Genomic DNA, 65,274 nt, shown 5'->3' with positions numbered 1-65,274 from the left:
TCCAACTGCATTTTCCTTCCTCTGATGTTCTAAGCATGCCTGCACCTTGGTTTTGTCTTTGCTGGGGAGGGAAACGGAAGGAAAATTGCTGGCAAGGATTTTCTGCACGCAGACATTCCAATCACCAAACCTTAGCAGCTGCTGCTAGATACATTAGAGGGGGACACTTTTTTTCAAAGCCAGCCACAGTCGCTTGGATGGCAATTTCCTTGGTGTAAGAATGTTGACTTGCGTGATTATTAGGATGAAAGAAAACAGGTGTGGACCATTTGTTCAAGGCCATGAGTCTACAGAGCTATCTGAGTCCTGGTCTACGCGAAGAAACTCCTTTCCCTTCCACCACCTTGGCTGCAATCTCAATTCCTGAACCAGTCCCTAAAGTGATGTTTGATATGTCATCCCCACAAGCTCCTGCTAAGGTGTAGCAGCACAAGTCATGGAACCAGTCCTCCACTGCTCAGACTCAACTGCCAATAACTTTGTAAATCACGGTTCCTTAATTATAAGAATATTGAAAAGCAATGAAAAAACCCTAAAACATAAAGTTCACAAATAAAAATATGGCAGCTGAAGGGGAACAAATAGTCAACATGTAATAGTTGGCCTCCTTGAAGACAACGAAGTGAAATGAACACAACTAGCCTTACAAAGTACAGATAAACAAGGAAATTGAAAGGAAAATTCATAGGAAAAGAAGAAAAAGTGTTTTGGACAGTCTCCTGAACAACAATGAGATCTAGCATGTTTCAAAATTGACTAAAGTTCATTTAAAGCATTCCATGTAGGCCTGAGAGATATTACAGTTGGTGAGGCACTAGGCTTACGGCTTACTTCAAGGTCTAGGGTTCAATCCCTATTACCAAATAAGGGTCCCTGAGCACTGAGCCAGAAATATACCTTGAGTATAGTCAGGTGTGCCCCCCACACTATACTCTGCCCCTAAAGCTCAACCAGTAAATAGTACTAAAATAGAATAATTCAACAAAAAAGACAAAAATATAGTTTTATAATGGACATCTCTATTCTCAAACCCTAAGCCTATTTTTCTTTTAGACTCACACCACATTTGTATCTGGGTGTACTCTCTGACTCAGATAAACATAACCCTTTATTTCCTCCTTTTTGTTGTTGTTGTTGTTTTTTGTTTTTGGGCCACACCCGGCGGTGCTCAGTGGTTACTCCTGGCTGTCTGCTCAGAAATAGCACCTGGCAGGCACGGGGGACCATATGGGACACCTGGATTCGAACCAACCACCTTTGGTCCTGGATCGGCTGCTTGCAAGGCAAATGCCGCTGTGCTATCTCTCCGGGCCCAAGGAGGTATGTTTTATGGCCCAACATATGATGTATCTGGAAATTATACTATGAGATTGGAGAAGAATATGTATCTAGCTTTATGGGGATGGAAAGCCTTATATATATAAGCATGCATAAGCATGATTTAATATATATGTATATGTTATATAGATTGACATAACTATTATAAAGTGACATGCATTTTATATTCAGTTGTTTATATTCCCATAAATTGGGGAGAGGATTGATTGCATATTCTAAAACTTTTTAAAATTATTTTCTTAAATTGTATTTATTTTCACACTCAATAGTCCAGATTTTTTCCTATCAGTTTTGTGGTAACACAATTAATGTCAGAGCCTTGAACTCATATAACTTTACCAGTTGTCACATGGATGCCCATTATTCTTTTTTTATTTTGGTGTTGGGTCACACTGGCAGCGCTCAGGGGTTACTCCTGGCTCTGCACTCAGAAGTGACTCCTGGCAGGCTGGGAGGATCATATGAGATGCCAGGATTCAAACCCGGGTCCATCCTGTATTGGCATCATTCAAGGTAAATGCCTTATCGCTGTGCTATTCTTTTTTTTTTTTTAATAATTTTTATTATGACCAAAGTGAATTACAGACCTTTCACAGTAATATTTAAGATATACGGTGACAATGAATTAGGGCCATTCCCAACACCTGTGTTGTTTTCTCTCCACCCCTGTTCCCAGTATGCATCCCATATCTCCTTCCTCTTTGGTCCCTGTACTACTTGTGTAACAGGTCCCCTTTGTGTATAGCTTGTTGTAGATTGGTGTCGATTCTGTTGTCGCTCACTTTGGGTTTGGTGTTTAAGTCTGATAATTTTTTATTTCCACTCAATGTTCATATGACTATATGCTCCTGGTACCTTTCATTCTCCCCCATCCCCCACCCCCAATCTATGAGGTAGAACAAGATGATTCATGGTCTGTGGTTCTTTTGGAAAAAGAAAGAAAAAAAAAAGCTGGGAGGAGTCCGTCAAGGCTATAAATATCAATTTAAAAGAAGAAAGGGAAAAAAAGGAAAGCAAACAAAAAACAATAAACAAAAACACAAAACAAGCAATGACAGAAAACACAATAGCAACAAAAACAACAAAACAACAACCACAAGAAAGAAAAATGAAGAAAAAAGGGGGGAAAGGAAGAAGGGCTGGTGAGGTAAGGTTTGTGTGGTTTTTGTTTGTTTTTGCATAGGCACAGTAAATATTGGGGAAATTAGAAAGGGAATTCCCTTGGCCTAAGAGATACAGGATTTCTCCACCCCTGAATTATACTGTCATTGGAATAACTACAGGCTTTGTACACGGTCATTATCGAACCCCAAGGCCTTCTTGTGGTGCCAGGAAATGTTACACTTCGTTGGGGCTGACAAAACTGTTCCTCTGTAGCTAGCGATATTGGTACTTGCATTGTTCCATCATGGTTGTGGTAATTATTCTTCTGTAATTTGTGGTCTTGGTTTTTGCAAAGTTCCTAGGACGAAGCCTAGAATAGAGAATTTCTTTATGGTTCCAGAAGTTCTGCTTAGTGGCGGTTGTCAGAGTCAGAACTCTGTATTTAGAGATCTTGCTTTTCGTGCAAATTGAAAGCCGAAGCTTAGGCTAGGGTTTTTCCTATTGTTCTCAGGAAAAGTTCTGGCCAGTTGCGGTTGTCAAAGTCAGTCATCTGTAATTAATGATCTTGGTCTTGCAACAGATCAAAGGATGGTGTGTCTTCTTATTTCATCTTACCATTAGGTTTTGAGATAGGGCAACCTTCTCAGAGATCAAGTTGTTGCTGTCAGGATGTTGTCAGGATGTCATATCAACCTGGCGAGAGTTGGTGCCAGAGCGGTATTAGGAATTCTCCAGGGTGAGTTTGGTTCCTGGTGCTGTTGGCAGGGAACTGGGTCAGTTCTATGTTTGGGATCTGGGGTTTGGGGTTGGACGGTCACTGTCCAATCACATGGAGTAAAGTAGGGTCCTCATGACACCTGTTAAGGGTGGGAGGGTGCTCTGTATTACAAAATGTAATAGGACTCTTATCCTAGAATAGGGTAATAGGATTCTTATCCCTAGTAGGTAAGAGCTTGTTTCGATACATAAAATTTCCCCTTATTTAGTATGTTTTTGCTAAAGGGAACGATACCAAATTATATTGCTGGTGCATTTGGGGTAAGAATGACAGGCTACACAATCTTTGTACTCCATTTTGACCTAAGCTTTTGTTCCAAGCAAGACTTTCTTCTAGGTTTTCATACCAAGCAGAACCAAAACAGGTGAAGTTAAAAAATATATATAAATGAGAAAAAATAAATAAAAATAAAATTAAAAATATTTAATCTTTAAAATATTTAAATATTTATTTTTTGGGTTTTTTTTTGTTTTGTTTTGGTTTTGGTTTTTGGTTTTTGGGCCACACCCGGCGGTGCTCAATGGTTACTCTTGGCTGTCTGCTCAGAAATAGCTCCTGGCAGGCACAGGGGACCATATGGGACACCGGGATTCGAACCAACCACCTTTGGTCCTGGATCGGCTGCTTGCAAGGCAAACACCGCTGTGCTATCTCCCCAGGCCCATAAATATTTTTCTAACATTTAAAAAGTAATTTTTTTTTTTTTTGGTTTTTGGGCCACACCCTGTGACGCTCAGGGGTTACTCCTGGCTATGCGCTCAGAGGTTGCTCCTGGCTTCTTGGGGGACCATATGGGGCGCCGGGGGATCGAACCGCGGTCCATCCTAGGCTAGCGCAGGCAAGGCAGGCACCTTACCTCCAGCGCCACCGCCCGGCCCCTTAAAAAGTAATTTTAAATGAGGAGGAAGGAGGCTACTTTTACAATTGTGAATAAACACACTAAGAGTTATTACTATAGAGGTATTAAACATACAATGGAAACATAGGTATCACCATTAAGTCTTTTGAGATATTCTTGTGGGGGATGCCCTTTATTCTTATGGATATAATGTTATGATTGTCATAAATTATATTCTACTCCTACTTAATTAAGAGCATTCTGTCAATTTCTTTTTCTAGGCCCACCTAACCTCCAGCTCAGGAACACAATGCCAAGTCTTGAACTGCTCCCTTTTCTGGAGCAGTTGTTCAATATGGAGCAGGGTATGCACAGCTGAAAAAAGGCATTGGCAAAAGAGCCTCACTGCACAACAATCAAACCCAGTCGGCAGCTGTCAAAGTATCAGATCTACCTCTAGACTAGCAGTGTGCAAGCATATGCTTCTAAAGAATCTTTTTTTTTTTTTTTTTTGGCTTTTGGGTCACACCCGGCAGTGCTCAGGGGTTACTCCTGGCTCTATGCTCAGAAAAAGCTCCTGGCAGGCACAGGTACCATATGGGATGCTGGGATTTGAACCACAAACCTTCTGCATGAAAGGCAAACGCCTTACCTCCATGCTATCTCTCTGGCCCAATCTAAAGAATCTTGGGCCTGACCAACACCAGGCTTTCCTGTCCCCCTAAATGACCCATACATCATCTATGCACTCACAGTCAGTGACAGCACAGGTTCAATGACTTTGGTCGGGGAAATACAGTGGCCAAGGATATCCATAGAGGAATTCTGATGCCCCACACACTGTGAGCAGCTCTGGGCCATGAGGATACAGACCAAACCAGGGGCAGAGCCTGTGGCTAGGTTTTGGCAGCTTGCTCTAAATCATCCCCTGTGGGTTCATTGCTCTTTAGTGCAAAATCTGAGTTCAGGGACTGTAGCAATAGACACAGGGGTAGGGTGTTTGCCTTACACAAGGCCAATCCTGGTTCAATCCTTGCCATTCCATATGGTCCTCTGATCCTACTTGCAGTTATTTCTGAGTGCAGAATCAGGAGTGACCCCTGAACTCCTCCTCTTGTGTCCCAAATCCAAAAACTATGAGTTCAGAATTTGGGTGGTGACTTCACAAGTTCTTTTATATGCCCCAGAGAGCAGGCTTGATGCAATGGGAACCCTAACATGGGGCATCCAAGCTGGCTGGACTGGATGGACCACTCATAAGACAAAAGACGATTTGGTCGGGACTTTCTTGAAATTCTACAGTTTCTTTCTTTGTAGGATAGAAGTCTTCAGTGCCTAGAAACCATCCATTATTCCCTGTCACCTACCTCTCTCCACAGGCAATCTCATGAAGATAGAGCTGAAGTTATCACATTCCTAGGCCATACTGGATCTAAACAATAGTATCTGGTCAACCTGCTGCTGGCACAGTTCTAACTGTATAAAATCTACTGATTTACTGAAATTATGTATGAATGTGCTTCGTTCCTTCATTGCACCAAAGAATCTATCAATCTGTGAGAATCATCTCAAAGCCAAATATACAAAGTCCTGAAATATAGAAATATTGTGGTTGATTATTAGAGGTTGTCCCCCAAAATTAATGTGTTACCAAGCTCACTTTGGTCTTTGCATGTGATTTCATCTCATCCATACCCAGGAAAAGTGAATTATGGAGTGAAAATCTAATATTATGACTTTCTCCAAGAACCTTCCTGAACTTTGGAGATAACAACTTCCCTAGTGTGCATTTATATAACATAAAACATATTATGGGGTGCTCAGGGGTTACTCATGGGTCTGCCCTCAGAAATCACTCCTGGCAGGCTCAGGAGAACTATGGGATGCCTGGGATCAAAGTCATGTATGTTCCAGTTTGGCTGTGTACAAGACAAACCCCCATGCTGTGCCATCACTAAGGCCCTTCTCGCGATTTCTTGATAAATCATTCTGTACATTCCATTTTGAGGTGCATGTGCATTTATGCATGAACCTCTCAATATTTCTCAATCTCGACCTTCCAGTTGTCTTTAATCCTGCTCAGAATCCATAGTCAAGGTTTACTTTCAATATCCTGTGTCTGTATGTGACTCCCCAACTATATGAGACATCTCACTAACTCTATTTCTCTTCAAGGATGGATCCAGGTAGGCTGAGGAAGTTACTACCCAACCCTTTTATTGTGGACCCAGCCCTGTTGGTAAAAACCCCTGGATTCTATCACAATAGCTTGTTCCTGATGCAAACCTCCAGTTCCTGAAAACACTTGTCAAACTTCTCATATACAAAACCCGACTTTGATGAATAATGCAAGTGAGTAATGCAGGAAGATCATCCAGGATGAGATGTGTCTGTCAAGTGCATAGCAGCCCATGTTCATCCCCTTGAGCACTAAGAAGTTGGTTAGCCTGTTGGTAGAGTCCAAGGGAAAGGGTCTTCATAAGAGTGGACACTTGGAAGTGGGGGCCATGTTTAGTAATTTCTCTGAGGTCTCCATCTCCCATGCTTCTGCTTTAAATACAGTAACAAACATTTCTCCTTGGAGTTATTTATTTTTTTTTTTTGTTTTTTTTTGGGCCACACCCGTTTGACGCTCAGGGGTTACTCCTGGCTATGTGCTCAGAAATCGCCATGTTTAGTAATTTCTCTGAGGTCTCCATCTCCCATGCTTCTGCTTTACAGTAACAAACATTTCTCCTTGGAGTTATTTTTTTTTTTTTTTTTGGTTTTTTGGGCCACACCCGTTTGACGCTCAGGGGTTACTCCTGGCTATGTGCTCAGAAATCGCCCCTGGCTTGGGGGGACCATATGGGACGCCGGGGGATCGAACCGCAGTCCTTCCTTGGCTAGCGCTTGCAAGGCAGACACCTTACCTCCAACGCCACCTACCCGGCCCCCTTGGAGTTATTTTGAGCAGGATATTAGTTTGAGTCTTCATAGAAACAATATACATAAATATGTATATGCATGTGAATATATGTATGTGTGCATATATATCAAGTGAGGGATCCATAAAATAGTGGCAGTTGGAGTAACATTGTGGAGATTTTTGTTTTATGCAAAGACTAAAAGTTTTAGATGTAAGTATTAATATTAAACTCTGCCTCAGAAACATAATGTTTGAAAAATTAGGCAATCCTGTCTACTAATATGATGAGAAAATCAGTTTTTTTTATTAATACCTTTATTTAAACACCTTGATTACAAATGTGATTGCAATTGGGTATCAGTCATGTAAACAACACCCCCCTTCACCAGTGCAACATTCTCATCACCAATATCCTGAATATCCCTCCTCCCCAGCCCACCCCTGCCTGTACTCTAGACAGGCTTTCTATTTCCTTCATTCATTCACTTTGCTATGATAGTTCTCAATGTAGTTATTTCTCTAACTGCACTCATCACCCTTTGTGGTGAGCTTCATGTTGTAAGCTGGACCTTCCAGCCCTCCTCTCTTTTGTTTCTAAGAATTATTGCAAAAATATCTTCTATTTTTCTTAAAACCTATAGATGAGTGAGACTATTCTGCTTCTATCTCTTCCCCTCTGGCTTATTTTACTCAGCATAATAGATTCCATGTACATCCATGTATAGGAAAATTTCATGACTTTATTTCTCCTGATGGCTGCACAATATTCCATTGTATATATGTAGCACAGTTTCTTTAGCCATTCATCTGTTGAAGGGCATCTTGGTTGTTTCCAGAGTCTGGCTATTATATATAGTGCAGCAATGAATATAGGTGTGAGAAAGGGATTTTTGTATTGTATTTTTGTGTTCCTAGGGTATATCCCTAGGAGTGGTATAGCTGGATCATATGAAAGCTCTATTTTCAGTTTTTGGAGGAATCTCCATATCACTTTCCATAAAGGTTGAACTAGATGGCATTCCCACAAGCAGTGAATAAGAGTTCCTTTCTCTCCATATTCCTACCAGCACTGTGTTTTCTCATTCTTTGTGATGTGTGCCAATCTCATAGTTGTTTTGATTTGCATCTCCCTGATGATTAGTGATGTGGAGCATTTTTTCATGTGCCTTGTGACCATTTGTATTTCTTCTTCTCCCCATTTTTTGGTGAGATTAGATTTTTTTCTTTAAAGTTCCATCAGTGCCTTGTATATTTTGGATGTTAGCCCCTTATCTGATGGGTATTGGGTGAATAGTTTCTCCCATTCAGTGGTGGCTCTTGTAACATGGGCACTATTTCCTTTGAGGTGCAGAAGCTTCTCAGCTAAAGAGAAACTCACAGTTATTAACAACAGTCTTACACAAGAACTCATGAACTATCAAGAAAGCTATGCACATAGCTAGATCTAGTGTAATAGGAGGTGATGATTATAGATTCTAGAAATATAATGAAATGTATTTGAGTATTCTATGAATATATATGAACTCTTATTTATTTTGGGTGGTATACCTGACTATACTTCAGATTTATTCATGGCTCTGTGCACAGAGGCTAGACCTACCTCTAGCACTATATGTGGTGCTAGATTGAGCCCAGGTCAGCTGTTTGCATGGCAAGCCTCTTATCAGCTGTACTATCACTGGGCCACTTTCATGTACTCTGTATATCATGCTGTCTATGTGTTGAGAAGAAGTCTAAAGGTGAAGAATGGTTGAAGTGAAAGTGAATGAGATGGGGCTGATTTCACCCACCCCCTGATGGGTACTTTGTGCTTTTGTAAACTTTTTGGAGACCTTGTTGGTGGGAAATGTGAAATGGTGAAGGGAATGAGTGTTGGACATTGTATGAATGAAACATAATCATGAACAATTTTGTATCTCATAATTCAATTAAAATTTTATTTTAAAAAGGTGTTGGGCTAGAGAGATAGCACAGCAGTAGGGCGTTTGCCTTGCACGAAGCTAATTCGAACAGAAGGTGGTTTGAATCTTGGCATCCCAGATGGTCCCCCATGTTGCCAGGAGCAATTTCTGAATGCACAACCAGGAGAAACCCCTGAGCATTGAAGGGTGTGACCCAAAAAAGGCAAAAAAAAAAAAAAAAAAAAGTAAGGTGTTATTGTCCACCAAATTTTATCCTAGCAGTAACAATTCATATATATCTACTGTGAAATAAATACTTCAATTTCTATACCCACATGACACAGATATTCCAATTCTTGATATCTACCCCAAGCAACAAAATATTTAAAAAGTATTCCATTTTAGTACAATTACCAGAATATAGAAAGAAACTAAGTATCTGTGTGTACTTTAATCCCCAAAGCCATGCCCTCAGAAGGCTGATTGCAGAATCAAAGGCTCTCACTTCTTGGAGGGAATCTAGATAGCTTGAAAATGCAGTTCTTCAAAACTCCAAACTGGAATTCTCAGTGCCATTATGACTTAGACAGTCATTTGCAGGAAGAGCATAAGACAGCTTAGACAAGAAATCAGATGGGAAATCTCATTTCCTTCTCATCTCTTTGCTTTCAGGATAAAAGTGGCCTGGACTGGTTCTGTTCATGCCACTTGGATTCCTGAGTCCTGGAGTGTCTGGAGGCAGGTGAGTGAGGAACATTGCCTGGATTTTTGTTCGTATTATTGTTGTTATTGTGAGCTTATTTTCACATTTTTGTTATTATTTATTATTTATTTTTATTGGGTAATATTTATATGTTAATTAGAATTTACTACATATGCTAAATTAATTTTCTTGAATTAAAATGACAGAATGGATATAAGTTTAAGATATTCTGTATAGGGGCCGGGCGGTGGCGCTGGAGGTAAGGTGCCTGCCTTGCCTGCGCTAGCCTAGGACGGACCACGGTTCGATCCCCCGGCGTCCCATATGGTCCCCCAAGAAGCCAGGAGCAACTTCTGAGCGCATAGCCAGGAGTAACCCCTGAGCGTCACAGGGTGTGGCCCCAAAAAAAAACAACAAACAAACAAAAAAAAAGATATTCTGTATAAGGGTATATAGAGATGTAGAGGAGACAGGAGGGAAAATCCAGAGAACCAAGAGTAAACTATTGAAAGAATTGAGAATTGGTAAACCTAAAGGGGGGTGAGCAAATAGGTGAAGGGTGGAATGTGAGATCATGGTTCTCAATGAAATGATATTATTTTTTTTGAAATGATATTTTGAGATGAGCTAAGCCATGTTTATGGGCACAGTGGTTTTTGTGGCTCTCTCAAATATATATTGGTGTACCAAAAGGCAGGAAAATGAGCAAACATTAAGGAAGTCCCACTGATTGGGATTATTGGGTTAAAACGGTCTGGTGTGTAACTTCTATATAGAGGCTCCAGTTTCAAATCTCTATAGTGTGGGAAGTTCTTGTATTGTGCCAAGGTTCACATACCCACAGATACCTGAAAACAGTGGCTACAAGACTGACCTGGGTTCTTGATTTTTGAATGTACAGAATGTGATTTTCTTTGGGACATTATCTGTCCCAAATACTTTTTGGACTCTGAGTCATTTGCACATATCTATACCCCACCAGGAGTGATCATAATTCACAAGGAAGAGTGTGGGAAGTAATAAAGGAGGAGGAAATGGCTCTCTCAAATATATATTGGTGTACCAAAAGGCAGGAAAATGAGCAAACATTAAGGAAGTCCCACTGATTGGGATTATTGGGTTAAAAGGGTCTGGTGTGTAACTTCTATATAGAGGCTCCAGTTTCAAATCTCTATAGTGTGGGAAACACCACAATCTCTACCAACTGACACATGGTCATGCCACTGATAAAAACAAGATCACACAGATTTATCCCCATCAAGCACAGCTCTTGTGAATGAACACAGCCTGAATTATCACCTCTGACATCTTTTCCTTCCCAAACATCCCCAGCTTCTCTTCTGTTCTCTTCTCTTCTCACAAATGAAGATTTGGGTTTCATTTTATTTCACTGCAGGCTTGGCATAGATTTTAATGTGGTATTTTTAGTAGTACTATGAGTTGCAGCCACATTATGAAGTTTTTTGGGGGGGCTTGAAGGGACAATGTTGATTTTATTCATTTGGCCATACCCAGCTATGTTCAGAATTACTTATGACTCTGCAATCATTCATGGTGGAGCTCAAGGATGATTGAACCCATTTCAGCCGTGTAAAAGGCCAGCAGCATAACCATTATACTATCTATCCAAACCCTACAATATAAAGTTTTCAAAGGCTTATAAATCAGTTTTGGAAAAATTTTTCAAATAGGATACTCTTCTAATACATAATTTTATGTATATTCTAATCATAATTGTATGATTTTCTATTGTTTTTCTGTGTTAAACTAAAATGAAATGCAGGTCTCACAGAGGGACAGGGTCAGGGGTTGGTCAATTTCTATGGGCGAGGATCTTGGGTAATTTCAGGAATAATTAGTATGATCTGTGATAGCCAATTCTCTGGGCTACTCATGTTTGCAGTCAGCCATGGGAGAAGATGGGATCTCAGAGAATTAGAGAGGAGAAGGAAGGGTTAGAGATCATCTATGAGAGAACTGGGCATCATCTCCTCTCCCAGCTACAAATACATGTGTCTTGTATCTTGCAGGCTTTCATCAATCTTGGAAAATGTCGAAACAGCAGCAGCAGCAACAGTGCAACATTCCCTGCCAGCTCCCTCCCCAGGCGCCAGTGCCGTGCCCTCCACAAGTGCCTGTGCCTTGTCCTCCACAGGTGCCTGAACCCTGTCTTCCTCCTCTTCCTAGTCAGCAGAAATGTCTCCCTGTGCAGCCTCCTACATGCCAGCAGAAATATACCCCAAAGCAGAAGTGAATTCCTTGATATTACTCTGCTCTCCCCCTGGCATGAAGTTGTTGGCCCTCCCTGTCCAGTCCAGTCTTCTTCCCCCATTATTCACAGAAAACAGCAGATGCATGATAGATTCTGCCTTCTCGTTGACACAAGCAGAATGACATCGTGCTCACCACTTTGCTCAGGAATGATCAACATTGGCTTCTTCCAGCAACTGTTCAACAGATTCTTCTGACGTTTAAGTCTAGAATTTAGCAGTAAAAGTCAAAAGTGCTGAACTCTCAAGATTTATGCTGGACTCATTGGTGTAGTTCTGCTATGGTGCAAGACCATTTTATCTGGATTCTGCCACTCAAAAAAAGAGCAGAAGAGTACTTTCGCTATGTCTAAATTTTTATTGAGATTTTTCTGTAAGGAAATCTCATTGTTTCATCCTTGTCCATGCTCTATTACAATTTTATTTTGGCTCTGTTTCCTGATGACTTCATCTCTGGAAAAAGCTGAGTTTGTCTCTGAATGTTGAAATTCCATCTCTTTGAAACTGAGGTCTCCTCTGTCTCTTTCAATAAAAGCAATTTTTCAATCAGAAAGGCTCAGAGTCTGTGCATTGATTGCCTCAGGAAAACAGGAGAAAAATGTGACGATTGTGGATGGAAATCAGGAGTAAGAGAAAGGGCTGGAAAGGTCACCAAGGGTGATCAGAAGCTAAGAGGAATGGGAAGTCCTGAAAGTGGTGTTCCCAGATTTTTGTAAGCACTCATTCTTCTGCAGCACATTCCCAGTAGAAAGCCACCAGTTTTCTGATAAACACGGTAACTTTCATTTTTCTTCAATTCTCCCTTCTGACATACTATTTCTTCTAGTCAAGGGGCTCAACACAACACATTAAAAGTGGCACAAATGGGGCCGGAGAGATAGCATGGAGGTAAGGTGTTTGCCTTTCATGCAGGCGGTCATCGGTTTGAATCCCGGCGTCCCATATGGTCCCCCGTGCCGGCCAGGAGCAATTTCTGAGCCTGGAGCCAGGAGTAACCCCTGAGCACTGCCGGGTGTGACCCAAAAAAAAAAAAAAAAAAAGTGGCACAAATACTCAAGGTCACATGTGAAAACAACACAGAACCCAACCACACCTTGTGACTGAAGAGGCTAGTTCTGAAGACTCACCCAACATCAGCCACCCAGATAACCTCTCTCTTCAGCACTTTAGAGAGGAAATGTTAAAGACATGTAAGCACATACACCCTCACCAGTGCACATTTCCCACCACCAATGTCTCCAGTTTCCCTTCACTCTTCCTTGCCTGCCTCTGTGGCAGGCATTTTACTTCTGTCTCTCTTCCTCTCTATTTGTAGACACTGTGGTTTGCACTATTGTTAATGCAGAGATGCCATGCATATCACTCTTTCCCCTTTGAGCACCTAGTTCAGAGTGATCAGTTCCAACTATCATGGTCACAGTGCGACTGTTCACTACACTAATTGCATTCACCACTCTTTGTGGCAAACTTCCTACCATGGACTGGTCCTTCAGATCCTCATCTCTATTGTTTTTGGATATTATCACCACATCATCTCTCATTTTTCTTATATCCCCAAAGTGACTGTGATCATTGACTGTGATCAATTAACATCATACTTTCCATATCCATCATGGAAAAGCAAATTTTTCCAAACAGCTGTATAGTATACCATTCTATAGATATACTCTAGCAGTCATGGCATTAGCACATAATATCCAAGTTAATAGTGTCAAAGGAATGGGACTAGAAGCAGCAATGCCAGGTGTGATGCAAAAACCAAAACAAACAAACAAACAAACAAACAAAAAAGCATTCGCAAGCAGCTTTGTCAACCAGGCAATGAAACACTATAGTCTATATTTCACCATCCATTACTAACTACACTGGTAGCAACTTTGAAATTTAAAAAGAAAAAAACTGGTGATTCAATGATTTTTTTCAAAAATATACTTGTTACTGAACCTTTTCTCTTCCATCTTGTTAGTTTTTCTATTCTATTAACTTTTCCTTTGTTCTTCCTGAAACAAATGTATTATGATCAATTGTGTCAACTATGTGATATATTTCCTTTAAATAAATTTAAAAAAAGAAAGAGAAAAGAAGCTAGAGCCCCTGTTATATTCTGAGTTAAAACTCAAACAGAAAATCAACATCAAGTTTGTTAAACGTCAACGTCTTCAAAAGGCAAGTGTACAAGAGAACTAAGAACAGACGTGTGGTCTGAGGTCTCAAACATGAGTTAAGAGAGTGAATGTCTGCTCCTCATGCTTCTTCCTGATTGTACACGGGGGCACCACTTCATATTTGATGGCACCAAACAGATTTCCAGAATTCTTTGCCAAGTGTTTTGAAAAACATGGAGAGAATTCATCCAAAGGTGTGTAAGTGAATGTTCCTTCAATTACTTTTTTATATTGTATTCTATTTTTTAATAATAATAATAATATCTTGACTTAAACACTGAGATTACAAACATGATCATAGTTGGGTTTCAGTCATTAAAAGAACACACCCCTTCACCAGTGCAACCTTCCCATCACCAATGTCCCATATTCTCTCTCCTCCACCCTTCGCCTATATTTGAGACATGCTTTCTATATCCCTCACTCACTGACTTTTTTTTTTTTTTTTTTTTTTTTTGGTTTTTGGGCCACACCCGGCGTTGCTCAGGGGTTACTCCTGGCTGTCTGCTCAGAAATAACTCCTGGCAGGCACAGGGGACCATATGGGACACCAGGATTCGAACCAACCACCTTTGGTCCTGCACTCACTGACTTTTTTTTTTTTTTTTTGTGGTTTTTGGGTCACACCCGGCAGTGCTCAGGGATTATTCCTGGATCCAGGCTCAGAAATTGTTCCTGGCAGGCACGGGGGACCATATGGGACGCCGGGATTCGAACCGATGACCTCCTGCACGAAAGGCAAATGCCTTACCTCCATGCTATCTCTCCGGCCCCACTCACTGACTTTTTATGATAGTTTTCCTTGTAGTTATTTCTCTAACTGAACTCACCACTCTTGGTGGTGAGCTTGATATCTTGAGCTGGTCCTTCTGGTCCTCATCTCTGGGGATTATTCCAATGTCTTTTCTTTTTCTTAAAACCCACAGATGAGTGAGACTATTCTGTGTCTATCTCTCTCCCTCTGACTTATTTTACTCAGCATAATAGAGTCCATGTACATCCATCGATAGGATGATTTCATCTCTCCTGATGGCATAATATTCCACTGTGTATAAGCACCACAGTTTCTTTTTTTTTTTTTTTTGGTTATTGGGCCACACCCGTTTGACGCTCAGGGGTTACTCCTGGCTATGTGCTCAGAAATCGCCCCTGGCTTGGGTGGACCATATGGGACGCCGGGGGATCGAACCGAGGTCCTTCCTTGGCTAGCGCTTGCAAGGCAGACACCTTACCTCCAGCGCCACCTACCCGGCCCCGCACCACAGTTTCTTTAGCCATTCATCTGTTGAAGGGCATCTTAGTTGTTTCCATAGTCTAGCTATTGTAAATAACGCTGCACAGCGCTGCAATGAATATAGGTGTGAGGAAGAGATTTTTGAATTGTATTTTTGTGTTCCTAGGGTATATCCCTTGGAGTGGTATAGCTGGATCAAATGGGAGCTCAATTTCCAGTTTTTTGAGGAATATCCATATTGTTTTCCATAAGGGCTGGACTAGACGACATTCCCAGGAGCAATGAATGAGAGTTCCTTTCTCCTCACATCCTCTCCAGCACTGATTGTTCTTGTTCTTTGTGACGTGTACCAGACTGTATTGCATGAGATGGTACCTTATTGTTGTTTTGATTTACATCTCCCTGATGATTAGTGATGTAGAGCACTTTTTCATGTACCTTTTGGCCATTTGTACTTCTTCCTTGAGAAATTGTGTTCATTTATTTTCCCCATATTTTGATGGTTTAGATATATTTTTCTTGTTAAGTTCTGTCAGTACCTTGTATATCTTAGGTATTAGTCCCTTATCTGATGGGTAATGGGTGAATAGCTTCCACTATGCTGTGGGTAGCTTTTGTATCCTAGGCATTATTTCCTTTGAGGTGCAGAAGCTTCTCAGCTTAATATAGTCCCATTTGTGTATCACTGCTTTGAATTGTTTGGAGATTACTGTTTCTTCCTTGAAGATGCCTTTAGTTTTAATGCCATGAAGTTTTTTTTGTTTTGTTTTTACCTACGTGTTGTTCTATATACATTATGGTTTCAGGTCTGATATCAAGGTCTTTAATCCATTTGCATTTGACCTTTGTGCTGGGTGTTAGATGTTCGTTTCTTTGCAAGTGGCAGACCAGTTGTCCCAACACCACTTGTTGAAGAGGCTTTGCTTGCTCTATTTTGTATTTATTGCCCCTTTATCAATGATTAATTGATTGTATAACTGGGGAGCATTCTCTAAAAACTCTAGTCTATTCCACTGACCTGAGGGACATTCCTCCAATTCTAAGAACCACTGCAGATGTGGTGCACCCTATACCTGGGACATTGGAGACATCAGGGTGGTCTGCCAGGATTTCAGCATATTGTGCTACTGAAATCTGTACAGAAGTTGAATGCCCAAAACCACATTGAGGTACTTTTTTAATCCCTGCCACAACTATATTGAGAGCATATTCCTTATTATCTCTTTTTCCATGAGATTTATTATAATTTGCATGATTCTCTAGAATGAAATCCACTGTCTGTTAGCAGGAAAATAGAAAAGCAATTCAGATCCAGTCATCTTCCAGCTATGGTGTTAGTTCTTCATGAGTTTTTATTGTAGCTTCAACTCTGTTCATCAGAGTCTCCTCATCTGCAACTGTTGGATCTACTTGGGCTCTTTTCTTTAGAGGAGGATAAGGTATCTCACTGGTACTGCCACCATCTCCATTCCCAGGAGCATTCTGTTTTTTCTTTTTGGTTTTCACTTTGACATTTTTTTTTCTGGTGGAGTCCTGCTGTCTTCTTTCCTGGTTAGCTCCTCTTATCTTCCCCTCTGCTTAATAATCCCAATTAGCTTTTTGAAGTTCTTGCTGTTCTGCAGATTGGTGTCCAGATATTTGAGCACTCTGCTTTCTGGGACCTATTCATCTCAAGGTTTATTCCAACAACTGTCATGTATTAAGTATTTAAATTTTTTTTTGTCCTTTATGACAACAAACGTTGTCCTTTCTGGATATACACACTTTGCTTCAGAAAGAAGAGGCTCCAGGAAACACAGCACTCACTCACCCTCCTAGTTTTTTATCTTCTGGAAATTCTGCTTGGGCATCACTTAGAAATGATTGACCACTGCCTCCCCTTGCTCCTGCCTCCAGAACAATGCTCCCTCTCCTGCACCTCATCCAGAGCCACTACATCCTTGCAGTGGAGAGCCAAACAGGCTCTACATCCTGGGCAAGCACTGCTGAACTTCTAGACAGTTTCTGAAAGTTTCCATTGTGTCCTCCTTTCTCCTGAAAAATGAAATACAAGCAAGAGTTTCCAGAAGCAACTTTCTTCATTACTAGGTTATGAATCCGTTTTGATTTTGTTTTGTTCACAAAATTTACAGTAGCTGATTTTCTTGCAGTCATACTTTAAATTATAGTTACCCACACCATTGGAACTCATAGTTTTAAGAAGTTAGGGTCTAGGGAAAGTGTATGGAGTTGAGAGTGTAGAAACTGGTGAAAGGGTGGAGAGAAGAGTGTGAAGGATAGGAAAGACTGAGAGGTAAAGTTAGCAGATGAAGGGCCAGTGGCTTGGAAAGGAGAAAGTAAGATGGAAAGCAAAGGATGAGAGGAAAAGGCATGAGAGAATGAAGGGGAGGAAGAAAACAGCTCAGAGAGACAAATAGAGTCAAATGCATAAGTGAGGAGGGGAGGGAAGAATCTTTTCATTGCAATTAAGATACAACTAATTAACAAATCAGGTCCCGAAGATTAGTAGAATCTTGAAACCTACGCCAAGAAAATAGCAGGACTATTGTTGAGCGATATGAAGACTCAATTGTTGGGTATAATGCCCAGGCATTCCATTTGCAAAGGTTGTATGCTTGACACTTGAGAGACCACCAGAGCACTGGTCTTTTGTGTAGAGACATGTAACAAAGTATATCTGATTACATGTTTGTGCCATGTGAGATTGAGTCATTTTGCCAGTTTATAAAACAGAAAATTATTTCAACTACTTTTTTTTAAAAACTATTTTATTGATTAAGGTTTTTTTTGTTTATTTACAATACCATTAGTGGTTTCTAAGTACATAATTCCAACATGCCCATTACAGTGTACTCACTTCTCCCCTCTCCAAGAACACATTCTACGTTTCAATCCTCCCAACAAACTCAGTTATGTGGATCAATTCTCCCATTGCATTGTCTTTTGATCTTTATTGCTATCTTTTTGTTTGTTTCTTGTTTTTTTGGGCCACAACCAGTGATGCTCAGGGTTACTCCTGACTCTGCGCTCAGAAATCGCTCCTTGCTTTGGGGGACTACATGGGGGCTGGGTGGTCAAATAGTGGTTCATCCTAGGCTAGTGCGGGCAAAGCAGATGCCTTACTGCTTGTGCCACCGCTCTATCTTTTTGTTGCTATCTTCTTGTGTATCTTTAAGTTCCAAGTGTTAGAGGTCATTCTGTATCTATCATTTTCTTTTGGACTGACTTCACTTAACATGTTATTCTCTAGTTCCATCCATATCACTACAGATTGCATGATTTTGTTCTTTCTTTCATAGTAAACCATAGCTTATATATAAAACAAATTTAGATACTGGGGGATAAATTTCAAGAAGTGTTATCAATGGAGCTTTCAAGAGTTCTATTCCTACATTTTTAGAAATCTCCATATTGCCACAGAGGCTGAACCAGATAACATTCCCAACACAAAAGGAAGATTCATTTCTTTCCACAACGCGTTCTTTCCACGTTCTTTTTTAACGCATTAGCTTTTTCCTTTCTTGATATGTGCCATTATCACTGGCATATAAACATTATTTGATTTGTATCTCTCTAATCCTGAGTTATAAGCACTTTGTCTTATACCTATTGCCCATTCATATATCTTCATGTCTCTTCATCTACTCATCCTTTTATTTGGATGGGGTCATCAGATTTTTTTTTTGTTGAGTTTGTGAGTGCTTTATTGAGCTTGGATATTCATCTATTATCTGATGGATTCTGTCAATCATTTAGGCCATCATCTTACCAGGATATAATGCCCATTCAGCAAGACCCAAAAGTGATGTGCAACATAAACATCATGATTTAGCTTTATAAAAAGAGACAACAGTAATGTACAGAGTTTTATGACTCCTCTGTAGTCTTCAAACTGCTGATGACATATTATTATAAAGTTCTATACAAGTGTCATAGTGAAAATAAACATTCCTCAAGAACATTTGCTTCCTGTCTTGCTATCTAGGATATTCAGTACTGATTCCTAGAGCCCAGGACATTAATATCACTGCTGAATTGAAATACAGGATTCTTCACAGTTACCTAGTATAGAGTTCATCTTTGTCTTCTTTCTAGAGTTAGTGTGATTTTCCAAGAGAGAATCAGATAACACAGGCCAAATTTTTTTTTTTTTTTTTTTGTGGTTTTTTGGGTCACACCCGGCAGTGCTCAGGGGTTATTTCTGGCTCCAGGCTCAGAAATTGCTCCTGGCAGGCACAGGGGACCATATGGGGCGCTGGGATTCGAACCGATGACCTCCTGCATGAAAGGCAAATGCCTTACCTCCATGCTATCTCTCCAGCCCCAACACAGGCCAAATTAAGATCTTTTTCATAAGTTAATAATTGCTTACTCCATACACAGAGAGAAAACTATATTTACTATGCCACAAAATATTGTTGGAAAAATTTTCTTGGTCTCAAGCTCTGTATATGTGAACACAGTCTTATTTTGCTTTCCTAATTTTGGGGCATTATCTCCTATATAGAGTGTCAATATAAGATAGTTTATTTTTAATATCTTTATTTAAACACTGATTACAAACATGATTGTAGTTGGTTTACAGTCATAGAAAGAACACCCCCATTCACCAATGCAGCATTTCCACCACCAATGCCCCCATCATCATCCTCCCCCACTCCTTACTGTATTCGAGACAGGCAGTCTACTTCTCTCACTCATTAACATTGTTATGGTTACAGTTATTTCTCTAATTGCACTCACATTCTTTGTGCTGAGCTTCATATTATGAGTCAGTCCTTCCAGCCCTCATGCCTGGATATTACTACAATAATGTTTTATTTATTTATTTTTTATTTTATTTTTTTTAATTCTGAGATATAAACTGGATTAGAAATGAAAAGGGGAAAGTGATGATGGGTTAATGGATAGGGCGACTGCCTTGTACACGACTGACCTGAACGGACCGTGGTTTGAATCCCGACCTCCCACATGGTCCCCTGAGCCTGCCAGGAGCAACTTCTGACAGAAGAACCAGGAGTAACCCCTGAGGGCCATCTGGTGTGACCCCTAAACAAACAAACAAAAAAAAGTAATGAAAAGGGGGAGATCAACTCAGATATCTCAGAGATTTAGAGTGAGTATAGTGTAATGGATGCGGCGACTGCCTTGAATGCAGCTAACCCCAGACAAATCTCGGTTCAAATCCTGACCTCCCACATGGTCCCCCGAACCTGACTTCTGGCTGCAAAACCAGGAGGAACCCCAGGGATTCGCCTGGTGTAACTCCTAAACAAACAAACAAACAAACAAACAAAAAAAGCAACCCTCTCACTAGAGTGAATATAGTGTAAGACATACCTCAGAGATTCAAAGGGTAATCAGAGACTACTTTGAGAAACTATGCCATGAAACATGAGAACCTGGAAGAAATGGATAAATTCTTGGACTCTGATAACCTTCCACGGTTGAATAAGGATGAGGTAGTATATCTAAACATCACTATTGAGAAAATTAAAATTGTGATCCTGAGCTCGAACCCAAGCATAGAGGTGAGCAAGAAGGTAAGTGGCAGTGCAGAGGAGTCCAAACAACAGCAGCCAGAAGTTCACCGAGATGATAATGAGGATGGTGATGGAGAATAAAGAAGGTCAAGAGGAATAGGAGAAGGGGAAGGTAGAGGAAGGCAAGAATCCCAAGGAGAAGGATGATGACAGTAAACTCAAGGAAAGCAAGTATCCTCAGAAGGAGGATAATGACAGCAAAGTCAAGGAAGGTAAGAATCCCAAGAATGACGATGGCAAAGTCAATGGAGCTACAGCTGGGAGTCAGCAGCAGAGCACCCAGACTCAGGAAAACATCCCAACAGTCTACATGCCGTCCTTCACCCCACATCAGCTGAAAGAGCTGGAGAAGATTTTTAAAATGAATACATCTCGGGAGCCGGAGAGATAGCATGGAGGTAAGGCGTTTGCTTTGCATGCAGAACAGTGGTTCGAATCCCAGCATCCATATGATCCCGAGCCTTCCAGGAGCGATTTCTGAGCATAAAGCCAGGAGTAATCCCTGTACGCCGCCAGGTGTGACCCAAAAACCAAAAACCAAAACAAAACAAACCCCAAAATGATTACATCTCTCAGCTATGCATTGCGTAATGACCTTGCAAGATGCTTGAATGTGACTGAGGGAAGAATTAAGATTTGGTTTAAGAACCATCAGGCCAGAATGAGAAGACTGAGAGAACTGCTGAACCAGAACAGCACCTCTGGAAGCCAGAATGTACCTGTAGTCATCAGTATGGGGAGAAACTATAGCATCTCCTTCATTTCACAGCCAGGCCAAACATGGATGAGGCCTAATGAAGTACCATAGGCTTCAGGGCCTGCTCAGCCCCTGAAGGTGCCCTCTGCTCCTGTTTATTCTCCTGCCTACCCACCTCCCTATTCTATGATGACACCTCCTCCTGCCTCTTCTGTATTGGCTCCTCTATCTTCTTCCATGGTTCCTATCTCTCCCCTAGTGACTCCTCCCATGCAGCCCCTGTTCACTAGTGTACATATGACACATAGGCAAAACACTCTATTACATTGCGGTGTGGGGAGGTGCAGCTTTCTGGAAGGGGAGCTTGGTTCCATCATGACCTGCCATTTGTCATGGTCGCTTGTCGTCCATCTGCAGCTTCCTGCCTCTGCTCTACCAAGTCTTCAACCCCGGTATGCCCCGCCCTCCTGCTTCCAGCTTCTAGTGCCACCTGGCTGGACAGGCAGGGTCATCCCTGGAGCCCAAGCCTGGGCCTGTGTGGCCTAGGCACTCCCTGTCTCTCAAAGCTCATTGCAGCAGGCTGTGGCCTGGGGCTTCTGGTAGAGATCCTGAGTCGCTAGCACCTTGGGGAGCAAGGGGAGAAGTGGCTCTGTGAGGTGAGTGGTCAGCAGTGTAGAGACGAGACTCAGCTGTCCAATTCCAGGGTAGAATTGGTCATTAATAAAAAAACATCTACCGTTTCCATCCCTTAGAACTCCCCAGAAGCACTCACTGGGCTGTCTTCCGAAATTGTTTTCAGTTCCGTGAAAGCTTTTTGCTCTGTGGTGGTACTAGGAGCACTGAACATGAAGGTTGGATGAAAGCCGGGCAGCTTGGCAGGGTAACACTAGTTTGTTTGAGTCCAAACTGGCTTAGTAAAGCAAGACTTTAGGGTCAGAGTGATATCATAGCAGTAGGGTGCTTGATTTGCCGGCGAATTTTGGATAAGGTAGTCACTTCGACTTGCGACCAAGAGCTGGCAAACGGAAATACAAGTAGCTTTAGAAACACAAAGAAATACAAAACCAGAGTGAGTATAGTGTGGCGAGATTGCCTTGAATGCAGCTCACCCGACACAGACCGGGGTTCAAAACCAATAAATAAATTACTGTCACTAAGAGTACAAAGTTAAAATGCAATATATGTCAAGTTCTGCCACAAATTGTGCAGTAAAATTAACCATTATTGGAGAATTCATAGAATTCACCATATACATAGAGAAAGCATAAACTTCAGACAGGGAAACCTGCCTTGAGGGAGACTATCTACCCGATACTTATAACTTACAGACTTTCTCATACAACCTATGTCCTCCATCCACTGTAAAACCACAGTCTCTTTATACACACAACCTTCAAAACTCTCCAGATATTCCTCATACAGCAGGTGCTCCCAGAGGTGAGTTTGAGCCAGATCTTCCTTGCACAGTGTAGGACACAGCAGAGTATTGTGACAGAAATCACCAGCATCAGCCCCACTTCTTTGGAGACATAACTGAAGTGGCATCTTCTCTAGGTGGCTTACAAGTAAGTAGTTTGGTTGCTGGTCCCACAGACAAGAGTCAAGCTCAATCTCTCAGTCCGCACTGGAAGGACTTTCCTAGGGAAGTCCTCCAGCTCATTCGGAAGTTTTCACGCTGAGAGAAAATGTAGGAAACGGGCCTCCCCTCTTTGCTGCAGCGCCTCTGGGTTAGGAATCAAAGACTGACCAGACCATCCCAGGAAGGCTGGAGCTGCAGTGCAGGTGTGAGCTGTGATCCAAACTGCATATCCTTGTCTCTGATGTTCCTCAGCATTGGGCCTGCATCTTGGTGTTGCCTTTGCTGGGGAGAGAAAAAGAAGGAAAGCTGGGGGTGAAAAACAGCTGGCAAGGATTTTCACATTCAGAATCCCCAATCACCAAAACTTAGCAGCTGCTGCTAGATAGATTCGAAGAGGACACTTTTCCTCGAAGCCAGCCACATCCCCTTGGATGGCAATTTTGTTTGTGTAAGAATGTTGACTTGCTTATTAGCATGAAAGAAAACAGGTGTGGACCATTTTTTCACGGCCAAGAGTCTTCAGGGCTATCTGAGTTCTTGGTCTATGTGGTCCTCAAACTATGGCCCACGGGCCACATATTGTATTTGTATCTGTTTTGTTTCTTCATTGCAAAATAAGATATACGCAGTGTGCATAAGAATTCGTTCATAAGTTTTGTTTTTACTATAGTCAGACCCTCCAATGGTCTGAGGGACAGTGAACTGGCCCCCTGTTTAAAAAGTTTGAGGACCCCTGGTTCTTTCCCTGCCACCACCTTGGCTGCAATCTCAATTCTTGAGTCAGTCCCTAAAATGATTTGTTTGATATGTCATCTCAACAAGCTCCTGCTAAGGTGTACCAGCACAAGTCATGGAACCAGTCTTTTGCTGCGCAAACTCAACTTTCAATAACTTTGTAAACCACAGTTCTTTAAGTAAGACCATTGAGAAGCACCTGTGAATAGTCAATAAACTCATATACCTGGCAAGATCTAGTATCATAAGTTATCTTTATAGAATCTGAATAGTAATGAAAAGTAGTTAGATATTACACTTATGCACTGTGCTCTAATTTATACTTTTTCATTATCATTATGATTTTGGCTTTTGGCTATACAGTATAACCTTCAGACTTACTCCTGGCTCTGTACTCAGAGATCAGACATGGCTGTGCTCTAGGAGAACCGTATGTTTTGCTGGCAATTGAACCCACTTCAGCATTGTAGAGGACAAGCATCTCCTCAGCTGAACTATCCATAATAATGTACTTTTATAATTCTTATAATATCTAAGGCCTTGCTCATTTTTTCTCAAAGTTAAGGACTAAAATACTGTCCTAGAGGACTCAGAGCTCCAACATCTGATAGCTGTTTTATGATCTAACAAGCAAAGAAACACAGAAAGAAGCTATTATTGTCCACCTCTTTTTCTCTGAAACAATAAATTTGATGTTTTGACCTTATACTATATCATTGCTGACAAGTATTTAGATTTTCGTGATTAAGAGTTCTTTGTAGACTTTGAAGTCCAAAGTTTCCGATTCATATTTGACTAGAGATAGTGCAAAGAGAAGACTTGATCATCATTACAACCGTTCATCTGCAAAGTTGGTGGAATAAGGAGAAAATGCCACTCAGCTGACTACCACAAATTATGCTGTCAAGTTTCCCACATTTGGGGAAGTCACATGTGTGCTGGGAGTGCAATGGTTGAGCCACACCTGGGGAAACCAGCTTCCTGCGCACACACGAATACACACACACCCCTCAGACCACACACACACACACACACACACACACACACACACCCCTCAGACCACACACACACACACACACATCCCTCAGACCACACACACACACACACACACACACACACACACACACACACACACACCCTCAGACCTCTCACCATGCGAGTCTTATAGATGTTCACAGCTGCGAGTTTGAGCCAGATCTCCCTCGCACAGTGTAGGACACAGCGGAGTATTGTGACAGAAATTACCAGATATCAGCCCCTACGTCGCATCATCTCCATATGCCCAGCCCCATATGGGGCCTAGGGGAAGTGGCTTCTCCTTCAGGTGGTTGCTCATCCCAAATACACATTTGCGTTCAATCTCGCCTAGTCTGTGTTGAAGGACTTTCCTAGGGAGTCCTTTCCCCGATGTTCCTCAGCATTGAGCCTGCATCTTGGTGTTGCCTTTGCTGGGGAGGGAAATGGAAAGAAAATTGGGTTAAAAAACAGCTGGCAAGGATTTTCAGCACACATATGTTCCAATCACCAAAACTTAGCAGCTGCCAATAGACTCCAGGAGGACAGTTTTCTTCAAAGCCAGCCATATCCCCTTGGATGGCAACTTCGTTGAGGTAAGAATGTTGAGTTGCTTGATTACTAGGTTGTATCCAAACGGGGTGGGCATTTATTCTGGGCCAAGAGTCAGCAGGGCTAGCTGAGTTTTTGGTCTATGCGAAGCAACTCCTTTCCCGTCCACCACCTTGGCTGCAATCTCAATTCTTGAACCAGTTCCTAAAATGCTGTGTTTGATACATCATCCCGACAAGCTCCTGCTGAGGTGTACTAGCACAAGTCATGGTACCAGAACCAGTCCTATGCTAGCTCAAACTCAACAACCAATAACTTTGTAGACCACAGCTCTTTAAAGGATTATGACTATTAAAAAGCACTCGTGAACCACCAATAAACTCATACAACTGGCAAGATCTTGTAAAATAAGTGATGTTTATAGAATCTGGAATAGTAATGAAGAGTAGTTAGATATTATACTTATGCACTGTACTCTTTTATACTATTTAATTATCATTATGATTTTGGTTTTAACTGTACAGTACAACCTTCAGACTTACTCCTCGCTCTGTACTCAGAGATCAGACATGACTGTGTTCTAGGAGAAGCATGTTTTGCTGCAGATGGAACCCGCTACAGCATCATACAAGACAAGCATCTCCTCAGCTGAACTATCCCTATTAATGTGCTCTTTATAATATGCCTTAGACTTACTCATGTTTCCTCAATCTCTAGCAAGAACTAAAATAATTTCCTAGAGGACTCACTGTTCCAACATATGATTGTTTGATGATCTTACAAGCAGAGAAATGCAGAAAGACGTTGCTATTGTCCACCACTTTTTCTCTGGAACAATACATTCTACATTTTGCCCTTATATATCATTGCTGACACGTACGCAGATTTCCATGATTAAGAGTTCTTTGTAGATCACTGAAGTCCGAAGCTTCTGATTTATATTTGACGAGAGCTATTGCCAAGAGAAGACTAGAGTCATCATTGCAGCCATTCTTCTGCACCTGGGTGGAATAAGGAGCAAATGCCCTGGGGAACCCACCTGCAGCTTCGTTCGGGGAAGAAGAAATACTAACGGTTTGGGATTTGGAAACTCGCTGCTTCCCTTGGGGAGAAACTGCCCTTTGCTTGGAGCTCAAAAGCGACCCGAAAGCCCAGAGCTGGAGGACGAGGCACCCCGCAGCTCCTCGCACAATCCGCTGGGGACGTGGGGGGCTAGGATGAAACGTAGTTTAGCCCCCCACTTTCCCAAAAGGGAAGTTCCCTGACCGGGAATCGAACCCGGGCCGCGGCGGTGAGAGCGCCGAATCCTGACCACTAGACCACCAGGGAGCGTGGCTGCTCCTCTTCCGACACCTCGGAGGTTCCAAGCCGGAGCCTCCGCCCGAAGCGCGCGCATGCTCCGTTCGGCTTCGAGCGACCTGAGCGCCTAATTCAGCGACCGCCCACCCGCCCCCTCGCTCCGCCCCCGTCGCACTCGCCGCGCCAGCCCCGCCCCTCTCGCCTCGCCCGGACGGATCCCGAGGCTGGAGGCGCTTCCCCAGCCGCGCGCACGCGCGCTGGGCTCGCAGCCCCGCCCCGACGGGACCCACCGGCTTCGGCTCCTGCAGGCGTCTGTCCTCGGGCCCTTCCCCGGAGTGGCCGGGGCGAGCGCGCTTGACTATGAAGGGCAGAGATGGAGCAGGGCCGATTGATTGGGCGGCGTGTCCAAGAAACCCCAAGCTTGCGCGCAAGGGATTGGAACCTGTATAATGCAGCAGGAAACCATAAAGAGATCCCAGTACCTTTAGAAATGAATGCCAAATAAGTACTGTACATAAAGACTTTTCCTGCAACAAAACATTTCAGGGGGAAGTGCACACGCTGTGTCCACACTATCAGAAATGATGCACCCGAGCGTACCACACTTGGGGAAATCGCAGGGGTCAACCTCACCTTGGGGAATCCAACTTCTAATCATTCCCAGCGGGTAAGCATGAGTCTGGAGAGTTCCCCCTCGCCTAAGCTACATTACAATACATTCATGGTAAGCATACAGTGACTTTCCCTTTCCAAATGCACCCTCAAACTCTCACCATACGAGTCTTAGAGGAGATGCTCTAGGCCGCGAGTTTCAGCCAGGTCTCGCTCTCACAGTGTAGGACATAGCTGAGTATTTTGACAGAAATCACCAGACATCAGACCCCTTACGGGTACCCGTCCCTTAGAGGCCTAACTGAAGAGGCTTCTCCTTCTACCAAACTTAGGAGTTTGGTAGTTCATCCCACAGACACACGTTTAGTTGATCTCTCCTAATCCTCATGGAAGGACTTTCCGAGGGAGTCTTCCAGCTCCTTCAGAACTTTGCACGCCATGGAGAAAATGAAGGGAACGGGCCTCCCCCTCTTTGCTGCAAAACCGCCGAGTTAGGAATCAGAGGCTGAGCAGACATCCCAGGAAGGGCTGGAGCTGCAGGGCAGGTGGGAGCTGTGCTCCAACTGCATTTTCCTTCCCCCTGAAGTTCCTCAGCTTTGGGCCTGCATCTTGGTGTTGCCTCTGCTGGGAGGGAAATGGAGAGAACACTGGGGCTGACACTTTTCTTCTAAGCCAGCCACATCCTCTTAGATGGCAAGGTAGTTTGTGGGAGTTTGCTTGCTCGTGGCCAGCCTAGGACGGAGCATGTTTCGAACCCAGACATCCGAAAAGGTTCCCCGTGAGGATGAACTCAGATGAGGTTTAGACAGAGGCCACCTGCCGGCACCCCGGGGCCTGGAACCCACCGGCAGCTTCGCCCAGGGGAGAAGGGGCCGCGTTGGGGCCCGAAGGAGCAGGAGGGTCCGAGCCCCGGAGCAGCGACAGGCCCCGAGGGTGGTGCGGGACGGGACCGAGCTGCGGAATGAAGAGAAGCCACAGTGGCTGGAGACGGGCTCGGGCGTGTGTCCAGCAAGAGGCACCTGGCCGAGGAGGAGGCGCCACGAAACCCCTAGGAGGAAGCGATCCCCGAAGTGAAGACCCCCGGGGAGTCCGGCCTACCTCCCTGGTTTGGGAATTTGGAAACTCGCTGCTTCCCTTGGTCGACAAACTGCCCTTTTCTTGGAGCTGAAAAGAGGCACCTCGCTGCCCCCTCGCACAGTCCGCTTGGGGTAGGGCTAGACTAGATGAAATTTAGGTTAGCCCCCCACTCCCCAAAAGAGGAAGTTCCCTGACCGGGAATCGAACCCGGGCCGCGGCGGTGAGAGCGCCGAATCCTAACCACTAGACCACCAGGGAGCTGAGAACTCCCGCGAAGGAGGCTCCATCCATGGGAAGGGCCAGACCGCGCCCCGCAATCCACCTTCTGGGTGCGATTCCTCCATTTGCTCGCAACCTTTTGCGTCTGGTGGCGATGCTGCGAGCGCACAGGCGGCGGGAAGCGTGGGCCAGGGAGCTTGGAGATGAAGAAGCTGGAGATGGAACCGGGTCGACCGGCGGCGTGCAAGGGAAATACTAAGTTTGTGTAAGGCTAGGTCGCGCTCTTAGAAAGCAAAGCTTGCCATCCAGGGGGGCAGACATGAACCTAGAATGGAGCAGGAGACTTAACAAGATGCTAGTACAAAAATGCCAGTTGGAATAAGCACACTCCGGTGTGCTGACTCCTGCAATTTCCCCCCCAGGTGTGGAAACTCGACTGCACAGCTGCACAGTGGGGTACTGCGTGTGCGCTCTTATCTAGTAAGTTAGTGTCAAGCAGAGGTTTTTCATGCTTGTGGTGCCTGCCGTTTCTTCCAATCCTCCCTCATCTGGTCTCTGAACTCTGCTACTTGTGTTGCTCTCCAAACTGGAAAAAATTCCTTAAGGCAGCCAAGTGAGTGCTTCCAGGGAGTTTTGATGCAAGCGATGACCCAATCTATAGAATTACTTAGCTATTATTATGTACCCTGGAGATGTTTCTCTTATATATGGTGGTGTCACTGGCACTTCTAGAATCTTGGCAGGCCTGAGGGGCCTCGGAAGCAGATGATTGCTTGAATGCAGATAGGCCTCATGCAAGTCAAGAGCCACCAGTCTTACTACCTTTCATGCCCTGAAATTCCTTCTTCTTGTTTTTTCTTTTTTTCATTTTTTTTTGTTTGTTTTTGAATCACATCGGAGGCGCTCAGTACTCCTGGCTATAAGCTCAGAAATCGCTCCTGGTAGACATGGCGGACTATATGGAATGCCGGGATTCCAACTACAGCCTGTCCTGGACCAGCTGCGTGCAAGGCAAATGCCCTACCGTTGTGCTGTATTTCTCCAGCCGTTGTGCTGTATTTCTCCAGGCCCCTTCTTTTTGTTTTTTGAACTTGATTGGTTGGTTGGTTGGTTGGTTGGGTAGGTGGGTGCTGGGCCACACCCAGCGGCGCTCAGGGGTTACTCCTGGCTCTGCACTCAGAAATCGCCCCCTGGCAGGCTTGGGGACCATATTTGATGCCTGGAATCTAATTGGTCACTCTTGGTTTGGCAGCATGCAAGGCAAACGCCCTACCAACGTGCTATCTCTCAGGCCCCCTGACATTTTTTTCGTAAAATTAATTAGATTTTAGTATCTATCTTGCATGGTCAGTCAGAATCTGGGGGTCAATCCCTAGTTGTGGGGTGTAGGCCTAGTGACCTAGCAACATCCTGAAGAACCGGAATATCATCCTGGTGGTCTCTGTGTTTCTTTGCTTGTTAGATCATAAAACAACTATCATATGCTGGAACACTGAGTCCTCTTGGACAATCTTTTAGTCCTTGCATAGATTTTGGAAAAAAATGATCAAAGCCTTAAATATTCTAAGAGTTATAAGAGTAAATTATAGGGATAGTTCAGCTGAGGAGATGCTTGTCTTGTACAATGCTGAAGTGGGTTTAATCTCCAGTAAAACATATGGTTCTCCTAGAGCACAGCCATGTCTGATCTCTGAGTCCAGGGACAGGAGTAAGTGTGAAGGTTGTACTGTATAGCCAAAAGCTAAAATCATAATGATAATGAAAGCATAAATTAAAGAGTACAGTGCATAAGTGTAATACCTAATTGCTGTCATTATTATTCCAGATTCTATAAACTTAACTTGCCAGGTTTATGAGTTTATTGGTTGTTTATGAGTGCTTTTCAAGAGTCTTATAATTATTTAAAGAATCGTGGCATACAAAGTTATTGGTAGTTGAATTTGAAGTACCATAGGACTGATTTTGGTACCATGACTTGTGCTGGTACACCTTAGCAGGAGCTTGTTGGGATGACATATCAAACAGATCATTTTAAGGACTGAATCAAGAATTGACCTAGATGGTGGAAGGGAAAGAAGTTTATTACTGTAGATAGACCAAGAACTCAGATACCCCTGAAGACTCTTGGCCTTGAACAAATGGTCCGCACCCCTTTTTTTTTTCATCCTAATAATCAAGTAAGTCAACATTCTTACACAAACAAAATTGCCATCCAAGTGATTGTGGCTGGCTTTAAGGAAGTGTCCTCGAATCTATCTAGCGGCAGCTGCTAAGCTTTGGTGATTGGGGCTTCTGTTTGCAGAAAATCCTTGACAGCTGCTTTTCACCCCCGTATCCCACCTCAGCAAAGGCAACATCAAGATGCAGGCCCAATGCTGAGGAGCATCAGGGTCGAAGGAAAATGCAGTTTGGAGCACAACTCACACCTGCACTGCAGCTCCAGCCCTTCCTGGGATGTCTGGCTGTCAGTCTCTGATTCCTAACCAGAGGCTCTGCAGCAACGAGAGGAGGTCCGTTTCCTTCATTTTCTTCGTAGCATGAAACCTTTCGAATGAGCTGGAGGACTCCCTAGGAAAGTCCTTCTACGTGGACTAGGAGAGATCGAACTCGAAAGTGCATCTGTGCGACAAGTGACCAATCTCCTTAGTTTGCTAAACATCAGAAGAAGCCACTGTAATCCTTGATGGGCGGGGCGTATGGAGATGAAGAGTCCCAGGGCCTAAAGTCTGGTCATTTCTGCCACAATACTCTGCTAAATCCTACATTGTGCAAGCGATACCTGGCTGAGAGCACCTACTATAAGACGACTATCGGCAGAGTTTTGAAGGTTGGGTGTATGAAGTAACCGTGTGTTTACAGTGCACCTATGACACGGATGATGCAAGACAGAAGCAACCTAATTCTTAGTTGGGGATGCCCTTTTGTAAAAATTTTGTATTTCCTGGGTGAAGTTTATCCTTCGTTATGCTAGTGTAAGCTTTATACCAAACTTCGCTGCAAAACTTTCTTCAGCACTTGACAGATACTTCTGATTACAAAGTAATTTGTTTCTTAGGTTTTCCTATTTTACTTGCTGTATAGTTGGTCGCAGGTCGAAGTGATTACCTCATCCGAAATCTTGCTTTCTTGTTTTTGTATTTTGAGAATCGAACTGGGCTCCGTGCTGTCTGGCCCGCATTTAAGACAAACGCCCCACCACCCTGCTATCGCTCGGGCCCCGAAGTCTCGCTTTCTTCTGGCCGCCTGGACGCACGCACACTTGGTGCCACCTTGCAACGCCGCCCTGTCCCGGCCGCCAGCCTTCCGTTCCAGCCTCCACATTCAAGATCGCCAAGTGCTGTCGTCCACCTGCATGCTCGCAACTCCGCCACAGACTCAAAGCTTGCAGGGAACCGAGCACAGTTGGTGCCGGCAGCCGAGCGAGCGCGTCTGAACCCGCGCGCACAGGCGCGCAGTGGCGCTCAAGTCGCACCGAGCCTGTCCGCTCGCCTCTGCGTCGCGAGAGTCCAGGGAAGCTCGGGACCGACCGGGCGCGCAGCCACGAAAGCGAGAGGCAGCGCGGGGCGAGGCTGGGTCTGCCCGGCCTCCCTCCGGCCCTTCCCGCGGAGCTTCCGTCTCGGAACCTTCTCTGAGATGCCTGAAGTTGGCTAGCCCCGCTCCCTGGTGGTCTAGTGGTCAGGATTCGGCGCTCTCACCGCCGCGGCCCGGGTTCGATTCCCGGTCAGGGAAGCCTCTTTTTGGAGGAGTGGGGGGCTAAACTATGTTTCATTCTACTCTAGCCCCCCAACCCCTACGAACTGTGCCAGGAGTAACGGTGCCTCATCCTCCAGCTCTGGGCATTCGGGTCACTTTTCAGCTCCAAGGACAGGGCAGTTTCTCCACCAAGGGAAGCAGTGAATTTCCAGATCCCCAAACCGGGACATTAGGCCGGACTCCCCAGGGGCTGCTAAGGCCATTCCTGCCTGGGGGCTTCACTTCGGGGGGCAATTCCTCCTGGGGTTTCGGGGCGCCTCCTCCTCCTCGGCCAGGTGCCTCTTGCGGGACACACGCCCAAGCCCGTCTCCAGCCACTGTGGCTTCTCTTCATTGCGCAGCTCGGACCCGCACCACCCCTCGGGGCCTGTCGCTGCTCCGGGCTCGGACCCTCCTGCTCCTTCGGGCTCGACGCCGCCCCTGCACGACCCTGGGAGAGCTGCCGGTGGGTTCCAGGCCCCGGGGTGCTGGCAGGTGGCCTCTCTCTGTCGAAAACCTCATCTGGGCTCCTGAGGCATGAGTTCATTCTCTTAAGACCTCCGGCAGTCACATTCTGCTTTTCAAATTTTTCTTTTTGTTCTTTAGTTCTTTTGGGGGGGAGTTGGGGAGTGGTTTTTCTGTCAGTGCTCCGAATTCAGGAATCAGTCCTGGCAGGCTTAGGAGACCATAGGAGATATTGGGGATCAAATCTTGGTCAGTTGCATTCACGACCTTACTCAGTAAATTATACTATCTTTCTTCTCCCAAAGATATATTTTTTCCTTTTTGAGTGCAGGCTACATTTGGCAATGCTCAGAGCTTACTGCTGGATCTGTGCTCAAGGATCACTCCTGCAGGGTTCAGGGAACCATAATGGGTGCTGCAGATTAAACAGAGGTTGGCTGTGTGTAAGGCAAGCATCCTACCCACTGTTCTATGGCTCCAGACCCTCATCTGAAAGTTAAATAAGCACCCAGGAAATCCTGGGCAAATTTTCTAAGACAAATAAGGCCTTGCATAATCTATTAGTTTTTTCCTCGCAGAAATCCCCTCACAAAGCAGATTCTGTCTTAAAACATACTGCGAACATTCCACTGAAATTGTTTTCTTTTTTTTTTTGTTTTTTTTTTTTTTTTGTTTTTATTTTTGGGTCACTCCCGGCAGTGCTCAGGGGTTACTCCTGGCTGTCTGCTCAGAAATAGCTCCTGGCAGGCACGGGGGACCATATGGGACACCAGGATTCGAACCAACGACCTTTGGTCCTGGATCGGCTGCTTGCAAGGCAAACGCCGCTGTGCTATCTCTTCAATTTCAACTGAAATTGTTTTCAAAAACTCTAGAACCTGTCACTTATCCTTTTTTTAATTTAATATTTTTATTGAGACCATTGTGAGTTACAAGTCATCCATATTTGTATTTCAGGCACATACTGACAGTGAATTAGGGCCATTCCTACCACTGCTGTTTGATCTCCTTCCACCAGAGTTCCAAGTATGCATCCCATACCTCCACCCTTAATCTCTTGAACTACTCGTGTAATAGGTCCATTTTGAGTTTAGCTTGTTATAGTGTGGGTCTCTTGATTCTACTGTCATTGACTTTGGCTCGGGTATTTAGTTAGGTCTGACCATTCTTTATCCCCACTCAATGCTCCTGAGACCACTTGGCCTCTGGGTCCCTATTGTGTATGTAAACATTTCAATGGGATTATTATGTTACTGACCCTATCCTGATCTGTGATTGTGCCCTACCCTAGGGTGTGACCTGGCATTCTGCTCCCACCCTAGGGTGTTACCTGATTCTGGGGTATAAAAGCAAGGGTCTGTGGAAGGTGAGGGCTTTTTTTCCTGGGGCTGATTCTGGGGCCTTTTGGCTTCAGCCTCTTCCACAGAATAAAAGCTGTTTTCTTCAGAAGCCTGACTGCCTGTTAGCTTTCTTCCGGCCACATTCACCTCAGAACTGCCAGCTGAACAGGATAACAGACGCATGGTCCGAGCTGCAGGAGAAAGGCATCATCCTCCATCCCTCCATCAGTCAACCCCATCAAGGGCAGAATTGCGACAGGTCCCATTCACTTTTTTTTTTTCTTTTCTCAATTTGTAAGAAAAATCTTCTGGTCAATCTAAATCACAAATAACAAAACAGAATGGATATCTCATTCAAGAATGCCTGGACACACAGACTGACCTAGCTGATCATCAGCAAACTTATTCTAGGAGAGGTGGTCATATAACATGTTGCACGGTGCCCCCCCCACCACTCCCCAGCTCACCAGAAAACCTATGTCATGCAGTAGGAATCAGCTTCCAGGTTTTATTTATTTATTTTTTTTGGTTTTGTTTTTGGGCCACACCCAGCGGTGCTCAGGGGTTACTCCTGGCTGTCTGCTCAGAAATAGCTCCTGGCAGGCGCGGGGGACCATACGGGACACCGGGATTCGTACCAACCACCTTTGGTCCTGGATTGGCTGCTTGCAAGGCAAACGCCACTGTGCTATCTCTCCGGGCCCTTAATTTTTTTTAGGGTTTTTAAATAATATCTTTATTTAAACACCATGATTACAAACATGATTGTAGTTGGTTTCAGTCATAAAAAGAACACCCCCCCCCCCCTTCAACAGTGCAACTTTCCCACTACTTATGCCCTCTATCTCCAAACTCCCCCACCCCTGCCAGGACTGTACTTCTCTCACTCATTAACTTTGTCATGATAGTTGGTAGTAGTTATTTGCCTAACTGCATTTATCGTTCTTTGTCATGAGCCGGTCCTTCTGGCCCTCATCTCTATTATCTCTGGGCATTATTACAATCATGTATTTTATTTTTCTTAAGACCTGTAGATGAGTGAGTCTATTCTGTGTCTATCTCTCTTCCTCTGACTTAGTTCACTCAGCATAATAGTTTCCGTGTCCATCCATGTATAGGAAAATTTCATGACTTCATCTCTCCTGAAGACTGCCTGATATTCCACTGTGTATATGTACAACAGTTTCTTTAGCCATTCATTGGTTGAAGTGCATCTGGGTTGTTTCAAGATTCTGGCTATTTAAATCACATTTGGGGCTGTGACATAAAGAAGACTGGCTGTTGGGACTAGAAAGGAAAAATTGAGAGTCGGGGATACTGTGATTTGCTTTCTTCCTCCTGATATATTAGCGTGTTACAACAGAAAGTATAGGGTGTGACACAAGAGCTTTGGACTAGCCAAAAAAAGTCCCTAGGCCACAAATGAGTGCTATTTTACAAGGAATAATTTGCTTTCGAGTTGAACGTTATGATCAGTGCAGTCTGCTCTCTTTCTATCGACATGAGTATGCTCACTAAGATCAAGTTCGACATTAATTCCATATTAACTTGGGGCTGCAAAGGATGATACCATCAACCCAGCCATCACCAAACACAGGATCCCCTTGAATAGAGTAATAGACTCTCTGACAACTGATCATTGGCATCTTGTTAAATATTGCCGACTGTGGCAAGTTTATTATCTAGAGTGCAAAAGGAATTTCTCCTCAAAAAAAAATCAAAGAGAAGATAATTCTAACTAAACTGTGTACATTGTTGGATCACTCTAATTGTTAGAAAAGCCTGCCTGGAAACTTTGTCAGTGTAAAACTATCACTTATTTGCTTATGATTCACTTAGTGAATCATACCATATAGTTGCTTAGAATAGTTGAAGATTCACACTTTGGAGTGTGAGAAAAACCAGAAACTGGTGGTTAATTCTTCCCAGACTTCTCCATGAGATCTGGAGGAGTACCTGGAGTGGAGGGGTATCTGGAATTAGTGGCAGTGGGAAAGAATTTGTCTGGCAGAAGGTCAGATGTTGGAATGCTCTATGCATAAAGTCTTACCATCGACAGTATTGTAAAATTGTAAACCACAATTGCTAAACTAAAATTACACCAAAAAACTCTCCCAGAAGAACCAAAATTGATTCAGATGAAGGTTATTTATTCACATCCTTAGTCTAGCTATAGTTCTGCCACCAGTCACTACATGGCAACTTTATTACATAGTGGACAATTTGTGAGTGGACAAATTCAGGTTTCTTGGAATGAGAAAAAACTTTTTTTGGTTTTTGGCCCACACCCAGTGATGCTCAGAGTTTACTCCTGGCTATGCACTCAGAAATTGTCCCTGGCTTTGGGAACCATATGAGATGCTATGGGATTGAATCACTGTCAGTCTGAGGTTAGCGCATGCAAGGCAAAAGCCCTACCTCTTTAGCCACTGCTCAGGCACTGAAAAAGTTTTTTATTTTAATTTTTATTTTGACCATATTGGCTTACATTGAAAAAGTTTTTTTTTTTTTTTGGGTTTTTGGGTCACACCCGGCAGTGCTCAGGGGTTACTCCTGGCTGTCTGTTTAGAAATAGCTCCTGGCAGGCACAGGGGACCATATGGAACACCGGGATTGGAACCAACCACCTTTGGTCCTGGATCCGCTGCTTGCAAGGCAAACACCGCTGTGCTATCTCTCCGGGCCCTGAAAAAGTATTTTTAAAGAAAAAATAAATGTACTCCAATCTTTATTCACTATATTTTATTATTACAAATGTATACAAACACATAGTATAAAAAGCAAACAGCAATAAAATATAACATTCACATATTCACCTCATAAGTGGATGTAATTCCTCTGAAACTCCATAGGTTATTTGGAATTTAGTAGGACTTACATTGCATTCATTTTTGGTCTACTGGTAATGGACTTGAGTGCATTTACTATAAATATAATGGGTCCTTATTTGAGTTAATTTTTAAATAACCTGGTTAACAATTTATTTTTTTCAAACAATCAAACTTTTCTAGTAATAAGACAGTGTGACATGAAGAACGCAGCCTCAAGCCTTTCTTTAACTCAGGTTTCTATAACAGAAGCTGTTGCAGTACAGATTCATTCTTATGAAATGACTAGTTTCAAAATGATATCCTGAAAGAGGTCAATATAAAAAATGAGTAAATCTAGTTACTAGTGTTAGCCTCAAACTCCTCCACCAGTAAGACTGTGAAGAGGGAGAAAATCTGCCTTGCCCTCTCCCTTCTGCCTGACCACCCCACAATAAATTCTGGCCTCAGATGAGTCTGAGCATATCATCACACCTCAGCTACCAGTTCTTTCCTGTGTTACTGAATTAATCCCTTGGGTTCCACCCTTGGAACGATGGTGAGCAAGCAGGTCTGGGGTCAGAGAACGGTCTAGAAAATAATTCACACACAAGCATGTAATGAGAAAACGTTTTTAAATAGTTTCCCACAGGGCCCGGAGAGATAGCACAGCGGTGTTTGCCTTGCAAGCAGCTGATCCAGGACCTAAGGTGGTTGGTTTGAATCCCAGTGTCCCATATGGTCCCCCGTGCCTGCCAGGAACTATTTCTGAGCAGACAGCCAGGAGTAACCCCTGAGCATCACCAGGTGTGGCCCAAAAACCAAAAAAAAAAAAAAAAAAAAAAAAAAGTTTCCCACATTACCATAAAATCCGATTAGCTGGCCAGCAACCCAAGCCGCTTCCTGGAGCTCCCAAAAACGAAAGGTAAAGAACTTTATGCTTATCCAATCAAGCCTTTATCTGAGGAAAAAATAACACACCTGTAAGGTTTAACATCTGGATTTTCACCCGTATCCAAGGCTCTACATTCAAAGATTCAATGAGAAACAATGCAGAAAGATTGAGATAGATATACACATATCGGGCCCGGAGAGATAGCACAGCGGTGTTTGCCGTGCAAGCCGCCGATTCAGGACCAAAGGTGGTTGGTTTGAATCCCGGTGTCCCATATGGTCCCCCGTGCCTGCCAGGAGCTATTTCTGAGCAGACAGCCAGGAGTAACCCCTGAGCATCGCTGGGTGTGGCCCAAAAACCAAAAAGAAAAAAAGAAAAAAAAAGATATACACATATCGCATAACTTCAAATTTCCCCCCTTTGACTTTATAGAAAAAACTGTAAAAATAAGAGGTGTTGTATATGAAAATATTTCCATATTATTCTTTGCCTGTTGTCCCACCTTGACCTTCCAGGTGGGTGCGCTGTTGAGAGCCGAATAAATAGTTTGGGAGCAAGGTGTTCAAGGTCTTTTAGCAGAGTTTGCTGTCTGGCTTGAGGTGTTTTCTGGAGTTTGCAGCAGGCAAACAAAGGACTCTCCTCGCCCAACCTTTTACCCTTAACCCTTAAGAAAAATCTTAACCACCACCCCCGTTTGTTATTGGATCCAGGCTGTATTATAAAGAAAGATAAATTGTGGATGAGAGACACCCTGGATAGGAGCAGTCAGTTTCACCCACAGACTGCACAGGTAGGCTTCCAGGACTCTCAATGCAACGCCCAACTCCAGGTAGAAACCAACTGGGGAAAGCCTTTCCTAGATCTTGAGAAACTGAAGTCAACCCACAAATGATACAGCATCAGGAATAATGAAAGCTGAAGGAATCGAGCCATATAGATGAATAGGGCCAAAATGGACAGATGTCTAGAAATTTCCTTAACTACATCAAATATTTTAACTTCCTGAATGTGCCCTCCTTCTAATCCATAAACAGGTGGTATAGTTTCATTTCCTACTGGCCTCTTTTATTTCTGTTAAAGGTGTTTTGTAGTTTTCATAGTTTAGGTCTACTTTCCCGTCTTTTGTTAAGCTGATTCCTAGGTGCTTGATTTTACTCAGGGGTTACTCGTGGCTCTATGTTCAGAAATTGCCCCTGGCAGGCACAGGGGACCATATGGGATGCTGGGATTCGAACCACCATCCTTCTGCATGAAAGGCAAACGCCTTATCTCCATGCTATCTCTCTGGCCCCGGTGCTTGATTTTTCTGGTCACAATTGTGAATAGGGTTTTATTTCAATCTCTCTCTCTCTCTCTCTCTCTCTCTCTCTCTCTCTCTCTCTCTCTCTCTCTCTCTCTCTCCTCTCTCTCCTCTCTCTCTCTCTCTCTCTCTCTCTCTCTCTCTCTCTCTCTCTCTCTCTCTCTCTCCATCATTATTTACATATGTAAAAGGCCTGGGTTTAAGATCTTGTAGACTCTTCACTCAGTCAAGCCTAAGGCAAGGATAGAAGCTTTCTCCACTATTCAACATAGTTTTGAAAGTCTTTGCCACCAAAATCAACAAGAAAAATAAATTTGGGGCTGGCGAGGTGGCGCTAGAGGTAAGGTGTCTGCCTTGCAAGCGCTAGCCAAGGATCAGGACCACGGTTCGATCCCCCAGCGTCCCATATGGTCCCCCAAACCAAGGGCAATTTCTGAGCGTTTAGCCAGGAGTAACCCCTGAGCATCAAACGGGTGTGGCTCGAAAAACCAAAACCAAAACAAACAAATAAATTAAAAGCATTTGTGGATTTAGGATTTTGTAGACTGCCTCTTTACAAGTCTTTTGTTTCTAGGAGCTTTTGTGTAGTCTTTAATGTTAATATTGTTCCCTTGCCTAACTGCTGTGGTAAAAACTTTCAACACTTTATTGAATAGTAGTAGTGAGAGTGGGCAACTCTCCTAGGGATGCAAGGATTGTTTAAAATACACAAGTCCATCAACATTATACAGATCATCATAAAAAATCATATGCTTGTATATATAGCATATATAAAAATATATATAGAAGTAGAGAAAATGCTTGATCATCAAATGGGAGATGAAGCAACTCTCCTCAACTTAGTTAAAATCTTCTACCACAAGACAACAGAGACATACTCAATAGTGCCAAACTGGAGGCCTTCCTTCTAAGGTCAGAGACAAGCCAGAGTTGCCCACTCTTGGTCTTTTCATGAGTTAAGCATGACCTTCCCTCTGGGTCCCTCGGCGTGAGTCACGGTTTATGAGTTAACAGAGACATTAAGAACAAAGACGAGACTACTTACATAGCTGTAGCAGCAGGATAAGCAACCAACCAGCCAGTTCCCTTGACATACAGCTTGGACGTCATGGCCATTTGTTCAACTCTAACAGGTGGTTTTGCTTGACCACCTTTGCAGCATCCTAGATTCCCTACGGTGGATGAAGATTGATTTCGGAACCGTTGACGACCTTGGACATGCCTTAGTGGGATGATTTTCCAACCTGACCTTTCCTTGCTTGGTTGATTTTTGGGAGATTTGGGGGGATTGGGGGACGGCCTAGAAGCGGCGGGGAGAGGAAGCATCCGAGCCCCAAAACCCGAGCCAGGCAGGCTGTGGGTCACAAGGTGGCCCCCAAGAAAAGCCTCGCGCGGGGACCCGACCAACGGCAACCCCAACGGGCGCGACTCCGCAGTTGCCGGCCCAACCCGCCGAGGAACCGCCCTGGCCCGAGGAGGCAGGGAAAGGCAGGCCGGGGCACCCAAGGCCCCTGCAACGAAGCCCAGGCATCCATCCAAGCTCTCTCTGCGCTGAAGAGTCTCTGGGACCGCTCAAAGCTCCGTCGGCTCCGGAGCAGCCAACCGCGGCTCCCCGACGGGAATCACCGGGCCATCGCAGGCACTGAGACCCGAGACGCACCCCTGGCGGCTGCTGCTACTCCCTCGAGACGAGGACCAGGGCCAGGACGGGAGGACGGACACCAGTTCCAGGATGCCAGGGATCAAATCTGGGTCCACTGCATGCAAGTCAAGCACCTGCCTGCTCTAATTCTTTAAAAACAATTTGAATGGACATTTGTGGTTTACAATGCCTTTAATAATGGCTATTCTTGAACATAATTCCAAAAATGCATCCATCATCAGTGGGACCCCTCCTTCTCCCAAGTAATCCAACATCCGTCTTTCCAAGCTCCCTGCAATTCAGTTTTGTGAATCAGTTTTCCCATTCTATCTTTGCACTTTTGCTGCTATTTATTATTGATAATATGGTAATATACACAGAAAATCTAAAGAATACACTAAAAACTCTTAAGAAAAATAAATCAACACAGAAAAAGTGCAGGCTACATAAAAATAATACATTTCTCTATGCAAATAATGAACTAAAATACATATAATCCAAAACTATAAATGCATTAAATATAAATGCATTTTACAAAAGCTAGGAATCAACAGAGCTGGCTCAAGATTTATTATTCAACAGCTATAAGTCATTTTGGGAAGAAATACAAAAGAATACCAGGAAACAGATAAATTCAAGAATTGAAAGAATTAACATTGTCAATATGAGCATCTTACCCAATATTCTAAGTAATCCAAACCAAAAGACCAAAACTTGACATTCTTGAAGAATTTAGAACAGATGCTAATAAAATTGAATGTAATCATAATATACTCAAAATACCCAAAGCAATTATGAAAAGAAGATGAGAGGTATTCTACTATAAGTCTATTATGCTGTAAATGGTTAGTAAAGAAAAGAAGTGGTGCTATATTATGACTTAGACCAAAGAAACAGAATATAGAGACCAGAATTAAAGCCTCAAATAACTAAGACAAAGTAGTTAGATCCATGATTGGAGCAAGTAGTGAATCAAGTATTGATAGTGGGAAAACAGGATTAACACAAGCAAAAAAGAAACTGATCCCATATTCCACACAATATACAAAGTTAATTCACAGAAGTTTAAAGACTAATATTGGGAGCAATTTTGAACATTTGCCTCTGCTCTATTTCATGAACTGCCATCAAACACCCCAGCCAGAACATCTTGGGGAAGGCATGACAGCAAAAATTCCATCCCCTGAGGGCACATCATCATAGGTAGTCTGTCTCGCCCAACTAAGGGCATAGACTTATTCCTGTGGAATATTTAGCACTCAGGAGCCATTTTGAGCATTTATCTTTGCTCTACTCTGTGAAGCTGCCATCAAGCACCCAACTCTGAAGAGCTAGAGATGGCATAAAAGCAGAATGTATCTCCTGAGGGCAGGTCATCAGAGGTAGGCTATCTCCATCTGTGAAAGACAGAGACTGATTACTGCCTTGTGCTTTTGCACAATGGAGCCATTTTGAATATTTGCCTTTGCTCTACTGTGTGAAACTGCCATCAGCACCCCACCCAGAACAGCTAAGGAAGGCACAGCAGCATCCCCCGAGGGCAAGTCATTAGAGATAGGTAGTAAAGTAAGGGAGCCCCACAAAGAGTGAAAAATGAAAGGTATTCATGAAACATGTGAAAATACACATAGAAAGTATCTAAGCATTATCCTGCCCAGAGAACTCATGAAATTCATCGCTGTCAGTATGCCTGTCTTTTAGCAAAGCTTATGGTTAGACATTCAAATCATACTGTAAGCAAATTGTGTACTTGCTGGCTAAACTCTGAACCTGACTATTTCATTGAGTCCAATTTTTTTTTTCTCATTTTCTACAAATTTCAACTGTCAGTCACTTAAGGAAGAAGCTGTGGGCATAAAACAAAGATCTTTATGAAAGGTGTCAATCTCAACATTCACAATACAAATCTAGTTTTTGATGTACTGGGCATCAGTATGAAGACTCATGAATTACATGCCCATGTAATCAAAGAAGTTGGATTATGGTATTTAGATCTACCATAAAATGTGAAACTTGTGTTCTACTTAGATTATATGACTTACAAAATGTTATAATAACATGAATAATGAGTTTCAAATGGGTTAAGTACCCATTGAGAAAAGCTAAATGCAAGAGATTGTCAATAGGAAGAAGGATATGGGTTTCGAGGAAGGGCAAACAGAGATTATACTACAGTCTTCCTGGAATTAGCATAGAGTCTCACATTATGAATAGTCTCTGCCTTAGGTTCACATTAAATATGGGCAAAATCATGAAAAATTATGGGTACACCAGCCTCACAGCTGAAAACCAGCAATCTCAGAGGGAAAAGCAGATCAGGATCCCATCTGGCCAAACACACCATAGGCACTCTCCACCTACAACTTCCACTTCATCAATAGTCCAGCTTTACCACTTAAACACTGGCCTCTGCACAATCTCCAATTTGAGCAAAATCCCATGTATGCCAGTGTTTGGACTGAGATCACTAGGACTTTTTTGGAGTGAGTGCAGGCACCCTCCACCCTCCCATCTTCTTGTCCTTCTGGATGCCCTGGCTGCTGAAACTGCCATACAAAAGCTGCAATATCAGTCGTAGAGCTTGAAATTCTTGGTCTGGATGGCTGCCTATGTAGCTACCTGACAATTACAAAATTTTTCAATATTGTCATCCCAGGGGGTACACACCAATTTGGATGTCAATCTAAATTTGTCACCTAATGTTCAGAAACAAAACAACAGAAAATCAAAACTAGCAGCAAATGGTTTAGCAAACCTTTTGACGATGACTTAATGACCTCATTGTTATACAATAATTTTCACAAATTTTTCTTATTACCATACTTTTAATGATGTCATTATCACTTACCTGTAAGTAAACAATATAAAATACATTATTTTGTGCCTGCTAAGAAGGTAGATGTGGGAATGGGTGGGAATTTAGGGAAAAATGGGGAAAGGAAAGTTTCCATTGGTGGTGGTATTTGTCTGGGAACAAATGTATTATGAGCACTGTGTAATACATGATCTTCAAATCAAGTAATTTTTAAAAGTGGGCAAGTGGAGGGGCAACTATTCAAGACAAACTTAGGGAGTGGAAGTTCCACCAGGACACTGAGACATGCTTGCATCCCTGCAAGTGTTGTGAGGAATATTAGCACAGATGTGCGATCTACTGAGAACTTAAGAGATCAGAGACTGCAGGAAGGCCAAGTAGAGAAGCCGCCGTTCCTCACAAGAAAAATGCAGAACCTCCAAGGTGACTGAGTGGAACCCAGACTTCTGGGGGAAAGGAATGTCTTTCCTTAGATTTAAGAACTTGGGCTACATCAAGTTTAGAGTCATCAAACAAATCAAGGCTCTCCAGAGATCAGGCTGATAGTCATGCGCAATGGAGGGGATGCCATAATGGGCATCTGAGTCCCAGGAACTCATGGGGTCACTGGAGGTATATAAAGCAGGCACTGCCTGCCAGCTCCTGTTCCTAAGAGAAAACTCTACTTGGAACCCTTTGAGAATATGCCTTGGATATGTAAACTTCAGCCTCAGAAACAAAAACTTCCACCACTTTATCACCCTCATTCTCACCCCTGTCAAGCCCTCTCATCTCTTTTTACCCAAGCATATTCTCCAACTGCCTTCCCCTGTCTCCATCCCAGCACTCCTGAGCCCCATCCTCCTCCCCAATCACCTCAGCCTCCTTCCCAACTGCACTCACCTCTTTCTGTTTCCCACTCTCCCCACTCTGCTGCAATTGCTAATTCTTCCATTGCCCATAACTTCAGGGCAAGGTAACCTGTCCCACAACTCAAATCACCCTCTCAAGCCAACCCCTGAAACTCCCCAAGCCTCCATCCATCTTTCTTTTTTTTCCCCACCCATCTTTCTAAACCACTCTTAAACCGCCCACAAATCTCCAACCATTCTAGACCACCTCCTCTGTTCTTCACAATTTCCTCCCATCAGCCAAAACTTCTCAGCCTCCCACAACCTCTTCCATTTGCTTCTGTCCCGCTATCCTAAATTCATCTCTGGTCCATAACACCAGTGGCAAGATCACCTATCCCGCGACCTCCACCTACCCTCCCAACTCACCCCCTGAAATCCCCATGTTCTCACCCATCTTTTCAAACCACTCTTTCACCATCCCAAAACCTGCACATCCATTATTCAGCACCCCATAACCTCTTCCCTTTGGAAACCAACGTCTAAGCACATCATTTCCTCCTTTCATCCCAAACCACCCTCTCAAGGCCCTAATTCATTTTTCCCATAACCAAAATCATCTCTCAAACCCATTTTCCCTCCCTCAAACCCTTCTCTAGTGGTACAGCCAGGAATCCCCAGTCACCCTACCTCTACTGGCCCCGCCCATGCTCCTGCTGTGCTCACTGGCCCCAAGACCAAGGTTAGTCAACCTGTAGCCTGGAGAGGTGGTTTCACTCCTAGAGGAACAGCTTGGGTGTAGCTTGGTCTAGTCAGACTTGGGAGCCCAGAGCGTTTCAAAATGGTGCGGCTGGTGTGGTTAAGGTAGCCATCCAAGAGAAAATTCTGCAGCTTGAGACCACGTTAGAACTATCCTTTTCTATACTTGTTCTTTCATCTCAGCTCCTTGAGCCTCATGTTACCAGACACATCTTGAGCCAGGTCAGGTTGATCCTGAACCATTTTACCCAATTTATTGGTCAGAAAAAGGAGAGGCACTGTCTCCTCTCCCTCATCCTTCTACTCTTCGTGGAACAGCAATATCAGGGATAGTGGACCGAGCAGTAAAATATGCAGTGTGCATCCAACCTACCCCATGAATGGTAAGTCCTAACCATATGCTCCAGCGAGTGCACAAAGAGGGGGAGGTTCCTGGCACTCAAGACTTCCACTGAGATAGGAAGAACTACAATTTGTTTGCTCTTTATTGTTTCACAAAGATTCCAAGTTTTGTACCTTGACTTCCACAGAGATAGGAAGAACTACAACTTGTTTGCTCTTTATTGTTTCACAAAGATTCCACGTTTCGAACCTTGACTTCAAGGACTCTGCCTATGAATCCATACCCTTGAGACTTTTGCCCAAAGAGGGAGGGGGCCAAATTTGTGATAACCAAGTTCTAGATTAAGCCTAGAGCATGATATCAGCAGGATATAGGATGGGACTCTCTTTTCAACAAATGGGTTTATGAGAATTGGACATTTAAAAACATGACCCCAAACACAGCTCCTCTCCAACTCCATTGTGTGAGTTTGTGGAGATAGATTTTAAAACATATATTGATTAAAGCATAGCAATAATAGAATTAATTTATGTAAAAGAATAGTTAGGTAAAAGCATGTTTAGAATATAGTAATTAAGGCCTAGCAATAACTTGTAATGCTTAATTCAGACTCCTGTTCAAGTTAAACTTTTCCTGGACTCTTGCTAAATTCTGTTATTTGTACAAAACCCCTTTATCATAAGGTGTGTGATGTGCTACAGAATGTTCCTGGCACGGGGTATGAGAGGAGAGAGGAGCCAACAGAATGACAAAAGACAATCAAAATCAAACCTTCAGCAAAATGAGCACTTCACGTTAGCAACGTGGTAACGAAGTTACACAAAAATCCCCGTGGAAACACCCCTGTAACCCTGAACCGTATCTGGAGAAGGAAGCTAAATTGAACTCTTGATTGGACATTGCCTTCTCCCTATAGCCCAAACCACATAAAAACCCTCTTGCTTTGCTGTTTGGGGGTTGATCCTCTGTCTCTTGACATGATGGCAGCCCTGGCTAAGTCAGTCAATAAACCTGTCCCTGCTAATTGTATTCTTGGAGTTGTTGTGGTCTCTCATTGAGTGGTGGGCCAGCACAAACCCTTTCAAATTCAGTCAAAAGATCCCATCTTCCCTTAGCAGAATTCTCTGCAACTTCTCAAGCAGAACATTCAAGATATTATTTAATCTCTAGCTTGGAATGGGATATATACCTTTCAGTAGAGGTCTTTGCAACATATAGTCAGAAATTTCTAGTAGAGTACAATTCAAACAACCCATTTCCTAGGCACCCTCAAAGTAATAGAGAGCAGATCTCATGGGCCCTTCTCCTCATGTCCCTACTTTCTTCTCTTGTTTTCTAAGAATGATTCCTTGTTTAGAAACTAATTAGGAAAATTATTTATATGAGGGCCATATGAACAAAGAGCCTAGAGAGAAGGAAGAAGTAATACTAAGAGGTCCTACGAGGTCACTCAATGCACAATTTATATTATAAATTGCCAGGGACTTAAAAATGTTCTATCTTCCAGTGCCATTGCACACAAGGAAACACATGTTAATCATAAAAAAATTTTAGTTACTATCTGTAATATCCTAATGCCAGTAATGTTTGAGGAAATTAAAGAGAGGTAGACTTTGATCTCCTTCAGCATTGCTCATTATCTTTATCCTTAAAAAGAGCCATTCTAGCAGTTTGTGGGCCCATTTCTCATTGTAGTTTATTTTATGTTCTGTGCTGTGGACGTCCTGCGTCTCAGCAATTCTCGTGGGTCATAGCACTACACATTAGGAAAGCAGGAGCACGGGCGGCCGAATATGAAATATAAAATAAATGAAACCACACAGAGAATGTGGGGTCAACACTTTTCTGGCAGAATGCGACAAGTTTAATTTTTGAGCAGGGGGATTTACAGGGTTAAAATTAGCCACAGGTGAAGAATAATTGTAATCACAAAGCCTAGTACAACAATAACAATACCTAAACTATGGGTGTGACTATAAAGATTCTAAATTACAAGAGAGAAGGTCACAGCTCAAGGTAACTCTTAGCAAGCTTGCTTTAAATGCAAAATCAGGATTAGGAGAAAATAGGAAATATCTAGAAACTTGGTCTTTCTAGGCTGGACTCTATTGTTTTAGAGGTTAAATGAAGGGAGGTACCAAATCCCCAAGAATGAGCTTCCCTATTTCTTAAGGAGGGTCAAAAGTCAAAATCTGTATTCTGGTTACGCCTTTGATTACCAGAAACTGCAGCTGCAAAGGACACATTTGAAAAGGAGAGAAAAATTGTCTTTGCTTCTAGGGCTGGCTATATCCAGAAAAAGGGGTTCTCAAATAAACTTTGGTGCTGGAATTTCTGAGCCAAATTATTTGATAGAGGCTATTATTTTGCCTGATATATACAAAGGAGAGATAGTCAAATACTGGTTAAAAATGTAATGCCAGGCATCTCTTTGGAAATTCCTCAACCATTCACGCAGGGGAAAAAGGCGCCCACAGCGGGCCTTTTGAGGAACCCCATGGGGGTTAAATTAGTTCTACCCACCAGGAAAATCTGAGGAGACATCTGGTGGGCTGAGCCCCCCTAAAGGCTTAGGCATGCCCTGGCAGTTCTGCTGATGTTGAGCAATATTGATATATGTCAATGTCATTAATGATTTTCTAAATATCAAGTCCCATTGCTGATTTTTATATTAAGTCTTAATTGAATGCAACATTTTCTATTATTAAATTTCTCTCATTCTGTAGGTAAACTTTTCATTTAATTGATTGCTTTGTTATTGATGTTATATGCTGTCTGCTTTTATTCTGGGTCACAATCAGTTATGCTCAATGTGTACTCCTAGTTCTGAGCTCAAGGATCATTACTGGTGGGATTCAGGAAACCCTACGCAGTCCTATAACTCCAACCGAGCTTTTCAGCTTGTTAGATGCCTGCTAGACAAGCACCTGGCCTGCTGTACTCTCTCTCTCAGGCTCATTGTTTTTGTTTTCCTGTAAAGAATTTACTTGTTTTAATAAATAACAAAAGTAATGAAGTAAAATTTATTATAAGTATATATAATATAAACATGTACACTATATAAACTCTCAGATCCTTGTATTTATAAAAAAAAATTAAGGAAGACTCATAACAGTAGAGTCCTTGTTTTTTGAGGGGGTGCCACATCCAGCAACACTCAGGGATTACTCCTGGCTCTATGCTCAGGAATCACTCCTGCAGGCTCAGGGGTTCATATGAGTTACCAGGGATCAAACCCAGGTCAGTCATCTGCAAGGCAAATGCCCTCCCACTGTGCTATCACTCAGTATCCTTGTTTCTATAGCTGGTGACATGATCATCACTGATATCTCGGACCATTTTCTTCCACAAATCTTTCTGTTGCCTTTGCACTAAAAAAACTTCCAGTATGTACCACATACTAAGACAAAATAGAAATTTACATAATGTTGCAAAATTAGAAATTTTATGAAGCATCTTCTTATGCAACACTATTATTAAAGCTGAATTAAACATAAAAACAAGCTAGGGAAATTGCAATACTTAGAAACTAAACAAAATGCTGATAAATAATAACTGGATCACAGAAGAAATACATTAAAATTTCCCTTAAATGAGGGGCCAGAGCGGTGGCGCAAAGTGGTAGGGCTTTCTTTGCCTTGCACACAGTTAACCTAGGACGAACCTCGGTTTGATTCCCCGGCAGCCCATATGGTTCCCCAAGTCAGAGGAGATTCATGAGCGCATAGCCAGGAGTAATCCCTGAGCATCATCGAGAAAAAAAAAAAGTTTCATTGAATGATTGGGAAATAAGAAACTATGAGAACCTATAGATATAGGGCATAGCAATGGCAGTGCTAAGGAGGAAACCTTTAGTAATATAGGGCTACCTAAGATATGAAAAAAAGTTGAAATAAAAAGCCCCAACACTCATTTTTAGATCTCAGAAAGGGAGCAACAAATGAATCACTAAATTAGCAGAAGAAAAACTAGAACATAAACAAGTTATACAGAAATCAAGAAAATAATACAAAAGGTCAATGAAATCAGTAGCTGATTCTTTGAAAGAATAAGTAAGCTAGATAAAACTCATACTTGTTTTTACAAAGAGAAATTGAAAAAAAATAATAAATAGGATCAGACATGAAAGGAGAGAAATTATAACCCTCTGAAATATTTTTTTTAAAACTAGGAGTCTACTACAAATACCTCCATGCTCTCTAACTGGAGAACTAGCAAAAAATGGGTACATTGATAGAAGCATAGAACTCCCCAAAACTAAAGAGGGAGAAAGTATAAAACCTGAAAAGTCTGATTATAAGCAAGGGAATAAAATAGTAAAGGCAAGATAAAAAGCATATTATGATATCAATTTGACACAACCCAGCACCATTAAAATCTTTAATCCACAAGACAGGGATAAAGGAAACTTCCAGATAGTAGCAGTCATTGACAAGAAACTTACAGTTAGTATTATACTCAACATAGCAAAAGAAGGACCCTTCCCTCTGAGGCTAGCCCCAATAGAAGAGTGTCCTTTTTCTCTCACTTTTATTCAATATGGCTCTGGAATTCCTATCATTAACAATTAGGCAACAAAAAGAAACTAGATGAATCCAACTGGAAAAAGGAAGACCAATTGTCATTCTTTTTAGATAATATTATAAAATATGTATAAGACCCAAAAGGATTCCACTAAAAGGCTTTTTAAAACAATAAATTAGGAGGCCGGGCGGTGGCGCTAGGTGCCTGCCTTGCCTGTGCTAGCCTTGGACGGACCTCGGTTCGATCCCCCCCCCCCCCCCCGGCATCCCATATGGTCCCCCAAGCCAGGAGCGACTTCTGAGCGCATAGCCAGGAGTAACCCCTGAGCGTCACCGGTGTGGCCCCAAAACAAAAAACAAACAAAACAAAACAATAAATTAGTAAGACAAAGTAATTATCAATCATCAAAATATGTTGCATTCTGGAGCCAGAGTGGTGACACAGTGGTATGGCATTTGCCTTGCACACGGCTGACCTAGGACGGACCTCGATTTGATCCCCTGGTGTCCCATATGATCCCCCAAGCCAGGAGCAGTTTCTGAGTGCAGAGCCAGAAGTAACCCCTGAGCATCACCGGGTGTGACCCTTAAACAAACAAACAAAATACGTTGCATTCTACAAAGAGGAATTTAGAAGAGAAAGAGTTCAAAGATATTCATCAATATAGTATCCCAAAATATTGAGTGCCTAAGAATCAACTGAATGAAAGAAGTAACAGACTTTTTACCAGGAAAACTACAAGTCCTTTGAAAATAGAAGAGGATTTCAGGAAATAAGAAAATAATTGTGTTCATAAAGGAAACAGGAAGAAGAGGAGGAGGAGGAGAAGGAGGGGGGGGAAGAAGGAGGTGGAAGGAGGGAGGTATGAGGAACTAGGAGGGAGGAACTAGGAACAAGCGAGGGAGGGAGGGAGCAGGGAGGAAAGGTGAAAGAGGAAGGACGGAGGAAGAAGGAGGAAGAAGGAGGAAGGAAGAAGAAAAAGATTATTATTATTATTATTATTAATTATTATTCTCCTAGCAGGCTCAGGAGATATTATAGGATGCCAGAGATCAGAACTGCCTCAGACATATGAAAGGCAGATGCTCTATCTGCTGGGATCTCTCCAGACCCTCCTCTTTATTTATTTATTTATTTATTTATTTTTTTGGTTTTGGGTTTGGGGCCAGAAATGGTGGCACTCATGTGCTACTCCTGGCTCTAAGCACAGAAATCATTACTGGCAGGCTCTGGGGTCCATATGGGATACCAGAATTCGAACTATTGTCCTTCCTGAATCAGCTGCATGCAAGATAAATGCTCTACGGCTGTGCTATCTCTGGCGCTGTTTTTGAAATTCTTTTTTTTTTTTTGTGTGTGTGTGTTTTTTGGGTCACACCCGGCAGTGCTCAGGGGTTATTCCTGGCTCCAGGCTCAGAAATTGCTCCTGGCAGGCACCGGGGACCATATGGGACGCCGGGATTCGAACCGATGACCTCCTGCATGAAAGGCAAAATGCCTTACCTCCATGCTATCTCTCCGGCCCCTTTTCCATTGCTTTTTAATATTCTTATAATTATTTAAAGAACCGTGGTTTTCAAAGTTATTGGTAGTTGAGTTTGAGCTAGCATAGGACTGGTTCTGGTACCATGACTTGTGCTGGTACACCTCAGCAGGAGCTTGTGGGGATGACATATCAAATACAGCATTTTAGGAACTGGCTCAAGAACTGAGATTGCAGCCAAGGTGTGGAAGGGAAGGGAGTTTCTTCGTGTAGATCAAGAACTCAGATAGTCGGCTAACTCTTGGCTCAGGACAAATGTCCACTTTGTTTGGATACAACCTAGTAAGCAAGCACGTCAACATTCTTAAACCAACGAAGTTGTCATCCAAGGCAATATGCCTGGCTTTGAGGAAGAGTGTCCTCGAATCTAGTGGCAGCTACTAAGGTTTGGTGATTGGAGCCTGTGTGCCAAAAATCCTTGCCAGCTGTTTTTCACCCCCAGTTTTCCTTCCATTTCCCTCCTTAGCAAAGACAAAAAAAAAAAAAAAAAAAACCAAGGTGCAGGCCAATGTTTAGAACATCAGGGGAAGGAAAACGCAGTTGGAGCACAGTTCCCACTTTCACTGCAGCTCCAGCCCTTCCTGGGATGTCTGGTCAGTCTCTGATTCCTAACCCGGAGGCTCTGCAGCAAAGAGGGGAAGTTCGTTTCCTTCATTTTCTCCATAGTGTGCAAACTTCTGAAGGAACTGGAAGACTCCCTCGGAAAGTCCTTCCACGAGGACTAGGAGAGAGCAACTCAAACGCCAGTCTGTGGGACTCGCGACCAGACTCTCTAGTTTGCAACCCACCTGCGGGAGGAGCCCTTCCGTTAGGCCCCCTAAGGGGCGGGGCGGATGCAAATGAGGCGACGCGGGGGCTGATGTCTGGTGATTTCTGTCGCAATTCTCCGCCGTTTCCTACACTGTGCAAGCATTTTCTTGGCTGAAGATCACGGCTGAGAGCAGCTTCTCTAAAGGCAGTATGGCCAGGGTTTTGAGAGTTGTTATGTCAAGTCACCGTGTGCTTACAGTGTACAGGCCTTGTGGCTGGTGCGAGAGGGCAGCGTCCTAAGTCATACTTACCTGGCAGGGGCGATTCCATGATCACGAAGGTGGTTTCCCCAGGGTGAGGCTCGTCCATTGCACTGCGGGCGTGCTGACCCCTGCGATTTCCCCAAATGTGGGAAACTCGACTGCGTAATTTGTGGTAGTGGGGGACTGCGTGCGCGCTCTCCCCTGGCAACTTAGTCTCAAGAAAAGGTTATTAGTCTCTGTGTGTATTTTACTAAACTGCTCAAAACTAAAATCACTTTTCAGTGAATGCATGTTTGCTTAGGTTACATTGCTCTTTCCCAAAATGGGAGTAATTCTTGCCTGCAAAGACTGCCATGGGTTTTATTACTTATATATTATATGCCCTTACATTTTTACATATAGGTTGGGTGTCATTCCAGATCAAGAAATCTGGTCGGGGTTCAGGGCAGGCTAGCTGCCAGGTGTGACCCAAAAAAGACAAAAGGTGGTCGCTTTTTCCTTGTGGTGTCTCAATTGTGGAGGCGGGAGACACAGCAGCAACTTCATAATCATTATGTCTCTGATAGATAGCACTTTTTTTTAAATTAGGAATTAAGATCAACCAAGTCAAAATTTATAGATTCTGGAGGCAAATGATCACTGTGTATTATTATTTTTTGTTTGTTTTTGTTTTGTTTTGGGGCCATACCCAGCAGTGCTCAGGGGTTACTACTGGCTCTGCCTCAGACATCACTCCTGGCAGGCTCAGGGGACCATATGAGATCTTAGGAATCAAACCTGGGTCAGCCACGGCCCTACCGTTTAGAATCTAAAGTTTATATCATGAGATATCATGACCACTTGATTCCTGAACCTGGATGAAATAGCACCGTATATTGTATTTAGAACATTATACCATTTTGTCACGTGCTACCCAGATTTCCAAGGTATCATCCAGTTAGCACGAAACCCAGATCTTTAAGGGGAGATGTCACTCTTCCACCAGGAAACCCCACTTCACGGTAGTGAGCAGGATCCTAGGTCAAGTGTCAAATGCTTCTTACTGAGAAGAAAAGCCTATTGCAGAGTAAGACATTTTGGAAGTTTACAAAAATTGTGGAGTTAGCAGAACCATTGCAGACAGAAAAGCAAGGCTTACGGTAATTAAAAAGAGTGTGGTTGTTGTTTTTCTGGTGAGTTATTCCCTTGAGAGCAAAATTGCCCTTTCCATGAGTCAGGATACAATGTTCCCTATTTGTTCAGCTTCCCAACCTGTGGCAGACAGATTTCTCCTTCTGAGGGAGCAAGTTGCTCTCAGCTGTTGCCTGTTTGAGCACTCACTAGGGGCAGCAGCTAGATCCGGGTGGCGAATTTTAAACTGTGAGAGTCAGAGAGCCACACCACGCAATGACCTGCCAAAGCAGACAAACACTCACACAAAAGCATCTAATTTTAACAATAATCTATTAAACACATATTGCATTTTGCCATTTTGAGTGAGGGTCAAAATCCTGCAGTGATGGTGAGGGTGTGCTGCGTCCTCCACACGAAGAACTCACGGCAAGATGTGACCCAACATGTGCTTGCTGGCCCATGCAGTTGTTTCCGAGAGATGGGAGAAGGGAGGACGCAGCCTGGGGGCGGGACTCGGAGATCTCTCCTCAGAGGTTCCTCCTCAGAAGCAGCAGAACAAAATCCAAACTTAGCAAAGAGCCACACTATACAAAATAATGATAAGAGGCAAAGGTGGCTCGAGAGCCGCGTGTTCGCCACCCCTGAGCTAGATCATGCATGGTGAGTGGAAGCCACATTGCCAAAACCAGCTTCATCTACATTTCTGCTCTCCAGCCACTTTGCTTTTTGCTTTGATTTCTGCGGTGCTGGCGATTCCTTGCAAGGCAAGTGCTCTGCAACTGAGCCACTTCCCAACTCATTTTAGTTCGTGGATTCAGGAGATGCCCACCTCAAGGTTTTGCCTCCACCAGGCCCTGCTCGGGGACAGGCTGTGTGTGCGGGCCTGCGGTTGAGGACCCCAAAGGCAGCGGGCAGGTGCACTTGCACCTCCAGATCCTACAGACAGGAGATCAGAGGGCAAAAAGACTGGGGACAAGATAACTGCCATCCTGGAGGACTTGGTTGCTACCAGAAACGAGAGCAGGTGGCAGATCCCTTTAGAAACTTGCATTGTGCTACCTGGCTCCTCGGGACTGGGGACTTCATTCTTCTGAGGATTACCTGATTTTTCAAACATTATGTTCCTCAGGCAGAACTTGATATTAATACTTACACCTTAAATTTTCAGTCTTTGCATAAAATAAAAATCTCACAATGTGGGTCCAAGAGGTAGCATGGAGGTAGGGCATTTGCCTTGCATGCAGGACTGGTTCGACTCGCAGCATCCCATATGGTCCCCTGAGCACTGCTAGGGTTACTCCAAAAACCAAAAACCAAAAAAAAAAAAAAAAAAAAAAAAAAAAAAAAAAAAAATCCACAATGTGACTCCAACAGCCACTATTTTAAGGATCTCCAGCTTGACATAAAAAATTACATATAATTCACATGTATATACATATATGTGTATATTGATTCTATGAAGACTGAGACTAATTTCCTGCTCAAAATATTCTGTGGAGAAATGTTTGTTACTGTATTGAAAGAGATATAAATTTTAGCTGTGACTATAAAGCAGAAGCATGGGAGATGGAGAGCTCAGAGAAATTACTGGACATGGTCCCCTTCCAAGTGTCCACCCTTATGAAGACCCTTTCCCTTGGGCTCCACTAACAGGCTAAACAACTTTTTTCGTGCCCAGGAGATAAACGTGGCCTGCTATGCACACGACAGACACATCACATCTTGCATTACTCACTTGCATTTTTAATCAAAGTCAGGTTTTTTATATGAGAAGTTTGACAAGTGTTTTTAGGAATTGGAGATTTGCATCAGGAACAAGCTATTATGAAAGAATCCTGGGGTTTTGCCAATAGGGCTGGGTCCACAATAAAAGGGTTGAGTGATAACTTCCTTAGCCTGCCTGAATCCAGGCAGGTTAGTGAGATGTCTCACATGGTTAGAGAGTCACATACAGACAGATGATACTGAATGCTACCGTTGACCCTGGATTCTGAGCAGAAGTAAAGCAACTAGAGATTGAGATTGAGAAAGATTTAGCGGTTCATGCATAAATGCGCCTAACTTGGAAACATACCAAAGATTTTCATCAAGAAACCTGGAATTGCATTGTAGCAATAACATACCATATTTGCCGGTGTATGAGATGACCCTTCAACCCATGAAAAACTTCCTAAAAGTCTTAAAAGTAAGTTACTTCTTTTTTTTTGTTGTTGTTTTTTTGGGCCACACCCGGCGGTGCTCAGGGGTTACTCCTGGCTGTCTGCTCAGAAATAGCTCCTGGCAGGCACGGGGGACCATATGGGACACCGGGATTCGAACCAACCACCTTTGGTCCTGGATCGGCTGCTTGCAAGGCAAACACCGCTGTGCTATCTCTCCGGGCCCATAAGTTACTTCTTTTTTTTTTTTTGTGGTTTTTGGGTCACACCCGGCAGTGCTCAGGGGTTATTCCTGGCTCCAGGCTCAGAAATTGCTCCTGGCAGGCACGGGAGGACCATATATGGGACGCCGGGATTCGAACCGATGACCTCCTGCATGAGAGGCAAACGCCTTACCTCCATGCTATCTCTCCGGCCCAAGTTACTTCTTAAAAGTAAGAGGGATGCGGATCACTCGTCCCTGAAACTGGAACAAGTTTCAGCATGCCGTATACCAGCATATAATATGACTCCTGACTTTTAGGAAGTTTTTCATGGATTGAAGGGTCGTCTTATATGCCAGCAAATACGGTAGCAGTAGGGTGTTTGTCTTACAGCAGACCTGGAACATGTCCAGGCTTGATCCCCAGCAACCCATATGGTCTCCGGAGCCTGGCAAAACCAATTTCAAAGCACAGAGCCAGGAGTAACCTCTGGGCACCGCCATAACATGTTTTGTGTTATATAAATGCACATCAGGAAAGTTGTTCTCTCCAAAGTCCAAGAAGGATCATGCAGAAAGTCATGACATTAGATAGGGTATGGCCCATTTTCACTCTATAATTCACTTTTCCTGGGTATGGATGAGATGAAATCACAAACAGTAGATATTTCTCTATTTCAGGAGCTGGTATGTTTGGCATTGAGATAATTCCACAGATTGTTAGTCTTTGGGGGCAATGAAGTAAAGAAGGAAGTTATAATAGAACACTCAAATATGGGGCCGGGTAGGTGGCGCTGGAGGTAAGGTGTCTGCCTTGCAAGCGCTAGCCAAGGAAGGACCGCGGTTCGATCCCCCGGCGTCCCATATGGTCCCCCCAAGCCAGGGGCGACTTCTGAGCACATAGCCAGGAGTAACCCCTGAGCGTCAAACGGGTGTGGCCAAAAAAAAAAAAAAAAAAAAGAACACTCAAATATAATTTCAGTTTGAGCTAAGCAGAACAAGACATGAAGAATGTGATCACAGTAGAGACAACTGGTGAACAAATGACCCAAAAGGGGCTAGAGCATGAGTAAAGCTTGCCCTGATGTCAGTCCTTTGTGCTGTCCAATGCTGGGGACCACATGATTAGCAGGCAACCCTGGTAACCAAGGTCAGTCTCCCAATCTTCCTGGGCCATCTCATGAGGTTGAATTCCTCCCATTTTGGGAAAGAGCAATGTAACCTAAGCAAACATACGTTCATTGAAAAATGATATTAGTGTTGAGTTTAGTAAAATACACACAGAGACTAGTAATCTTTTCTTGAGACTAAATTGCCAGGGGAGAGTGCGCACGCAGTCCCCCACTACCACAAATTACGCAGTCGAGTTTCCCACATTTGGGGAAATCGCAGGGGTCAGCACGCCCGCAGTGCAATGGGCGAGCCTCACCCTGGGGAAACCACCTTCGTGATCATGGAATCGCCCCTGCCAGGTAAGTATAGGAACATTCCTATATCAGGGAGCCTGTGATTTTCAGAGGTCACTAATGATACCCAGTTAGAGAAAACACATGAAGGAAATTTCTACTCCTGTATAATATGACTGCTGTGTTAATCCTGCTATATCTACGTAATATACATACACAAACAAGCACATAGAGCTTTGCCAACTCTTTCCCTAGGATCTATGACTGACACACACAGCCAAGCCATGTTAATACCCTCTATCAGCTCTCCAATCTCATCAAGCCTGTCCTTTGGGAATACACAACAGCCTGTCAAGTCTCCACCCTAATCCAGATCTGAGATACTACAGAGAGCAGCAGTGGACACCAGGGCATGTCTGGAGCAAGTGGCCAGCAAATCCCAGCCACAGTCAGTGTCACTGCAAAGTCTTTGCCCATAGAAGTGCAGTGAGATGGGGAAATCAAAGTCCCATCCCGATTCTTCTGAATGAGTGGGTCACCTCATAAGGAGACTTTGTGACTCTGCTGAAGTAGATCTTGGTTGTGTGTCCTGAGTGACTGTGTGGACATCCAGTGTGGGATAGTGGCTGTGGGTGTTGGTCAGTCCCTTGGGACAATAGAGCTTGCTTGCTCCCTGGTTATCTAGAGGTTAGGATGTGGCACTTGGGCAGCTGAGGCATGGCGTGATTCCAGCACAGGGAAGTTTCTTTGCCGCCTCCCTTTTCTGAGGGATGGAGTTCATGCGACATTTTACAAAATATTCAGTTGGGTTTCAGTCATCAAAGGTACATCACCCTCCATCAGTGTAATTTTCCTACCACAATCTTCCCCATTTCCCTCCTCTTCCACCCTCCTGTTCTTTGGGACATTCTCTCTCTCTCTCTCACAGACACACACACACAGACACACACACACACTCATTGTCCCATTAGTACAGTTATTTGCCTGTCTTCACAACTCCTTGTGAGAAGCTTCATATCATGTGCTGGTTCTTTCAGTCTGAATCACTATTGTCTCTGGGTATTATTGTTGGATACTGTGACTTGACAGTAGCCATTTTGCTGTTCTCTGCCATTTTCCAGCTTTTCACCTACAAGCTGCCTACGTGCAGTCTTGCTGTGAGTCCTTGAGTTAACAGGAAGGAATGTGCAGCTGCAGGAGATAATTAACTCTGTAGCCCGGGGGAGAGCAACACGCCGGTACCATTCCCAGAAATGAGGTCTTACTCCCTTAACTGCATTCCTGAGTTAACAAGGCATTTCTTGTTATATATGTTACATTGTCTGTTCAAGATCATTTCTGTAAGGACATTCACCCCCACCTCCTATTGATAAGAGTTTAGGAATGTAGCTAGAAGGTCACAAGATGTTCCCATAGAAACTGCACGTTCATCATGACTTGCAGGTTGTCCTGCCCCCTATCCCACTGCCCATTTGCCTTATTTGGAAAATGATTTACTTTCTTTGTTTCATTTAACCTGAGCTGTAATTTTACCTTATATGGAGCAATGTAGTGGCTTTCGCGCCAAAAGTATGATTGACACTGCCTTTTTGCCTGCCTCCTTCGCCTTCCCTATATAAGAAGGTGTTGGACTCCATTAAAGCACCTTTGAACGGTCTGATCGTCTTAGGTAGTTATTACTAACCTCTCTCAGATTTTTCACAGGTGTGGTCGTGCTTCTAGCCCTGCTAAATAAAGGTGCGGTCGTCCGTGAGCCTCTCGACTGATTCCTGCTGGCCGGGCCCCTCCGGGGGGGCTTGCAGGACCCCGCATATTATTAGTAGCCACTCATCTCTTTTTGGAACCCCTGGCATGTTTCCAGAATCTGGTTATTGTACTTAGGAGTGCAGAGGGCATTTTTTGTATTGTGTTTTTGTGTTCCTAGGGTATATTCCTAGAAATGGTATGGGAGATCAATTTCCAGTTTTGTTTTGTTTTGTTTTTTGGGTCATACCTGGCAGTGCTCAAGGGTTACTCCTCATTCTATGCCCCAAAATTGCTCCTGGCAGGCTCACGGGACCATATAAGATGCCGGGATTCAAACCACAGTCCGTTTGCATGCAAGGCAAACACCTTACCTCCATGCTATACCTTCGGCCCCCTCAATTTCCAGTTTTTGAGGAATGTTCATGTTGTTTTCTAGAAATGCTGGACTAAATGGCATTCCCACCAGCAGTGAAATGAGTTTCTTTCTCGCTGTATCTACACCAGATCTGGTGGTTCTTTGTGATGTGTCCAGTCTGTGGTGTGAGAAACATTATTAGTTTGAAACTTCCTAATGTGAAGCACTTTTTATGTTCCTTTAGGCCATCTGTATTTCTGCCTTGAGGAAATGTCTGTTCATTTCTTGTCCCCAAGTTTTGTTGGGACTAGATGTTATTTTCTTGGTAATTTCTGTCAGTACTTTATGTATCTTAGATATTAGCCCCTTATTGTTGTTTTTTTTTAGTCACTGTTTCCTTTAAAGTGAAGAAGCTTCTTGGTTTAATTGAAGGCATAGAAGAGGTAATGTTTTGGAACCAGAAAGAAAAAGAATATAGCTGATGTCTCATTTATATATTTCAGGTGAGTGTCATGACTTCCCATACCCCAAAATACTGGCCCCAGTATGTGCTCCCTGGAGCTTGTGGCTAGGAATTACCTTTCCTGGATCAGGCTGGGTATTCATGCCGTATTCACTCCTCTCTCCATGCTATTCTTGTGATGAACGTGTTCCACGGATCTGGCCACTTATCAGTGGATGGAGGAGAGTTGGAGACAGACTCTTTCCTGCCGTCCAGTGTAGCAGGAGATGGGAGGAAGTTCAGGACAAGCCTGAACTGTAGGAAGGTGCTGTAGGAATCTTGTGTCTCAGTACGGACAAAATCCTTCACGAGAGGGAAACAGGTACACGAGCAGACGAATACGAAATATGAAATAATAAAACCACACTCAAGGATGTGGGGTCAACACATCTTCGGGCAGGAGTGCGATAGGTTTATTTTCCAAACAGGGGGGTTTATTGGGATAAGCCAGTCACAGGTGCAGAGAAGGATGTTTACAATCACAAAGCAAAGTTAATTCTGAGTTGCAAAAGAAAAGGTCACACTCAGGGCAGCTTTTAACAAACAACCCCAAACGCAAAACAAGGGAAACTAAGAAGTAGAAAAACAATCTAGGAATGTGGTTCCCATCAAGGTGAACTCTATTGTTTCCAGAGGTCAAGGAAGGGGCCAAATTCCCTAAGCTGAGTTCTCATTTTCTGAGAAGAGTCAATAGTCCAGGATCTGCCTTCTGGCTATGCTCTTGATTACCAGACACTGAGACTGCTAGGACATAAGAGGAAAAATATTGTCTTTTGATTTTAGTGCTAAATATTATCCAGAAAAGGGGTTCTCTTAATAGCCTTTGGTGCTGGGATTTCTAAAAAGAATTAGATTGAGCCTTCTCACCTCAGGCTTCTTGTTGTAAGAGTAGAACTTCTTATTTATGGGCTTTGAATTTGTATAGTTGTATTAGTATTCATATCTTTAAGGCTTTTAGTATTTACTGCCAATATCTTATATGGTCTTCGGCTCGATTAGAAGGTTCCGTCTCCCCTTGCTCGCTAGCTTTGCTTTCAATGAGCCCGACCTGGACTCACACAAATTTAGGATTTCCCTTGCCGTGCCGCCTGCTATGCCCGGCTTCCATCTTCAAGCTTGCTGGCCAACATTTCCCTGCACCTGTCCCCCCATCCACAGACTCGGAAGCTTGCATGCAAGTGGAGGAAACGCCCCCAGGAAGGACGGGCTGCTCATTGAGTGGTTCCCGAACTGAAAACAGTTGGAGGCAGCCAAGCGAGTGCTTCTGGGGTGCTGAGGCACGGAACCCGTCGGCGTCTTAGATCGGTGACCGATTCTGCCCCGGCACGTTGACGGCGAAGTCTACCGCCGCTGCCTACCGCTCACCCCAAGGGGTCGACCCGCGCAAGGAGCCATCTCAGCCACTGGTCCCGGGTCGGGCCCAGGACAGATCCCTGCGAGGACCCGAGGCCAAGTCGGCCAGGCTGTCGCTCGGGAGCAAGCTGGGAGAATCCGGGAAGCTCGGGACGGGCGCAGGGGCGAGGCTGGGTCAGCTCGAAGTCCCTCCGGCCCTTCCCGCCCAGCCTCCTTCCCGGACCCTCTCTGCAGCGTCCAAGGCTAGCATGTCCACTCCCTGGTGGTCTAGTGGTCAGGATTCGGCGCTCTCACCGCCGCGGCCCGGGTTCGATTCCCGGTCAGGGAATTCCTTTTTTTGGGGAACGTGGAGGGCTAAGCTGCGTTTCATTCTAGTCTAGCCCACCCCCCCTTACCCCCCAACGGACTGTGCCAGGAGCAGCGGGGTGCCTGGTCTTCCAGTTCTGGGATTTCGGGTCATTTTTCAGCTCCAAGGAAAGGGCAGTTTCTCGACCAAATGGAACAGCGATTTCCAAATCCCCAAACCGGGGCGCTAGCCGGACTCCCCGGGGGGCTTCACTTCGGGGGGGCAATTCCTCCTGGGGAGGAATTCCGGGGTTCGAAACATGCTCCATCCTAGGCTGGCCGCGTGCTAGGCAAACTCCCTTCTGCTGTGCTGCCTCTCAGACTCTTACACTACCTTGCCATCTAAGGGATGTGGCTGGCGTTGAAGAAAAGAGTCTTCCTCGGATCGATCCAAACTTTGGTGATTGGGGCGTCTGCGTGCCGAAAATCCTTGCCCCAGCTAGTTTTCACCCCCAGTTTTTCCTCCATTTCCCTCCCCAGCAGAGGCAACACCAAGATGCAGGCCCAAGGCTGAAACATCAGGGGGGAGGAAAATGCAGTTGGAGCACAGTTCCCACCTTCACTGCAGCTCCAGCCCTTCCTGGGATGTCTGGTCAGCCTCTGATTCTTAACCCGGAGGTTTTGCAGCAAAGAGGGGAAGCCCGTTTCCTTCATTTTCTCCATGGTGTGCAAACTTCTGAAGGAGCTGGAGGACTCCCTCGGAAAGTCCTTCCACGTGGACTAGGAGAGAGCAACTCAAACGCCTGTCTGTGGGACGAACGACCCAACTCCTTAGTTTGCAAACCACCTGCGGGAGAAGCCCTTCAGTTAGGCCCCGTAAGGGGCTGGGCGTATGGCTATGAGGCGACGAGGGGGGGCTGATGTCTGGTGATTTTTGTCACAGTACTCTCCGCCTAGAGCATCTAGGCTCCAACTCGCGGCCTAGAGCATCTCTGAGACTCGTATGGTGAGAGTTTGAGGGTGCATTTGGAAACTCACCATATGCTTACCATGAATGTGTAATGTAGCTTAGGCGAGGGGGAACTCTCCAGACTCATACTTACCTGCTGGGAATGATTAGAAGTTGGATTTCCCCAAGGTGAGGTTGACCCCTGCGATTTCCCCAAGTGTGGTAAGCTCGGGGGCATGATTTCTGATAGTGTGGACACTGCGTGTGCACTTTCCCCTGAAATGTTTTATTGCAAGAAAAGTCTTTCTTTACATACAGTACTTATTTGGCATTCATTTCTAAAGGTACTCGGATCTCTTTATGGTTTCCTGCTGCATTATACAGGTTCCGATCCCTTGCGCGCAAGCTTTGCTTTCTGTGAACCCGACTGGACTTAGACAAACTTGGGGTTTCTTGGACACGCCGCCCAGTCAGTCGGCCCTGCTTCCATCTCTACCCTTCATAGTCAAGCTCGCTCGCCCCGGCCACTCCGGGGAAGGGCCCGAGGACAGACGCCTGCAGGAGCCGAAGCCGGTGGATCCGTCGGGGATGGGCTGCGAGCCCAGCGCGCGCGCGCGCGGCCGGGGAAGAGCCTCCAGCCTCGGGATCCGTCCGGGCGAGGACGCTCCGCTCTGACGGTCTGAGACGAGGCAGCCGCTCAATTAGGCGCTCAGGTCGCACCGGGGGAGATGGAGCTTGCGCGTAGCCCAGGAGCGCGAGAGGCAGTGCTGGGGATCCTGCGTCTGAAGCCTCCCTCCGGCCCTTCCCGCGGAGCTTCCGTCTCGGAACCTTCTCTGAGATGCCTGAAGTCGGCTAATCCCGCTCCCTGGTGGTCTAGTGGTCAGGATTCGGCGCTCTCACCGCCGCGGCCCGGGTTCGATTCCCGGTCAGGGAAGCCTCTTTTTGGAGGAGTGGGAGGCATAAACTATGCTTCATTCTAGTCTAGCCCCCACCCCCAACCCAACCCCTACGAACTGTGCCAGGAGTAATGGGTGCCTCCTCCTCCAGCTCTGGGCATTCGGGTCACTTCAGCTCCAAGCAAAGGGCAGTTTCTCCCCAAGGGAAGCAGCGAGTTTCCAAATCCCAAACCGTTCGTTAGTCCGGACTCCGGGGGGCTGCTGAGGCTCATTCCTGCCTGGGGCTTTAGTTTCGGAGGCGCACCCTCCTGGTCGTCCGGGGGTGCCTCCTCCCTGAGTCCGAGCACTTCGCCCCGCTGGAGTCGCAGCCACCAGAGCCCGCGGCCCCCCGCGCCCCGGTCCGGCCTGGGACTCCTCGGGGCTCTCCGGCCTTGGCTGCGCTTCGCGAGGGACCCAGGACCCAGACACGCCCGACCCCGGCTCCGGCCACCGCGGCTGCTCTTCGGGTTCTCTTCCCTCGGGCCTCCGCTGCTCCGGCTCGGACCAGCCTGCTCCTTCGGCCTCAATGCAGCCGCTTCTCCCCGAACGAAGCTGCAGGTGGGTTCCCCGGCGGCATTTGCTCCTTATTCCACCCAGGTGCAGAAGAATGGCTGCAATGGTGTCTCTAGTCTTCTCTTTGCAATAGCTCTTGTCAAATATAAATCAGAAGCTTCTGGCTTCAGTGATCTACAAAGAACTCTTTAATCATGGAAACCTGCGTCCGTGTCAGCAATGATATATAAGGGCAAAACATAGAACGTATTGTTTCAGAGAAAAAGGGGTGGGCAATAGCAACGTCTTTCTGCATTTCTCTGCTTGTAAGATCATCAAACAAACTATCATATGTTGGAACAGTGAGTCCTCTAGGGAATTATTTTAGTTCTTGCTAGGCATTGAGGAAACGTAAGTCTAAGGCATATTATAAGGAGTATATTAATAGGAATAGTTCAGCTGAGGAGATGCTGGTCTTGTATGATGCTGTAGCGGGTTCCATCTGCAGCAAAACATGCTTCTCCTAGAACACAGTCATGTCTGATCTCTGAGTACAGAGCGAGGAGTAAGTCTGAAGGTTGTACTGTACAGTTAAAACCAAAATCATAATAATTAAATAGTATAAAAGAGTACAGTGCATAAGTATAATATCTAACAACTCTTCATTACTATTCTAGATTCTATAAACATTACTTATTATACTAGATCTTGCCAGTTGTATGAGTTTATTGGTTGTTCACGAGTGCTTTTCAATGACTATTGAAAAGTTTAATAATTAATTTATAATTAGAACAGTTAATTATTAATCATTTAAAGAGCTGTGGTTTACAAAGTTATTGATAGTTGAATTTGAGCTAGCAAACTGGTTCTGGTACCATGACTTGTGCTGGTACACCTCAGCAGGAGCCTGTCGGGATAACATATCAAACACAGCATTTTAGGAACTGGTTCAAGAATTGAGATTGCAGCCAAGGTGGTGGAAGGGAAAGGAGTTACTTCGCATAGACCAAAAAAACTCAGCTAGCCCTGCTGACTCTTGGCCTGGAACAAATGCTCACCCCGTTTGGATACAACCTAGTAATCAAGCAACTCAATATTCTTACCTCAACGAAGTTGCCATCCAAGGGGATGTAGCTGGCTTTGAAGAAAAGTGTCCTCCTGGAGTCTATTGGCAGCTGCTAAGCTTTGGTAATTGGAACATATG

General features: G+C 44.1%; 7 non-coding genes across 7 annotated transcripts; 4 read left to right on the top strand and 3 right to left on the bottom strand.

Moving 5' to 3' along the window:
- Positions 1-26,616: 26,616 nt before the first annotated feature.
- Positions 26,617-26,688, bottom strand: TRNAE-CUC (transfer RNA glutamic acid (anticodon CUC)). Its single transcript has one exon. It is a non-coding gene; the product is annotated as a tRNA-Glu (tRNA).
- Positions 26,689-28,533: 1,845 nt separating this feature from the next.
- Positions 28,534-28,605, bottom strand: TRNAE-CUC (transfer RNA glutamic acid (anticodon CUC)). The gene has a single exon. It is a non-coding gene; the product is annotated as a tRNA-Glu (tRNA).
- Positions 28,606-32,223: 3,618 nt separating this feature from the next.
- Positions 32,224-32,295, top strand: TRNAE-CUC (transfer RNA glutamic acid (anticodon CUC)). Its single transcript has one exon. It is a non-coding gene; the product is annotated as a tRNA-Glu (tRNA).
- Positions 32,296-52,613: 20,318 nt separating this feature from the next.
- On the top strand, positions 52,614-52,777 carry LOC126021509 (U1 spliceosomal RNA). Its single transcript, XR_007500020.1, has one exon. It is a non-coding gene; the product is annotated as a U1 spliceosomal RNA (small nuclear RNA).
- Positions 52,778-57,363: 4,586 nt separating this feature from the next.
- Positions 57,364-57,527, bottom strand: LOC126021603 (U1 spliceosomal RNA). The gene has a single exon (XR_007500104.1). It is a non-coding gene; the product is annotated as a U1 spliceosomal RNA (small nuclear RNA).
- Positions 57,528-61,665: 4,138 nt separating this feature from the next.
- TRNAE-CUC (transfer RNA glutamic acid (anticodon CUC)) lies at positions 61,666-61,737 on the top strand. The gene has a single exon. It is a non-coding gene; the product is annotated as a tRNA-Glu (tRNA).
- Positions 61,738-63,505: 1,768 nt separating this feature from the next.
- Positions 63,506-63,577, top strand: TRNAE-CUC (transfer RNA glutamic acid (anticodon CUC)). The gene has a single exon. It is a non-coding gene; the product is annotated as a tRNA-Glu (tRNA).
- The last annotated feature ends 1,697 nt before the right edge of the window (positions 63,578-65,274 follow it).

This window comes from Suncus etruscus, chromosome 10 (genome assembly GCF_024139225.1).
Source record: "Suncus etruscus isolate mSunEtr1 chromosome 10, mSunEtr1.pri.cur, whole genome shotgun sequence".
Taxonomy (NCBI): Eukaryota; Metazoa; Chordata; class Mammalia; order Eulipotyphla; family Soricidae; genus Suncus; species Suncus etruscus.
This window is presented reverse-complemented; position numbering and strand designations above follow the sequence as displayed.